This window comes from Phoxinus phoxinus (assembly GCF_949152265.1).
Source record: "Phoxinus phoxinus genome assembly, chromosome: 1".
Lineage (NCBI taxonomy): Eukaryota > Metazoa > Chordata > Actinopteri > Cypriniformes > Leuciscidae > Phoxinus > Phoxinus phoxinus.
In genome coordinates, this window is record NC_136876.1 from 37,235,512 (window position 1) to 37,307,600 (window position 72,089).

A 72,089-nucleotide genomic window follows, 5' to 3' on the forward strand; every position below is an offset into this window, starting at 1 on the left:
GATAAATGCGATAAATGTCCTTTTCCCAATTCTTTGAAAAGAAAAAGTGTTCAAATGAGTGGCACTGGCCCATTTAAACGCACACCAAACGTGGACATATTCTGAAGTTTTGGTGCTACTCTATCTAAAATAGTGTATGACCTATTTACTGACACAAAAGAAGAGTAAATGTCTGTCTATGTGTTGCCATTGTCATTTAGGGCATCTTTTTTTGTGTGTCATAGCGGAAGAAATATGTGGATCAGATTTTCTATATGGTTTATTGGACATAGACTTCTTGGTGCATGCAAATCTTTGCAATTTGGTTCATATAATTTTTTTATTTTATATATATATATATATATATATATATATATATATATTTTTTTTTTTTTTATTGCTGTGATTGATGAATGAGGAATGAGGATTGGGCATAACACATTTTAGACTCAAACTGCTGGGGTTGCCAGAATTGTTGTCTGAAGTCAACATTCTGACAACACATTCTGACAACACATTCTGACAACATTCTGACAACACATTCTGAAGTCTACACACTATTTCTCTATGGTTTCTTAATTTCAACTCAAATCAAACATACATTTATTGACCTACTCGTACATGATTACTTAAAAGTTTCAGGTTGGTTTTGCTCACCAAGGCTGCATTTATTTGATAAAAAATGTATTGTGAAATAGTATTACAATTCAAAACAAGAGTTTACAGTTGTTTTAAATTGTAACATATATATATTAAAAAGTAATTTATTCCTGTAATATCAAAGTTGAATTTTCAGCATCATTTCTCTTCAGTGTTACGTGATCCTTCAGAAATCATTCTAATATGATGATTTGCTGCTCAAGAAACATTTATTATTAGCAATGTTGAAAAAAAATTTGTGCTGCTTTTTTCAGGATTCTTTGATGAATAGGAAGTTCAAACAAACCGTGTTTATTTGAAATATAAATATTTTGTAACATTATAAATGTTTTTACTATTGTCAGGGTCACATTATGTTTCCTTGTGGTTTGGTTAATGTTCCTGTGTTTTTACTTTCAGTTTAGTTCTTGTCTCCCTATTTACTAATTCTTCTTGACCAGGTTACTGATTATTCCCACCTGTGTCTATAGTTGTCTGTGTATAAGTACTCCTCGTTTTGTTTAGTTCACTTGCAGTTATCGTCTGTGTTATAGTTTTGTGTGCGTTGTGGATTCTCCATGTGTATTGGGCTCGTTTATTAAAGTACCGGAGTCATTCCAGCTTGGATTGCACCTAGTCTCGCGCAGACTGACGGCAGAACATCTGGACTCATCGCAGCTTTCATTGACCAAGAACCGACGATATCTGACCGAATATCATATATGTGTATCTAAAAATGAAATGTAAAGTCGATGTCCCTACGATAACAGTGTATATAATAAATGTATTGATGCGCTCATTGTCACAGTTGTAAACACTATGGGCCCTATTTTAACGATCTGAAACTCAAGTGTCAAAGCGCAAAGCGCAAGTAACTTTGTGGGCGGATCCCGGCGCTGTTGCTATTTTCCCAGCGGGATAAACGACTCTTGCGCCTGGCGCAAATCTAAAAGGGGTTGTTCTGAAGTAGCTTCATTATTCATAGGTGTGGTTTGGGCGTAACGTGAAATAAACCAATCAGAGCGTCCTCTCACATTCCCTTTAAGAGCCGGCGCGCTTGTTCCATGGCGGATCGCTATTAAAACGGCGGATTTGCCAGCGCACGCCAGGAGCAGTTCACAGCCGAGGAGACCGATGTTCTCGTCAGGGCCGTAAAACACAGAGAAGTGACATTGGGGATGATGGGAGAAACCCACCCAAATTAGCTTCGGTTAAACAGGCGTATAATTTGGGTAAATGTGTAGCCTAATCTAGATTTTTTTTTTTTTTTTATCTAGATAGATCTTTTTCACATCTTCACGGACACAACAATGATTTCCCTCGTGTGTTAATATTTTTCCTTGTAATAATGTATGATTTGCAAAAATGTAAACTGCTGCATCTGTTTATAATTATTAGAGAATCAAAGTGGATGCGCGTTGTTCACACGCTACATTATGGCCAAGCACGCGCCCTTAAAATACCATATGACTAACGCGCAACGCGCCACTGTCTTTAGACTGTTTTTTCCTGGTCAGTGGCAGAATTGCTTTCTAAAACTGGAAAATAGCACCAAGTGAGTTTTGCGCCGGAACACGGCGCAAAAGTGTATATAGACTATTTGCGCTATATTACTCTTTGCGCTGAACCCCCCCGCGAGCGCAAGTTCATTTCCTAATTTACCGATGTGCGTCTGTGGAGGGAAAAGTCAGCTGTGCGCGGGTGCAAAATAGGAATGATACATGCGTCTGTGTTCAAAGTCAATTGCACTGGGTGCAAGATAGGGCCCTATGGCTTTCTTCTTCCATGAGGGGGTTTGGCTTCACGACTGCTTTGTTTTCCAGATGGAACGTTAAAGAACGCAACACACGTCTCTCGGAAATTCTGTTGAATTCAACCAAATTACGGCTTTGAAACTCCTGAAGTGTTTCCCATTTTGTGTGCCATATGCTTCTGCCTATGGAACATTAGCGTTGTGATTGCGCTTCACCTGTTCTGAATGTTCTCTGTTTCCCTATATGCTATATCTGCCTCGTTTACTCAGCGTCTTTTGTGAAGTATTGTTTCACCCCGTGTTGCATGTCTGAGCGCTTTCTGGTTTTCCTTGCCTAACGTTTGTCTTTGATTGTCTGCAGCCTGACTTCTGACCTAAGCCTATACCCTGGACTCTGATACTCGCTGCCTGCCCCGAACCCTTGCCTGTTTTCTGCACTCCGTTGTCGGCCGCCTTGTACCTCTGCCCGTCTCTGGTCTCTGCCTCTGATATTGACTATTTTTGTTATCCTTTTGCCCGGCTTTTCTGTTCAATAAACTGTTGCATATGGATCTCTCAGACTTCTGCTTCGCAACAATAATACTTTTTCTGTTGTTTTTATCAGTGCAAATACATTGCAAATGCAAGCACACCAAAAGGTTTAGTCAAGCCACAAAAATACATTTGTCATTTTGATTTGATCACAGTTGCGTTTCCATTCGCCTTTCATCCAGGTTCAGTAGCCCAAGTCTCTTTCTTCTCCCATAAATGCACTAGACAGCTGAGACAGATGCCAAACAACAGAAGGTGCTTTCTTCTCTGACATGAAAATGCAGCTGTGGCATCGTGTACCTGTGGACCACGAGATCAATTAAACCTTCTGCTGGCAGAGGTAAGAAATGTAAGACCCCCTCCTTCCCTTCCACCATTGAATTGTGGATTTGTTCTGCTTCGTTTTTCCAAAGGAATCATCTGCAAATTAATTTTTCAGCGCCCCGCTTTTACGAAATATTCAAGCGGGGATACTTTGTCTTCCGAAAGTCAAGCGTTCAAGCAGAGGCATTCGCATGTGCCCTATTCCATTCTCTAATGCTATTCTGTACTGGAATCGCTGCTGCACAGAGAGACCCTGACTGCAAGAGGGCTGGAAAATTAGCATAATTTCTAAACAGCGGTACCCTGGCCTTAATTACTGAAGAGTTTAATCAGCCATAATAATGAGGCCATGCTTTAAGCAGGGGAAAGACACTTCTACACCTGAAACAGCATGTGTCATGGGAGAAACAGGACTCTTTATGTCCTTGTCACTTTCAAGAGGAACTTTAAAAATTACAACAGGCAGTCACACTGTTGATACACAATTTTACCTCGGTTTCTAGGTTAATACTCAAGCGTCTGAAGCAAAAAATAGCATTGCTTTAGGACAAAACCTTTTTTATGCATTAAAAATTAGAATATATGTGCAGACGCTCTATTTCTCATGTCATTTGTTGCCAGCGAATTGAGTCGCGCCCGCTAATTCCTTCCTGAAAGGCTTTTTCGTCTCAAAGTTTTGGGGCGGGAGATAAGCCGTTATTGACCACCTCCTCAGAAAGGGATGGTTTGTGTTAGCGGCGGGAGTCTGTCTGCACTGAGGCCACACTCGGCATGTCAATACTTTAATCCCTGCATAGCTTCTCTCTCTGTCTATCTTGCTTTTGTTACCAAGTAAAAAAGAGCCACTGCTCTCCCCTTTCAGTAAAGATTTGATTGCTGGGCTCTTCCTCCAGGAAATATGGCCTAATAATTAATGAATTAAATCATTTAGATTCATTAAATCATTCCAATTCAAGTACTTCAGCAAACTTTAAAAAAAAGAGTACTTATGGAAATAATATACTTTTTATATTTTCAATTTCAATTTTGAACTCTTGAAAATAAAGGTTCTTTATCGGCATCCATGGTTCTATGAAGAACCTTTAACATCCATGGAACCTTTCCATTCCACAAAGGCTTCTTTATATTGAGAAAAGGTTCTTTAGATTTTTTAAATGTTCTTTACACTATAAGAAAAAAGGGTTCTTTTAAGAACTGTTCACTGAAAGGTGTTTTGGGGGAACCCAAAATGATTCTTTGATGGCGTTGCTGTAAGCTTTCTTATAAACCTTTATTTTAAAGAGTGAATGTAAAGTTTTTGGGCACTTTTAAAAAAATCTAGATATTTTAGGATTTGAAGTACACTTTATGCAATCAATTCAAGCGCACTTCTTTTTCACAAGCACATAATGAAATACGTCTTACAATCTATTAGATTTCGTTCAAACTCAAGAGACTTTTTATCCTAAACATTTATCTCAGTTGTGTTCTGAAGTGTTTATGGGAAATAAAGTCACCATGAAATCAATATGGACAATTCAAAAAATTTTAATATTGATGTAATTATTATAATAAATTATTTTTATTATAATAATTACATCGGGACAGCAGGACAACCTGTCACTCACATGACATCACTGCAATAGCAAACCACAACCATCCAATTCCCCATGGACAAAATCAAGTCCTAGTCTACATTTTGTTCTTGTTTGAGAAGCCATTTCACTGGGATATCTCAATTGAGAACAAAAGACTGTCGCAACTTCCGTTTCGTGCCGACTTTAGAAAGCTATCCAGATGGTGTAGTTAAGACATCTAACAGCAGGAGTCAATATTATCTCAAAAATTCTTACTAAACTGCCACCTCATTAAAGTATTTTATGTTCACATGAGTTTAGGTTGGTAGAAGCTAAGGAGGCTATACTAACCATGGCAAACATTCACTCCATCCGATATCGCATACTGTATAGGAACTACATTTGGTTTGAAACTTAATACTTGAAACTTTAATGACTTAACTCCGTTCTATATAGTACGAATGTGGGAATAAAAATTTGGACGTACTACATCCGTTATGTTGTTATTATCATGTGACTTACCAGCGTCAGTTGCGTCGCTTCACTTCCATTCACAGATCCTCTCCCATGGCCTCAAGGGATAGTATAGTAGATAGTAGTGTCCATCGAATGCATATTTCAGTCAGCGAGTGTACTTTTCACCAATATTGTGTTAATGAATAATATGAATTTGGACATAATACTTGGCTCACATACTGTTTTCCGCCTACTATATAGTATGGAAGTAGGCATATTCAAACGCAGGTAATTACTTCTTTAAATGAGTTAAGGAGACAGATAATTTCCTATTAAAGGTCAGTGAGTTCTTTCTTCATAAAATGGCCAGGAGCACATTAGACAATAATTACAGGCCTTTGTTTCTGTGGATAAAGGGCATGTACTCCTACAGTGAAGCAGCTGACAGTCATGCTAATGGTTATTATTGAAGATGAGCTGATTAACTATCATTTGGGAGAAGTCATGATTGAAACTGTGCTTTTGTAAACTTACGGTGATCACAGTTGGCTACAGCAAAGCCTTCAGCAAAATCCAGATTAATGCTGATTCTCTGTTCAACATCAATGGTGCAGATCTAAACCTTCACACCATCTCGATAGTTTTCCCAAAAGAACAATTCTGGCAAGGCTTTCTGAATACCTCCAAAATTCAGATGCCCTCGTCCTTATTGGATGTACATAGCCTATTTCAAGAACATGTAAAGGAATACATTAAATGTCCATATAAAGGAATAGGTCACCTTGGATTGAAATTGCCATGGTTTCCTCACCCAACCAAATTACATTTTGCATGAAAGCTGGAAAACGTTAGTCCCCAGGAAGGAGAGTCCAGATCAACTCAACTCAGTTCAAAATATATGTTGTTGTTTTTTAAAGTTCCACAGAAGAAAGTAAGTCACACAGGCTGGAACGACATGAGGGAGAGTAAATGATGACAGACTCTTCCTTTTTGGGTCTAAGAGGGTGATCTTGGCCAGAATCAGCGAGGTCTATATTACATGGAGAAAGCTATGTGTTAGCGCTGTCATTCATCTCGATCAGGTCAATGCCATAGTGACTGTTCTGGTCTCTGTGACATCCAAGGCAGCACACAGTGTCCATTTCACACTTTTAAGAGCCTTTCAAAAAAAAAGATATTGTCTGAATGTACAGCTTATTTTCAATAAGGAAGCTAACAGACCCATACTAACAAGCTAAATATTTACCCCTTGGCCAGATCCAATATATTTATCCTTATATTCAAATGACATTCTATGCCTAATAGCCCAAATCAGAATGGGATCCTCATCTCCATTGTAGGATAATGCACATCTTCCCAGATGACAAAATATTCCTTGTTTGTCTAATATAATTTGATGTGTCTACATGTTAAACATAACCTGCATCAGCACAGCGAACACTTTCAATTCCTTTACTCAAAAATACACAGAATGTATAGAGAAGAGACATTTATTGTAAATAAGTTTTATGATGTGAATGGTACAACAGTGCTTAAACTTTCAACTTCCACATAGAAATGTCACACAGAATACGTTGTTTGAAAAATGTACCTTAGTGTATTTAATGTGATCCACGGACAATAGGATGTGAGCAAAGTTGTCTCTGTTTCCCAGATTCTTTGTGCATCGCCAATACAGAGAACATTGAACAGATTATGATGGACTGAATATTGATACATTTTTAAATAAAAGATCACAAAATAACCCTTCAAAAAATGACAGCGTTCTCAGTATAATTTGAGCTTGTGCATGTATTAGTTTGGCGGTTTAATTTTAAACCTCAATGATTCATCTATGTGATTCACAATATAAACCACTGAACTGGACAACTTGGTCTGATCAGCAACTATGCTACTACTTACAAATATAAAGTTATTGTGTAACTATTCCAGCGTTATGTGAAGAATGACAATATCATATCATAAAAGATTAGTATTCCATTGGCATAGCTATTCCCAGAAGAAATAACAAATAATTCAATTAATAAAACAGTGGGTTTCTACTTGTCAAAAGTATTTGAGGTATTACTTTTAATCTCATTTTTGTGTTTCAAATGAACCAGTTATAGATACAAATACACAAACTAACATCAATATTAACTGCAGTGGGAGTTTTTTAGACATTAAATAAAGGGCAAAATCATTTTATAACATCTGCCTGTACATTTTAAATGTGTTTTCAGTGAGGGTCAGAATGCATTCACTCAACATCTAACCGTCATGATCACAGCATTAAAGTTGTTCTGCTAATATTCAGCCCTTTAGTGATGTATAATGTACAGATGACTGTTCAAGGCTGCATATGTTATGTACTAGTTCATCATGTCTCTATCTAAAACGACCTTGTGCTGATCTAAGACTGGTGTTCTTATGCATTCATCTGAGGCATAATCTCAATCCTCCATAAAACTCATCAAAGGAAACAAATGTATGAATTGAAACATAACAACGAGACATAGTGTCTGTTAATGCACAGCAAGGCACAATGAGAGGTGGAAACAGCAATCAGTGATTAGACTACCCCCTATGTAGTCTCAAAATAATATGCGGTTTCATACATTTCCACCGCTGAAAGCTGAATTCATTAAACAGTTCAGGCAGACTTTTCAACTACATGTCAACATACTCTACTAACCTGACCCCTAACATCTCACCAATCTTACAGTCTACTAATACTCTAATGAGAGTTAGTTGACATCTAGTTTCAAAGTTACTTATAGTTAGTAGAATGTCTAAAGTGGATCATCGAAATAAAGTGTTACTTTAATCTGCTGTATTCTATATTGTGCAAATTGTGTTCAACACTAGTATCTTGGTCATATATTAGCATTACTCCTTAACTTGGGTGCTAAAACAATGCTAATTGATTAATCAGCGGGAGCAAAGTAAATTATCTCCCGACTGCCAACCTAGGTTATTTCACACATGCCTGATTTCTCTATCCCGATTTCACATGTTAGATTGTGCAGACAGACTAAAGAATCCAGCTGTGAAGGTCTTTTTTAGCTACACGGCGGATCTTGACATTATCTGTGTAAATCCATTTCTGCGGTGTTCAGAGATTTCAATGGAAAAGATATTCACTACGTGATTTAATTCCAAGAAATGTGCCCCCCCGGTGAGTGATCCTGTAGTGCGTTCTGAGTCATGAGGTGACCTGCAGTGAAACACTCAGGTTTAATAGATGTTGAGTGGACTCAGAGACTGACAGACCAGCAGCAATTACGGGAGTATTCTTAAGTACTGGTGTGTCACAAGACGTTTGGCAGTGACGCACATAGATAGTATTCAATGGTGTGAAGAAGAAAAGCGGTTAAACTGGAGGAAGGGCTTGTATTATTTGCTGGAGTGTTTTTCTTTTAGAGGGAATTCTTAGGAAAGCAGAGGCCAACATTTTACATAATACTGATATTGCTAATTTTTATTTCTCCACATAAATAATCAGCCCCAAATTGATATACAATTTACATGGAATCAAACTCTATTATCTGCAAATCTTAAAATGTTGTATTAATATGTGGCTTGGGTGGTCGCACTAGCCTGGCTCCGTCCTCCTACGTACTTCCGCTCAATTTTCATTTTCCTTCAGTACTAGGTCTGGGATTGTGGTGTATTCTTTGGTTTTCTGAAATCAAAATGTCACCGGTCCAATCAGCGAACAGAGGGAGTGGCTGAGAACGATGACGTTGATGTCGTGCATTAGTTTGAGTTGTAGTTCAGTAATGGCAGCAGAGAAAGATGCGAGCGATCACTGATCACTACACAGCATTTGCAGCATTAGATCCAGCTTCGATAGTTGACTGAATACATTATCACTGTCCTTAGTGTCAAACATACATTTAGAATTGTTCCGTGAATTCTTAAATTTGAAGAACAAAACCTGCAGCCCTCGTTGACAGACATCTTATTCTAAACACAATCCTCTGATCATTCGGATACGTGTTTACGGCAGGTTCAGGCGCATGACACACGTCATGACCAAACGTTAGCGATTGGTTATGGCAGATCCTGAGTGGCTCTGGGCAGATCCAATAGTTTTAAACTTCAACAGAGTACCCGCCTACAAGGAAGTTAACGCTTGTCAGAGGCCTGTACAAATCAAATGTACAAGAGTCTGGTAGAACCAGGCTATGGTCGCACTAGATTTAAGAATTAAATTAGACCTGCAATGCACATGGGCTATTTATTTTTTTACATTTCAAACTGTTAATTTAAATTTTAAAATGTGTTATTTAACATAAAAAAACAAAGGATGTTTTTGATGCTGACTTGCTGCTGCAGTGCTCCAATATTGTACAAATGGTTCATTAATTGGTATTATGCTTTGATGATATTTAAATGTGCTGTACAATACTTTTTTAATATCACACATACAGTGTTGCTATTAGCTGACAGATATCACAATGTAGCATGTTAATATGAAATTATCTGTATTGTTTTTTTTTTTTTTACAGGTGTTCTAACCATATTTTCAATTACGCATTAAATTGTGCTGTGTTTTAAGATAGAAGGACATGTCTGTAAATGTCTGTAAATGTACTGGTAATTTTCTGAGAACATTTTTCATACAGTGTAGACTGACTGGTAATAATTTTGCTCGATGGTATATTGATTGAGATATTTAATAGCATTAAGAGAAATGATCCCCAATTTTGTTAACCCCATGTGTTGTTAACTTTGATAGCCGTAATAATAATACATTAAAAATTCAAGTCCTGTGTCCAGCGAAACGGCAAACCATGCACATAGCTTAACTTAAAGTTGAATTTTGATCCTCTAATGGTCAAACATCACTATACGAATTTGCAGGCTAGAAAGAGTTCACCAAGCTTAAAAACAGCATAATGCGAACACAAAATCTAGTGTTACCACCCCTTAAGTTTACTACTTACTGTAAATACTGAGAATGAGTTTTCCTACTTGCGAAATTAGACAACGTGACACTGCAGAAAGCTGTGCTACTAGATATGTAAATGTCTTTTTATTTTCAGTATATGTTAGCCTGCTAATTTTCCAGCTCAATTAGGGTAAGAGTAAATGACGTAGGTCAACAACATTTTAAGTGCACTGAGATAAAGCCACTTGTTTCAGAGCAATTAAAGTTTATATGACCCACTTTATTCACAACCAGAATACAGGGTGCTTGGGATCATTTGGATGTAGGTGACAAAACACTAAGTTTTCGAAATTGAATGCAGCCTTTTGCCCTTATGCTAATTGAAATGGTTCACATCATGATGCTAAAACAAAAGAAACCACTGAATCAGTTGTCAATACCAAAACTACTGGGAATCCAACAATGGCAGTGTTTAGACAATCTTGTTCGGTATCATAATTAAATTCATTTTTATCATATCTAACATTGAAAGATAATGAATGACTATCATTAACCCTACATCACTTCCTTTTACTACAGTCTACAGTTGCACTAAAAGATTGGGTAGTACAGTATGTGAACACAACAGAGGAAAAAAATGGCGGAACAGAAAGGAGAAATGTGTATTTCAGAACACTGACAATCAACATTTTCTACTGAAATATGACAGCCGTAAACAATATATTTGTTTATATTTTATGCATCTTTGTTTTTGAAGAAACACCATGTGCTTGCTGAAAAGCACAAGAGCTCTTAGACAATGAGTTATTCTGTAAGAAAGGCACAAGCCCAGTGTTTTGTCAGGATATAGCGTGTTGCATTGCTACAGGATGCTTTTGGTGCACACGCTCTGGAAAGTCTCGATAGTTGAGATGAGAAGAACTAGAGACACGATTGTCCTCACATCGACCTTAATCTTCCAGACCGATGTTCTGTGATTATCCGGGGAAGCTTTTGACATTATACGTCCTTGGTAACATTCTGTTATGTACAAGATTCTGAGAAAAAACCATGTGTGTTTAGGACTAGAGCGACTTTCTCACAAGCTTTCAAGTTGTTGCGAATCATGACGGTGGTCCTCATCTAGAACGTTTGATTGCATTGATTGTTTCGTGTTTGAACATGTCCCTCGTCATATTGAAGGGAATGCCTTGTGACAAACTCATCACTACAAGTCAGATTATCCATTTGCATTGTGACGGAATGGACACAGACAGAGTTCGTTTGAGTAATGTTACGCTTTTCCTTTCAAATGAGGCTGAAGTCCAATGCATGCCTTTTCCATGCACAACCGCTCAAAGACAAACAGCACACACACAGCCATGCAGATCTCAAGCCAGACCGTTCGGTCAATCCTTCCAGCAGGACGGGCTCCTAATCCACACTTCTTCCTCCGTCAGGCTTCCCTTTGTTATCCTCGTTCCACGCATCCACTCAAGGCCTGGGCTCGATAAACCCGCGGTTGCGGCCCCCGTTCACACCGTCACCTCAGTCTTGCTGTTGGTGACAAAGTACGGATGTGGAGGCAGGTAGTGCTGGCTCTGGGCGGACGTCAACTCGTTCACTTGCTCCACGGTGGCGCTGTGCCTCTTGGGGCCGTATGTCTGCCGGCGGCCCAGCGTTTCTGTCCCCTCCCAGCTCTTCAGCATGCCGGGGTTGGCGATGGTGTTCGAGCTAAAAGCCAGCGGGTGGGAACTGTGGACCTTGGTGCTTTTGGACTTGTGTCCGTTCTGCTTTTGGCAGGGCAGCTCTGGGCTGTAAGGGTTGGTGGGCTCCTGCTCCAGACTCACCGAGTGCATGGGAAGAGAGCCTTTCGATGCCAGGTCGGCTAAGTGCCGTCTGTTAGTGTAGAAGTTTTCATTCGCTTTTTCAGCTGGAAAAGAGAGATAGAGAGAGCAAAAGCGAGGAAAATTCAGCAACAGTTCATTAGTCAGATGCAAAAACAACAACAACCTGATTGCTGATTTGCTCCCCACCAGAGAATTACACATTTAATAGATCAAGGGTAATCATTTGTTTTTCCCAATATGAGCCATTTTTCTCAGAAAATACTTAACCCGATTGTTTCCTTCAACAAACAACAAATAGAACCGGATGTTTTTGTAGAGGTATAGTGTCATTCTGCCATTATTTACTCGCATGTCATTTTGAACCATTATTTTTAAAGAGCTTCTCACATCTCTTTTTCGTACAACATTTGCAAAAAAACAAACATGTACACACTCAAAGGTTTGGGGTCAGTATGGATAAAAATGACTTACTTTTATTCTTTTCTTTAGAATCCTGACATTTTTTTGTGTATAAAAATTCAGCTCTGCCATCACATACATATATGTCAGCAGCCATATCACCCTGTAACCCAAGACTGGTTTCCCACTGAAGCTAAGCGGGGCTGAGTCTGGTTAGTACTTGGATGGGAGACCTCCTGAGAAAAACCAGTTTGCTGCTGGAAGAGGTGTTAGTGAGGCCAGCAGGGGGTGTTCACCCTGTGGTCTGTGCGGGTCCTAACGCCCCAGTATAGTGACGGGGACACTATACTGACAAAGAGCGCCGTCCTTCGGATGAGACGTTAAACCGAGGTCCTGACTCTCTGTGGTCACTAAAAATCCCAGGATGTCTTTCGAAAGAGTAGGGGTGTAACCCCGGCATCCTGGCCAAATTTGCCCAGTGGCCTCTGTCCATCATGGCCTCCTAATCATCCTCCTATATATACTAATTGGCTTCATCACTGTCTCCTCTCCACCAGTAAGCTGGTGTGTGGTGGGCGTTCTGGCGCAATATGGCTGCCGTCGCATCATCCAGGTGGTGGATGCTGCACATTGGTGGTGGTTGAGGAGATTCCCCCCTTCTATGTAAAGCACTTTGAGTGTCCAGAAAGGCGCTATATAAATGTAATGAATTATTAATTATTATTATTATTATTATATATTTGTTATATATATTGAACTAATTTAAACTGTAATAATATTTAACAATATTAGTGGTTTTAATGTATTTTTGATCAAATAAATGCAGCCTTGGTGAGCAGAGAAGACGACATTTGAACAGCAGTGTACAATTTGGTTTTATCATCAAACAAACCAATTATATGGCAGCAGAAAATGAGAAAATAGAGCATACGTTTTATGTTTTTGGTATGGCGTGAAGGTGAGTAAATGTCAACATATTCAATTCTTTTTGCACTATTAAAAACTTCAGTTTGTTTACAAAAATAACTTGTAAAATGCAAATATCTAAGAGTGCCTCAAATATTTATAAGAGCAGTTAATGTTCCATTGTGAATGGCAACAAAAATAGTTGGTCTGCAACATGCTAATGTTTTTCTTTTCGCCTAAGGTTTCTATTTGTTACAAGTAAATGTGTTTCTTTGAATGCAAATTAGCCAGGATTGCTTCCATCGTCAAATGGAAACATGCAGCTTTTTGCTCTTCCAGAAGATGGTTTGGTTTGGGTTTTTATTTGTCTGCTGAAACCACTTTTTTAACCTGTAGTTATTGTGCACTTAAAAAGAAATCTCACTGTCACTTTGCCGCTACTACTGTAAATGTTATTTTTGGACAATAATGTTTACAGACATATCAACACTGACATTAAAACGGCAACCAACAGTTTCCTTAGAAAAAAAAAGTGTTAGAAATGTAGTTTGCAAATACAGTATTCAACATTTAAAGTGGATCAAAAAAGTTAATCAAAGGTAAGAATGGGTATTGTTCAAAATTCATGTATAACTTTGATGAAAGGTTTTGATCCACTTCAAATGTTGACTACTGTATTTTTTTTAACCAGTTCTAGTAGATTACTGACAGTGCGAATCACAACTTGCTAAGACCAGATCAGACAAACGAGTATAAACGATCCTAGCGTGTCACTAATAATTTATTTTTCATAAATCCCATGCAATGTCGCTAACCGTGTATCATCTTCCAACTCAGCCAGGCCTTAATTGGGACTGACTACACTGCTTGAAATCCACCTCATTTCAGTATGACATTTTAGACTTTTTAATTAAATATCCTTCAGGTGACCTTTTTAACAAGCATTGACACCCCAAAGAGTCACAACAAACCACAGATCTAAAACATACCAGGAGGCAGAGCGCGAAATAAGCCAGCCGGCCGAGAGAAGTGCTGAGATGCGACTCTTTCATTAACATCAATGCGCTGAGATTAACGTGCATCAGAGGAACTCAGGCACTTCGGCTCTATGGCTGCTCCTCGGCTCGTCGTGTGGCTCGTCTCCTGAGCACTCTCTCGCTATAAACTGTCCTTTTTTTTCACAGACTGAACTTCAGTGGATTAGCAACTGAGCAGTTTCATCTGAGGCCGATTCATCACACGCTGCTACTTCTGCTGGTTGTTTGTCTACAGTTTGCTAGCTGTCATCTCACTGACGTCTTCCATAGGCTTTAGTCTGATGCCAGACTAACTGATGTGAAAAGTAACAAGTGACTATATCACTACCCAATGTTACCACTGTAAAACACAACTTAAATAATTAATTAATTAAAATGACCAAATTGTATGAGAAGCTTCTAGAACCTTCTGGTTTCTGCTTTTAGAACAAGTTAGCAATGTTACTGGTGCAGACAGTCATTTCTGAAGTACTTCTGATACTTAAGTGAGTGGGAAAGAGTAATGAGAGTTTTCAGCTCTCCTGACAGAATACAGAATTTCTCAAATAAATAAATAAAAACACTGACCCCCGGTTTCAGAGACAAAACTTAAGCCTAGTCCAGACCTAAAATCCATGTGTGAGCTGTTTTAACTGAAAGCAACTTGCACTGCATATCTTAAAATATATGAGTGCCATTGTTTTGTCTCTAAGGCATATTTATAAAAGCTAACTTAAATATCCTATTTGAACCAAGGTCTTAACTGATAAAAATAATTTTGTGGTGAAGTAAATATTACAGAAAAAAACTAAGTAAATTCTATATTAGTACTCAATTCAAGCGTGTAAAAAATGAAAGCGTAAATATCAAAGTTAGAAAATTAAGTAAAATTACTCAACTTTTCTGTCCCTGATTTTCCCATCATGCACTGGCCCTTGAATAATTAATGAGGTAGCTTTCCCGCTGTTTTCCAGCTGTATTTGCACTGTTTCATCATTGCTTTTGTTGTTTGGATGATTCATTTAGGATTGGATTTTATTTTCCACTCAAAATGACACATTCAAGCAGAACAATGATCAAATGTTACCATCATTGTGTATTGTGTACCAAGTATTGAGGTCTCTGCGTTCACTTGACATGTAACTAAATGTAGAATATCTATTGTATTAATTACTTAGATGTTGCTAGGAAAAGCATATACTTTAAAAGTGTGGTTTAATTCATTGTTATATTGTTTGAGTGAAATGTATTGCAAAGGAAATTTCAACTAAATATATACTCAAACTTTTACTAGTTAAAATTAAACTAGTTAAAATTACTTATTATTTCCTTTGTTACTTTGAATTAACTTAGTTAAGTAGAGTTTACTTAATTCCATATGTGAAATTTACTTACAAATATGTGTGTGAAATTAACTAAAAAAAATATTAGTGCAAAAACTTGCCAAAGAAAAATTAAGTACATTTTACGTATTGTTTTTTTTCCAGTGTAGGCTTAATCTAATCCCTAGATTAGATTAAGCAAATATATTCAAACTCATATAAACATTCCCAATATAAAAGCAATTTGAGCTTGTCAGTGTTTGCTAAAAAAAAAAAATAATAAGTACCATGCATTGGGAGAACAATACTGTAACAGTGCACTATGTGAATGACCCTATATTGATATAGGACAGACATTATGTCAAGACTAGACCCCTACGATCCAGATCTAGACCAATATGAGACCACCAAACATGCCAGTCCAACAACCAGATCTCAGACCAAGACCACATGATCAAGAAATCTGACTAAAGGTGGCCATATTGAAGACTTTCAAACATTATTTCTTGTATTTTAGAGTAATGCACAACAAGAAAAGAATGCCATGTTAAATACTTTGATGAGTTGCTGGGATTTACATTTGTAATTCCTGACAATGGTAGATTTATGGAAGCCAGATCTCATATAGATCAAATATATATATTTTTAAATTAGATATAACATTTAAGAAACTTAGTGTTTGTTTGTTTTTCAGAGGAGAACAGGCTTTGATCAAACCCATATACAGACAGGTTTAAGAATGGCCGTCTTACCCACAGCCTTGAGCGAAGCGTACTTGTTGAGCTCCTTTCCAGGTTGAGATGGGTCATAGGGGTGGGCTACAGGTACCTGTCCAAGCGAAGGGTATTGTGTCATGGATTGCATCAGAGATGAACCAGACCCCACACTGTTCATTTGGGCACACTCTAAAGCAAAGAGACACAAAATAGAAACGAATAACCGATATGAAAGGTAAATAATATTTCCATGAGTGTTTTCTTTCTAAAATAAAAGCGATAGTGGTGTAATGCATCTATCTATCTATCTATCTATCTATCTATCTATCTATCTATCTATCTATCTATCTATCTATCTATCTATCTATCTATCTATCTATCTATCTATCTATCTATCTATCTATCTATCTATCTATCTATCTATCTATCTATCTATCTATTTTTTGAAGGTGAATCAGTGTCAGTCCTGGCTCATCTGGTGCTTTTAATGACATAAAACATGAAAACAGACAGGACTAAAAAACATTTCATATCTTTAGTTGTTCATATTAGAGCATTAAATTTTTTGTTTAGTGATACAGAAATAGAAACGAATAACAGATATGAGTGGTAAATCATAATAGATCTCACAGAGAGAGAGAGAGAGAGAGAGAGAGAGAGAGAGAGAGAGAGAGAGAGAGAGAGAGAGAGAGAGAGAGAGAGAGAGAGAGAGAGAGAGAGAGAGAGAGAGAGAGAGAGAGAGAGAGAGAGAGAGAGAGAGAGAGAGAGAGAGAGAGAGAGAGAGATGAGAGAGAGAGAGAGAGAGAGAGAGAGAGAGAGAGAGAGAGAGAGAGAGAAATGGGAATCAGTGTAGTGGTTCATTTGGTGCTCTAAATGAAACAAGGGTTGAACTATTTTGATGGTCCACATGATATGTAACTTTATTAATGTAAATTAACTGTAGTAGTAGACTGTTGGGAGACTGTTAGGTTAGTGTCAGGTGTTAGTAGAAATTTATACTTTTTACGTTTCTAGAATGTGGACTATCAAAATAAAGTGTTAATTACCAAAATGAAAAAAAAAAGTTAGAACATGCTGGAAGTGTTGGTCCAGTGGTAAAGGGTTCATTCAGTGTGCAAGGGGACCTTAAAAAAACAGACCAAATACTTATATTATACTGCAAGTTTTTGGCTTGTACACACACACACTCTCTCTCTTCTCTCTCTCTCTCTCTCTCTCTCTCTCTCTCTCTCTCTCTCTCTCTCTCTCTCTCTCTCTCTCTCTTTTTTTTCACATTTCTTATTTCATTTGTGCGTTTGGAGCCACTCTGTTGAACTGACCAATTTAGACCAACAATGTGAGCGGGTGATTTATTTTCAGTAGCCTACCTACAATAACCATCCAGCTTAACCATCAAAGAAGCCATTTTTTTAGAAGTAGTATTAAAAACCACTTGAGGGGGCACAAGCATCTGAATGACTATGACTCTTCTGGGCATTACTTTTGTGTGTGTGTGCGAGCATTACACACATAATTCGGGAAGGCTAAATGCTGTATGAGAATCTGATGTTCTTCTACACATTACACATTAACACCCTCAGAAGACTTTGTCAGTGCCTTCTCTTTTGTTTAAGCTCATAGCAGTTGGGATACCTCCCATCAGAGACCGCTAAATTAACATTTAACAATATCTTAAGCTGCTTGAGGCCTGTTGCATCGACCCATCAACGCAACTTGTGAGTTTTCTCTTTGGTGATTCACTCTATACCCCCAGGAAGCAGATCATTAGTCATGGATTTCTGGAGCTCCAGCCAGGCTCTCCTGGGCTACTAATCCAATCCGTTTGAACTGCTAATGTCAAAACATGTTAATGCCAAAAGCGCTGGCAAGCGATGGTCACAATGGAAAATTAATTGTTTGTTTCACAAGTTTTCACACTTGATTACAGCAAAGACACTGCTATTGAGGGTCGCAGATGGTGTAAATCATGAACGCTTTTCTAGAGATTGCATTAGTAGACATCTGGCCAGCTGAATGGGGGCGCAGGAGCATGGCAAATTGACTGGCCATTTGCCGGCTGGCATGAGGGGCCAACCAGATGTTGTGGGTATTATCTCTAACCAGTCGAATGAGACAGAGAAAGTACAGCCAAATGGTGGAAAGGAATTATGAAACAGTAGACTAGCTGTAATGGGCACCATCCGTCCACTTCTTTCATTGTGAATGAGTCTGTTTGTGTCCGTGTGGATGTGCTCTGTGGCATTGTGCCACACTGCAACAGTGCTGCCTGATCTTTTCCCATTCTTCAGATGTGTTTTAGTTGTTGAACTCTCATTGATCTGTTGTTGTCTTGGAAACCTCTTTTAAGTCTATTTCTTTATAGCTGGGTGGCTGTTCACTGCAATATTGTGCCATCTGTATCACAGGACTTACTGAAGGGCTCTTCCCTTAACACACACTTCAGGCACTAAAGCCAAATATCAATATATCAAATATCAATGTTGAAAACAGTTGTGCTGCTTTACGGTAATACAACAATTTCAGCATTCCTTGAGGAATAGAAAGTTCAGAAATAGAAATCTTTTGTAACATTTTAAATGTTCTTGAGGAATAAATATCTTTAATCTTTATTAAATCTTAATCCTACTGAGCCCAAACTTGTATTTGGCAGAGACTTTTATCCAAAGCAAGTCACACATGTGCATTTTGCTCTTCGTTTAGAAGACAATGACGTTTTCAGGGCCGAAAATGCAAACTTTTGAAAATGGATTTCAAAGTGCAAGTTTTTGAAAACGACGCCCTTATCGTCTCTGTGTAAACTGTAGTGTAACAGTAAGAAATAAGGGTGGACATCATCACACGTGGTTATAAGAATTACACAAATCAACACAATATAACATTTTTGTCATCATGAAAATGTGAGGTTCCTTACAACAGACTCAAGGATGATACATTTTTTTTTCAAAGCCTTTGTGTTCAAAGGGTTTTTAAAAAAAATAATAATTAAGGATATAAAACGGGACTTTATATCAGTAGAGAACATTCTAAAATTGGTTCTGGCTTTGTGAAGATGAAATTTACCCAGAAGACAAAGTAATAATACAGTATTATCGACATTAACATCCTTAGGATGAAAAAAGATAGATTATGTCATTTGTGTCTATAGGCATGTGCATTCGGCTCGATTGCACTGTGGTAAAAGAATGTGTGTGTGCCCAGGCACGCCATCTTTCATAGTAAAGTGACATCACTAACTACTTAATACACGCATAATACAGCGTTATTAGTTGTATTCACGGTTACGTGTGAATGGGGATCGTTTTGATAATGTTGATCTTTGTTTGATCTACAGGAACAGCCTTATCATAAAACATTTAACGCATATCCTATGTCTACCTGTTCAGTTCATAAAGCTAACACTAATAATCTTATGAGTAGATTCAGCTATGTTAAGAGAGATATTCGAAATGTGCAGCAGCCTATGGTGAATTGGAAAACACTGGTCTAGATAGATCTAGATCATACACCATCCACTGATAAATAAGATCTTTCTGTGTGCTGAACAACAGAAGATGTTACACACACCAGCACTGATCATATGAATCCAATAGGGTATTATTATGGGGTTTTTCAATTTGAGTAAAATAAAATAACTTGATACTTGAATAACTTGATAACTTGAAGCGTGTGTGTAATTTACTTTGTAGAGCAAGGCGTTCGAGAATCACCAAGTTATGTTTAAAGACCCTATTTTACTCATAAAAAAAAACTATTAGGCCTATAAAAACCCATAGGAAAATCTCAAGGAAACCACAGGAGAATTAATCTTCCAGGTTTTGAAGTTCTGAAACTGCAGCGCACTATTAGTATTTTCTTATCAAGATACATTTTCAATCAGTTAATTAAGTCCCTTAGATATGTTTCAGACAACAGTAGATGGACTACAGTAGATGGACTTGTATTGGTTGAAGTCAATATTTTTATCCATTAAAGGTCAGATAAAAGTGCAAGAATCTGTTATTTTTCTAACTAGAAACAACTTTTATTTTGAAGAGTATTTTCTGTGGTGATAATTAAGAAACTGAGCAAATCACATCATCTTTTGATTTAATCACCTAGATCATTTGGAAGTTTAACTCATAAAGGAAATTACTGTAACCATAAAGAAAATAATCCCAGACAATTAGAATCAGTTTGACAGTTCAGACTCCAGTCTCCTTAACATAAAGCTCCCATAAATGCATCAGTTTATATGCTTATAACCCAGGTGTGCAGAATATCTAATTAAATGCGAGGAAATTAATTACACTGTGATCCATAATCTCTTAGGCAGTGAGATTAATTCCATTTCGATAATCAAAAGAGGGGATGGAAATAAGTCATTATGCAGTGGAACTGTAATAAAGACAGGGTAGAAGGTCCATACGCAGAAAATGAAATGCTGTCCTGCGGTTCGTGAATGATTATTGAGTGTCTCCAGAATCAATCCTTCAGACGCTGAGCTTAACCGAACGCATCCTGCTTCTTCACACCAAACTCCTGAAATGCTGTTTCTGCAGACTCGGTCTAACTCGATTGTGGCATCCACTAGGTCTGACAGAGCAGCTGTAGGCATGGTGGCAGGTAATGGTTTTTAATATCCGCTGACAGTGACGAATTTTCTTTTTGACAAGGTCATTAGTCAAACAGAGTATGATACTACCTCCTGCTTATTAGTATTGATGCCGAGAGACACGTGTGGCATTATACAAGACACAATGCTGATTTACAATTGATTCACATTATTACCATTAACCCTGCGATGTACGCTTCATATTTGGCCTAGAGCTGGTTGATATGGGATAGATATATACAGTAGATAGATAGATAGATAGTCCCTCCTGTGTCTAAATCACATATTTAACCAGCTAAAAAAAAAAGCACCGGAAGGTGGAAAGGAGATGATTCCTATTATTTGTGGCCCACAAACCATCCCATCTTTCAGATAATTGGATTGTAGTATAAGCAGTGAGCCACTCACACCCTATGAGAAGACACACCAGAAACGACATCATCTGTAGAGAGCTTTAATTTATTTGGCCTTCTTTGTAGCGTTGCCATGCAACCTCCAATTCACTAATGAGTAGGCTTGATTTAGGATGCAGTAAGGACAGCGGTTCATCTTTCGCAATTGTCTGGTCCCTCATTTGGGTGGATACAATAGAAATTAAATATTTTGTGGAGGACAATCATTCCATGAAAACATGATAAAACTCACACACTGCACAAAATCTTAATCCGTATTTAGAGGCCAAGCCCTGAAGGGGATTGTATCTGTTAGTTTTCTTATTATTTTTCCTGAATGGGAGTCAATGGCAGCCCTATCCACGGAACATAGGAAAATGGTGAAATTTTGGAGTACCAACTCTATAGCGCAAAAATTCAACATTTAAATGGTTATAACTTTTGAACCATTTGATCTAGAAAAATGGAACTTAGTACACCTTATTCCACTCATTGTGCTGATCACAATCAATATCTTACATTAAGACTCCGCCCATTACAGTAGTGGACATTTTGAAAAGTACAGTCTACAGTTTTTTTGCTACTCCTCCTTCAAAATTTGTCCAATTTTGTACAAAATTTGCTCAAATGATCTTTGGACTAAGCCGCACAGAAAACAGTGAACCAATTTTGTTATTCATCTTTGTTCAAAAGATATGGTGTCGCAAACTTAACAAGGTCGACACAAAATTGGTTATCTCGGCCAAAGTTTGATAAATCGAAACGAAAATTGGTACGCTTCATCGGAACCATGATCTGAGGGTTCAGTGCCACATTCAGGTCATGAGATATGGAAAATGGCTATTTTGGCCAATAACTTTTGAACCGTTTGTCAGAAAATCATAAATGAAGTAGGCCTATCTATGGATTCATTGTGTCATGCCAAATCCGTGGATTTTGGATTGGATGAACCACGTGCCCACCATTTTAAATTGTGTCATAAATAGCTAAATCATTAAAATATTTGACATAGCTTTACAAAATTTGGTACTGTATGTATCATCATTAGCATGCCCTGAAGGTACATGAGAAGTCTGAATACAGTGCCACCTAGTGTTCCAGAGATATACATATATTTGCAAAAACGCTTATAACTTTTGAAAACATTGTTCAAATGCTTTATGTCATTGTGTTTCTTGGTTTATGCCGATTCCAACAAGATCTCATTGGTCATTTTCCAAAAATGTGACTGTCCGCCATATTGGAGCAAATTATAAACAGTGTTTTCGCAAAATGTGATCAGACGATATTTGGACCGAGCCCCACAGAAATGACTGAACTGATTTTTTATAGTTGCCACCGTTCCCGAGATATTCCTCTCTGAAGATGACCTAGCCTGTGTGTGTTGCCTTATGCTAGTTAGCTTAGCATACTAATTGGTTAGCATGCTAACCAGATGCCATTCTTTCTAATGTGGCTCTTCAGCTATCAGGTTAACCATAAGCTACATTGGCATTAAGCTATCTTAGCATGCTAATCTGGTTAACATACTTTTGTGTGCTCCTTCTTACACTGAAGCCTCTCCTCTGCAGCTTTGTAATATAGCATTCTCTGAGTGGCGCAAGCTGCTAAACCACGTGCCACAAGCCCCGGACCATACCGGTTGTGGGTTCGAATCCTATGTGGCACATGCAAGAGGTACTGTGGCCTTAAATGGTGGAAAAGTTGCTTCTGTTCGAGACATGGTGTCTATATGTGAAGGAACTCAATAAATACCACATGCTGCACATTTATATAAAAAATCTTCATTTTGAGTTGATTCTCACTTGAACTATGGAATTTTGTCATCTTGGTCAAAACGCACCTTCCCAGTGGTGCAATGAGATGAGTGACAGGCATCTGACCCTGACAACCGAGGGCTTAACAGTTAGTTAATAGTCATGTGCCTCAACAAGTAAAGTCATAACATAATGATACATTTGCAAATCATTAGCTAATGAATAATAAAGCAGACAATTCGAAGTTGAAGTACGTGGCTTCAACCCATCGTGGTAATTAACGCATTAATTTACACTATTAGTTATGTTATTTAGGAATTAATACATTGACACATTTAATTAATAACAATTCATATATTACTTAATCTATTAATCATTTAGAACCTTTATTTGTTACCGATGGAGGTAATCATTAATTAATGGTTTAGTTCTTCATGAGTCATACATGATTAACACATGATTATATGTGCATTAGTTAAGCATTAATTAAAGCATATTAGTGCACCCGTATTGTAAAGTGTTACCAAAAAATTATCTCTGATTCTGTATTTTTCTCTGACATTTAAGGGTGACATATATAGGCCTACAAAAACTCTTTTAGGTCTAAAACAGTTTGGATATTGGTTAATATGAGCGTTATGAGACATTATTAAAGAGATTTAAGTATTGTATTACATGAGTAGCTCTCGGCCGCTTTAATTTTTAAAAAGTAGCTCTCAAATGAAAAAAGGTTGGAGACCCCTGAGATTATATGACTATATGCTTATTTATGGTCAGATTAAATCCTACATGTGCCAGTGCTTTCTTCGTCCATGCAATAAATGCACATCTTTGAATGACCGTGGATTTCTAGCACATTAACTTGAACTTCTTAGGTAATATCTTTGGTTTGACAAATTTGAGACGCAATCACAATAAAAAAAATGGGCTCTCTAAATAATATAATAAAATAAAATATATAATAATAAAGCTCTCTACTAACTTGACGTGCGACGTGCGATGCCACGTAGCCACTGACTGCATGACATGTATGCACACACACACACACACATACATACATACATACATATATATATATATACTGTATGCACACAGAATAAAGTCATTAAGTTATGTTATGGCTTAGGTGTTTGTCACAAAAAAAATAAGTTTTGAAGCATCCATGACCAATTATATAAATTGCCATGGAGTTCAATGGGAATGCTAACAGATTGCTCTCTCCAGGTAATACTCCTTGGCTGGTCAGGAGCTACAGTAAAAAGCAAACAAAGCTGATTGTATTTGGCTAAAAATAGATTTTTAAGTGACAAAACTATATGCTGTACTGACAGAAATTGCTATAATTTGTGAGCGTTGTAGAGAGATAGAGAGAGAGGAAGAGAAAGCGAGTGGCCGTTTATCTGGGAGGAGATGTCAGCTATGCGTGAGATGTCACCCAGCTTTGGGTTCTCATCGCTTCGCTCTGCCAAGAAGTCTGATTGGAATTTAGCCCATTTTTGAAGAGAGCACTTAATGAATATGCCAGTTTTAGTTATGTTACATGCACAGTTCTATTCCCTCCTGGACTGTGATTCAGAAGCCTTATCTAACATCGCTAATAAATGACTGAGGTCAGCTTTTGGGGAGGAGAGAGAGAGAGAGGGGGGGGGGGGGGGTGCATGAGACATTTTAGTCAATACGTAATGGAAAAACATGCTTCGGTGCATATTGCAATAAGAGAAACATTGGTCCTGGGAGAAATGTTAGTAAGACCCGTGCTGAATTTTTCATGAAGAAAACAATAATCAATATACCTGCATTTCTCCAATAAATAATACATACAGTATAATATTACCAAAAACATCTTTAGATCACAGGTTGTTGGACATAAATAGGGACTTAAATTATTCTACATTGCAACTGCACACACAAATTCAGATTCATATAAAAAAAATCATGTTTGTTTGTGTTCATAATTTGCATACTTTCTGAATTTATGGCATATTTTAATTTCTTCTTTAATTTGGCATCTGGGATATACTTACAGTACATTACATAGCACAAACATGAGGGGTTTTTAACGTTCAAAAGTACTTCCAAATCCAGTATTTGTGGTCTCAAGTTTTAGTTTGAAGGAGCCCACTTAATGATGTATCTCAATGATAAAAAAGAGATAATGAATACAGAAATTGGGCTAATTACAGCCTTATTTCCCACTGGTCAAAAACAGATATCAGTGCCAGGCTAATTACTTTAGAGAGGGGCATGAAAGTACATGTTGTGTCTGATAAAAAACAGTCTTAACTAATGGATGAAGACACACATTTGACATATCAGAAATATCCTCTGTAGCTAAGATACCAATAATTGAGATTCTTAGCTCATATCTTTCTAAAAGAGACGTCAACAAAATGTTATCAATAATAAGGTTGGCCGAGTGAAATGAAAAATAGCTTTTTATGTCCTTTTTGAAACCTCTAGTCCCTATTAATTGCAATGCCATTAAAAAGGGGAAATGGAGGGTGAGTTAATGATAACTGAATTTAAAATTCAGTCAACTATCCCTTTAAAGTAAAAGGACACAAAAAGATAGTCTGCAAAAGGCCTCATTAAAAATGCAATAGAGTATTTTGAGATCTAAACACAATAGTGACTTGGGAAGGTCACACACATTGTCACACAAAGAAAACTTTGGAACCGATCTGAAAGCTGGAACGGAAATGATGGATTTATCATCTTTCCACTACATTCGCCTTTCAAAGGATGTGGATATCTTGCTATGGTATGTGTATGTATTTGAAAGGGACATTTGAAAGGCTGGCTGGTGTCTGTCTGTGGTTCTTCTAATTTCAGGTGTGTTATGACCTTCAGCATCTCCTGTTACAGATGGCGGGCTAACTGTCAAATGTCTGCCTTAAAATAAACCCACTTTTTTTTTTTTACCAGAGTAGATTTTTTTTTTACTAGCAGTATCAGCTTAATCAGTATTTTGACCTGTTTTTCGGCAAAATATGTACATCTTTAAAAATAATAGCACAACAGTGTAAGAGTTTTTTTTAAAATGTATTAGCCTAATAACAGTTGTTAAATTTATCTTAAGCATGATATTTTACTGAAAAAACAGACAAAAATGCTACAAAAAAATAAATTGAGACCGTCTTTGGTTCGCTGCAGTTTTAGGGAGAAAATTCTCAGCAATGGTGTTGACTTATGACTTATCTATGTTACCACATATAAACAACATTAAAAGCTTGATTTTCACCACAGGGGGACTTTAAGAAAAGTTTGTAATATCTAATAAAGTTTGTATCTCAAGTAAATGTATCTTGTTTTAAGGATACGTAGGCTGGGGAAACAAGACAAAAATATTGATTAAGAAAATGATTTCTGCAGTGTGCAAGTCTTTACTTTCAAAAATGACAAAAACATGATTGGAAAATATCCACAAAAGCCTGTGTAAAAGCTTTTTCTGGGTGCTGAACAGTGTAAATGTGGTTCAATCTTCACCACCACTATATCATAATGAAGGCTTTGTGCACCTACACTGTGTTGTCAGGTCTTTCTTAAATTCCCAGAAGCCATTTCTGTCACGCATGAATACCCTTTCCATTCCTTGTTTGGTATTTTTTAAAAGCTTATCATGTGATTCAACAGCATAATGCCAGTAGAAAATAAGACAAGCTCTGACTTTGATTTCTTCCTGATCTGCCATTACATGACTCATTACGCACTCAACACAACTCCACACGTGGGCAGCCATCTTAAATTTGGAAACCCACGTCTGCATATTCATCTCTCCCCAGGAAATTTGGATGTTGTGCTGCCAGTGGCCCATTGGTTTAGGATAAAGATGCCACATATGGGCATGGACCCCAATATGCCTCATAGACTCAAACATGGAAGTGGACTGCACACATCCCATCACATCATCTGGTATTTGATATAATGAAAAAGGACCCAATGTCTTATTTAGTTTTTCAGATACTGGAGAAAAACATTAGATGACACTATTTCCTAAAGCTTTAAAGGTTCCCTGCTTTGGGTCTGACAGGCTGATGAGACCTCAAACTCTCGCCTTACAAGCCTCAAGTTGTTTTTATTTCCCTGGTTTTCATCGCCAGTGCTGTGCTCTGTTCAGTCTGAGCAAGAAATGCCAGTAAACAGGGTAAATAATAGAGTATGCTGTAAATATAAATAAGACTGTAAGCATCTTCTGCAACTCTTTGGTAATCTTGCCTTGGCATACATGTTTCACTTTCTGGCACTCCTTGAACTTTTAGCCTGTCTTTTGCCTTGGTGTATTCCAGCAGAACAATGTGTCCACCGCAGAGAGCTCCTTAAACTTAACTTAACTTAACTTAACTTAACTTAACTTAACTTAACTTAACTTAAACTCTTGGTTTCCCTTTATTTGATGGCCCCTTTAACACATTCAAGTAACGTTGCACACATGTCAACTAACTCTCCTTAGTGTTAGTATAGTATTAGTAGACTGGTAGGGTTTGGTTTAGAATAAGTTGACATGTAGTTGCAAAGTTACTTATAGTCAGTAGAATGTCTGTTGAATGACCATCACAATAAAGAGTTAGCAGATATTAAGCAGACAGTAATACTCTGATTGCTTGTTTTGACATGTAGTTGGCAAAGCTACTTATAGTCAACAGAATGTTCAAAAGGGAGGGACCATCAAAATACAGTGTTTCCAAACTCTTAACTAAGCGTAGCTTAGCTAAAATTCAACTCTTAGCTTAGCTTTTAACTTAACTTTCTGCCATGGCTTATAAGACAGGTTGATATTGTGTCGATCAACAATATGTTAAAGTCTCAGGCCACAATAATTTAAAACGACCAGTATTTCTTGAATTATGTTGCAAGCAAATGCAATTTTCCAAAATGCATGCCTGCTTGTACCGCATCATTAGTATGGTACTGCCTCGTGTGGTTATTATCCATAAATATTCAATATCCCCACATCCTCAAATTCAATAAATATTAATGGACAGAGATCGGCACCGCATTGCCCATTACCCATCTTCAAATATTCCCAAAGTTATTAGTACTACTGTTTGCTTCTCTGCGGAAAGTGGCTTCACATTGTACCGATGCAGCCTTGAGAGACAGACAGACTGGGACTGGACAAAAATGGATAACAGCAGAAACATGTTATTTGATTTTCAATGCGCCACGCCACAGTGACCAGATGGCATAACATGGGAATACAAAATGTGAGACATAGTATGCTACATAAAACTAATGGAGCAGTCAAAATACCTTGAAAATGCTAAAAACAACTGCCTTGTAGATTTAGGAACGGAAAGTTTACAGTTTATTTGTTTACAGATGCTATTTGGTTTGATGTTTTGCATCAAACTGCGTTTTCAAGTGTGGCTTAAGTGTTTAAATACTTTTGGGTTCACATCATTGAAGTGTCATTAAACTTTGTTTCACTTAATAGTGAGCTCACAGTTTAACAATAACATATATTTTTCCTTGATGAAGATAAAATGCATAACACATTTGTAAATCTAGTGTTGTTGTTGGAGAAAAGGCCATTTAAGGTCACTTTTGTACGCTAATTATAACTTGAAATTTCCATAGGAGTCCACGAATCTGGGAATTTAGGGAGGTCGAAAGATTTCCCCATGCAGATTGGGTTCAAATTGGTCACAGATTCACCGCGTTGACCAGTGACTTCTGTCTGAGCTGAGATTTATACATTGCTACCCTATTTACAGTAGACAATAGACCATTTTGGCTCCAAAATTCCACCAAAATTTCACCAATGTGACTGCACATTTACATCATTGCCATCTCCACATTGGCTATCGCGGCTGTTCACATTTATAGTTCTGCGTTGGTGTGTCTGCACCGTTCTGTGTCGTATACAGCCAATCCACAACGTAGCGGTGGCATACTGGAGTGTAAGCATGTTTACGCAGTGAACATTTAGTGAAGCAATGCTAAAACATTGCAGACAGCTAAATGACAATATCAACACAATTCTGAATGAATTCCCTATATTAATTTTGTGTTTCTTTCACACTGGGTAAATTTGCACTCACAAATATGAATTGACGCAGTAAATAAACACTAACTACAGGCAACATGAAGTCGAGTAGACGACACAGAAAATAAGCTCAAAATAAGAATACTTTAATAAACTCCTCAGTTTGTCTGTTCTGAATGCAAAACATAGTTATAACCTGATTTTTTTTTTTTTTTTTTTTTCAGTAAAAAAAAAAAACACTTCAAACACTCAGTCCAGAAACTCTGGAAGATGAAATGCCCTCTGGACTAAATTCTGCCACTGAAGAATGTAGACCAATAAAAAAAAAAGTGAAGTGGACCCATTTCTTACAGCGGTGCCATAAAATCCAGATTGGACTGACTCATTTCAGGGGTTCTACATCACCACTGGGCTTACATTTTGACTGAGAGGAAGTGGTCTGACATCCACTCAATGACATGGTTTTTAAGTTGAGAGGAAATTCTTCTCCCCTGCTTGACCACCTGCGGTAAAAAGAGGCCATGCTACCGTAAGTGCTCCAGTTGCAGTGGGAGGCTTGTGCCATGGACAAATGATAGAAACAGGAACACACAGTGACCTGTCAGTCGTCCAGTACGGCAGGGGGATGGCATGTTGACACAATGACAGAAATGCTTAAATAAAAACATGGACAGACCGTAACAGACAAAGATATCTTGTTCTGTTTTGCTTTATTTTACATTACCTTCCTTTAATTGTTTGGAGTCAGTGTAATGGTTGTGAAATTGGGCTTTTTGAAATGCCATTCTTTGAAATTCCATTTCTCAAGATGCTATTTTTTCTAATGATGCTGTCTTGTTTACAGACAAAGTCTACATTGATTTGGACTTTGAATGCCCTTCTGTCATTCTAACCGTGCTGTTCTTCAAACACAAAGTGAAGAATGATTTTCATGCCGTTTATGACGGCTCTGCACTTGCATAACAATAACAGCTCTTGTAGGGTGCCATTATGCTTCCAGAATACATTTGGACTAATACTGGAAAATTTACACAGCAATAATCCACATTTGGAAAGCAATGCAAAAAAAAAATATATATATATATATATGCCTACAATTAGCCCACTGAGCTGTTCAATAGGCGATTATTCAGTGTTTTAGTTCCGCTTGAAATATAAAAAGCATTTTAACAAGAAATATAAGAAACCTACATAATTAATCTGCACTGGCACGTACTATTGTGTGTATAGTCTTATTGAGCTATGGGAAATTATTAAGAATTATTGATTCAACTGCCCCACACTCAACTTTTTTATTAGTTCCTATTAGTTTACTTACTTTTTCCCTTTACAAATTCTGCATCATTGTAACAAGATGGAAAAATAACCTGCACTGCAATGAAGGATATTATACTGTATTAATTAACTATGCTATATGCACATGACGTGCGATAAGATAATGAATGAATAAAATGTGGTAATCTTTTTGTTATCGTGGGAAAAAATACTTAATTCATGGCCATGATACCTATATTTTCCTCTGCATGTCGTGAGTGGCTCCGTACCAAACAAACTGATAGTATAAGACTGAAATGACCAAGGATCTTGTTAGAAAAAAACTAAAAGATCCTCTTTTCTGACCAGCCGCTCTTTGGCTTCGTCAGAAGGATATGCAGAGCTGTTGGTGCTACACATCATCCATTATTTCAAAGCCAAGTTTCCGAACACAGAATAGTATTAGGCAATGCTGACGTGTAAACGTGGGTGGTCTCATGTACATTTTTTGGGATTCTGACGGATTTTTCGAATTAGTCATTTTTGCGTCTTAGTTTCGAACAGACCCTAAAAGATCAAATTGGATTCCCAGTGACGTGACCTCTTTAGTATGAAGTGGGCAACTGCTCCTCTACAATCATCTATGGCCGTTTTCAGCTCAAGCTGTGGGAGTGTTTGACTGATGGTGGGATGTATGAAGGTCTGAAGCAATCCACCCCCTATTGTGACACAGCTCTCAAAGAGCCAATTTGGGCCCGATGAAAAAGCAGCCTTTCTCAGCTCTCATCTTTTCAACAGTTGCTTTAGCAGTGTGAGCTCCATGCTCCCTCTGACGAGCCAGACGCGCGATTCATGTCACAGCTCCAATCGGGGATTATTTATATGTTTTGCTTGTTTTTGATGGTGTGCAGGTTTTTTTTCTAATTATAATGTGTTAACTTAGAGCCTATGCGATCTGAGAAGTCCACACCATTGCTTGCCAGTCATCGCAGCCTTCCTCGGATGCCGCTGATTTACATAGCCACCTACCTGTCAGCACGTCGACTGGCAGGAAATGAACTGATAATTATTCTGGGGGGAGGGGGGATATTAGAGGGAACTGTTTAAGATGCGATAATTGATCTGACTGCCTGGGCTTTACCCGTCCTTGCCTAAATTCATTAAAATCAATAACAGTAATTTCAGCCGCGCCCTCAAACCATAACCTGATATATCTCAGCCACCAGAATTTAAAGAATTAAACGGCCACTCATTTCTCAGCAATGTTCAAATTACTGCATTACAACATTACTGTGGTATAGTGAAGGTGTCAGACGATGGTGATACCATGGTACTTTGATATGGAGTGGAGTCCAGAAGTCTGAGGTCACTAGCGAAAATGCTTCCTATTTGTAATTGATGATTTTTTTTTCTTCATTATAAACTATGAGCATAACCATTTCTGTGATAAAATGAACTACTGCTGCTTATTCACAGGTTTAAATCAAATTTCCATTTCCAGATTTGCAATGTGATCTTTTTGTAAGTTTGTTTCTGCCACGGAATAAAAACGAATAAGGTAATTGCGTCTTTTTATCTCACAATTCTGACTTTTTTTTTTCTTTTTTTTTAAAACATTGCAAGACATAAACTTGCAGTTGTGTGGGAAAAAAAGTATTTTTTTAAAGTATAAATATACTATAAAAGATTTAAAGTATAAATCACACAAAAAAGAAGTCAGAATTGCAAGATATAAACGTTTAAGCTATATCCCAAAATTCTGAGAAAAAGTCAGAATTGTGTGATAAAGTCTCAATAATATTTATATTTTTTTTGTTTCTTTTTTTTGTCATGGATGAAACAAGCTTCCATAGATCTCAGATAAAGAAGCGTTGATTTTAAAACACCGGTCGATAAGCTGATCATTATTTTCATACCATTAAACTGAAAACCATTGTGAATTTAGGTTTCACAAAATGAAGTTTTATGTAACAAAGTTCGGGAGGAGCATGTTCAGGTAATCATCCAATCAGCGCAAGAAAAGCCAGTATAAATAAAGTCTTCCTTTACCTCCTGTCTCATGACAAATTTCTCAGCATCCCGCCACCACCCCATCACGGAGGAGCGGAAGCCTAAAAGGAGGGGCGACGACAGTGGAGATCGAGAGAGCAACAGGCCTGATCTTATGTTGTGTTTTGTTTCTGTTTTATGTGGCCAGCAGTCGTCCGCGAGGGGCTGCTGGCTTATAGTTTTATTTTTGTAGTGGTTTATTTATTTATTAAAATGAATGTTCGCCGGTTCCCGCCTCCTTCTTCCCATAACAACATACCTTGTTTCTATGATATATACAGTGGGGAGAACAAGTATTTGATACACTGCTGATTTTGCAGGTTTTCCTACTTACAAAGCATGTAGAGGTCTGTAATTTTCATCATAGGTACACTTCAACTGTGAGAGACGGAATCTAAAACAAAAATCCAGAAAATCACATTGTATGATTTTTAAATAATTAATTTGCATTTTATTGCATGACATTTGTGATTTTTGTGATTTTGTGATTTGATCACGTACCAACCAGAAAGAATTCCGGCTCTCACAGACCTGTTAGTTTTTTCTTTAAGAAGCCCTCCTGTTCTCCATTCATTACCTGTATTAACTGCCCCTGTTTGAACTCATTACCTGTATAAAAGACACCTGTCCACACACTCAATCAAACAAAATCCAACCTCTTCACAATGGCCAAGACCAGAGAGCTGTGTAAGGACATCAGGGATACAATTTTAGACCTGCACAAGGCTGGGATGGGCTACAGGACAATAGGCAAGCAGCTTGGTGAGATGGCAACAACTGTTGACGCAATTATTAGAAAATGGAAGAAGTTCAAGATGACGGTCAATCTCCCTCGGTCTGGGGCACCATGCAAGATCTCACCTCGTGGGGCATCAATGATCATGAGGAAGGTGAGGGATCAGCCCAGAACTACATGGCAGGACCTGGTCAATGACCTGAAGAGAGCTGGGACCACAGTCTCAAAGAAAACCATTAGTAACACACTACGCCGTCATGGATTAAAATCCTGCAGCGCACACAAGGTCCCCCTGCTCAAGCCAGCGCATGTCCAGGCCCGTCTGAAGTTTGCCAATGACCATCTGGATGATCCAGAGGAGGAATGGGAGAAGGGCATATGGTCTGATGTGACAAAAATAGAGCTTTTTGGTCTAAACTCCACTCGCCGTGTTTGGAGAAAGAAGAAGGATGAGTACAACCCCAAGAACACCATCCCAACCGTGAAGCATGGAGGTGGAAACAACATTATTTGGGGATGCTTTTTTGCAAAGGGGACAGGACGACTGCACCGTATTGAGGGGAGGATGGATGGGGCCATGTATCGCGAGATCTTGGCCAACAACCTCCTTCCCTCAGTAAGAGCATTGAAGATGGGTTGTGGCTGGGTCTTCCAGCAGGACAACAACCGAAACACACAACCAGGGCAACTAAGGAGTGGCTCCGTAAGAAACATCTCAAGGTCCTGGAGTGGCCTAGCCAGTCTCCAGACCTGAACCCAATAGAAAATCTTTGGAGGGAGCTGAAAGTCCGTATTGCCCAGCGACAGCCCCGAAACCTGAAGGATCTGGAGAAGGTCTGTATGGAGGAGTGAGCCAAAATCCCTGCTGCAGTGTGTGCAAACCTGGTCAAGAACTACAGGAAACGTATGATCTCTGTAATTGCAAACAAAGGTTTCTGTACCAAATATTAAGTTCTGCTTTTCTGATGTATCAAATACTTATGTCATGCAATAAAATGCAAATTAATTACTTAAAAATCATACAATGTGATTTTCTGGATTTTTGTTTTAGATTCCGTCATTCACAGCTGAAGAGTACCTATAAAAATTAAAGACTTCTACATGCTTTGTAAGTGGGAAAACCTGCAAAATAGGCAGTATATCAAATACTTGTTCTCCCCACTGTAGCTCCTCACCATTTCCTCACTGATGCTCTCCTAGTGACACATTTTTGGCAAATATTTTTGTAACATGATGAAACTATGTGACGAGTGTCTGTCATATTGAGACTGGTGTGGTCAAATTCATGAGCAGGACATTATTTCCAATTTTGCTAAATGGCCAATCACTTGCAACATTTATGCATCTGGGATAAATCTTCTAGCCATCTGATCCCATTATGATGCTTTATTTTGCCATATTTTTCAGCAGTATTTTATTTATTTTCTCCATGCATGGGGAAAGAAAAGACTGGTCAGCAAAATCTTTCACCATCTCCATGGAAACAAGCTGTGCAGCAAACCAGGTAAAGCTGTCTGTGAAACTAAACCAGAGCTGAATTCAAGGACTTTTGACAGAAATATTCACTCCAGGTAAACATTTCATCTGTTGTTTCTCTACTCTAAGCGCAGAGATGGCCCAGCATTATCATATTACAGATTCATCAGCTATGACTTTTTAACTCAGCTGCAGTCTTACAAACTTGCGTTTTCATTCATTTCAATGCCGCATTCACCTTTGACACTAGAAGTGCCAGAATTGCATAACTACTAGAACTGCCACAAGCGGTCATTTTGACTGCTAGATTCCAAACTCTATATCTTTAATGATAAACACCCAATTGAGAGATTAATGCATTTATTGTATTAGGATAGCTTTTAAAAACAACACCAAGCTGTACTGTACATTTAAACAAGTTTAATTATACATTTATAAATAATAATATCATTAGTAGCCTCCCGTAATTATCGCATATTTACAACAGATAGGCTATATTTCCATATCCATTCAACATAACTCAGAACAAGATAATAACAATGAAAAGTATCTTATTTAATTATGAAACATTTTATTTTAATATAATAACAGAGAAAAAAATCTAAAAACTAGCATATAATAGAGAATATCTATGTAAATAGATAACGTAGTCAGGTATTATTAGCCTATTTCTGATCAACAAATTTAATCTAGTATACTTTTTTTTTGTAGAAATTAGCATATATGCAAACACTCAGGAACCCTACTGACCTTTCTGTTGACAGTGAGAGAGACAAAGGTCAACCGTGGGAAATGTAACAAAAGAATTCCGCGAAATTCAGTGCGGTCAATATGCCCGTCTATGGCCGAAATAGGTAAATATGTTTATTTATTATTTTGCCTTATGTGTAATTTATAGGAAAAACATTTTAAATGAAAATACAGACACTTTTAGGAAAAATCAGCTACCAGCAGAATTTTATTTATTTTTTCAACAAAGTTATTGCAGATATAAAATTCTAAACAGTCAAAATGACCGTCATGGCCATTCTAGTGCTAACAGTTATTAGTCCTATAGGCTCTCTAAAAACTGCTGTAAGCTGTTCTGGTGTGTAAACACAAGACTGAAAGTTGATTAGGTTAACTGGCATAGCAATGAGTCACCGATAGTTTCTTTGCCCAGCGGATTCTGAGTTTAAGCAGATTCTCATGAGTAAAAGTGTGCTGTACAAACACTGGCTCTGGGGTGAATTAATTATATATTATTGCTGTCACCTGTTTAAATAAAAACAGACTCTCAGCTTGTGCTGGTAAATGTTTGGGCCTGAGCTTTACAGCAGAACTCTGTGCTTCACAGACTAATTGTGCAAGTTTGATCTGTATAGTAATGGAAAATTATAGTGGTTGGGCAGTAAATACATAAAGCACTCAAGCCAGACCGAATTTCTTGTGCTTGGTTAACCCGGATTGCTGGATTGGGACTATGAATTGCATTTCAGTGACCGATTTACTCATGATAATTCTGTTTTCCCAGTCACCAGATGACTCAGGTTTGTCAATACGGATATCAAGCGTAATGTCAAGTCTGTGTGTTGTGGAACAGAGGTATTTTGGGACTTTTGCTTCTTTATTAGGTAGACAGTACGGTGACAGGAAATATTTGGCAGTGAGACAGTTTGAGGAGAAGGAGACGGACCATTCATAGAAAGATATGCCAAATAAGGAAGTCCCACCTTTCAGTTAAATTAACCAGTTGCCTCGTCGACCAGGGAGTCCAGATTTGGCTAGATTTGTCAGTTAGCCACAGCTTGACAGTTTATCTAAAACATTATGGGCCCTATTTTAACGATCTGAAACGCAAGTATCAAACGTGAAACGCAAGTAACTTTGTGGACGCAAATCTAAAATGGGTTGGTCTGAAGTAGCTACATTACTCATAGGTGTGGTTTGGGCGTAACGTGAAATAAACCAATCAGAGCGTCCTCTCACATTCCCTTTAAGAGCAGGCGCGCTTGTTCCATGGCGGATTGCTATTATAACGGCGGATTTGCCAGGCGCACGCAACTTACATGATGGTAAAGTTGATTTCACAGTCTTCAGTTATTTTATTTCCAGTTATTTCAGTCTTTTATTTCCTGGTTCTTGACTAGGGTTGCCACCTTCAGTGTGGCAAAATAAGGGACACCCATTCACAACCCCCCCCCCCCCCCCCCCCCCCCCAAAAAAAAAATGCTCAACTTTGACAAAGTCATTTATATTGTTATAATTGTAATTTCATAATATGTAGATATGATTCCAACTAAAAACTTTTGAAAATATGTATTTTAGTCAAATAGCAAATGGTGTAGCTCTGCAGCCATCTACAAAAGTGATAATTTCTTTACTTTTAAAACAGCATTTTCCAAAAGATGGGCAAAAATCTTACACTAAACCATGTCAAATTATCCATATCCATGAACGTTAGAAATGTGGGTCTTTTATAAAGTGAATTTAACTTTTTTTTTTTTTACTGTTTTTGTTTAAAAAATATTTATTTATATAGCCTAAAGTAAAAAAATATATAATAAATCCTCCTAAATCTATAAATCCTAAAAAAAACTATTATGTTTCAAAATGACATTTTGTTGAAACAACACAAGTGTGACTTTTTCCCCCCACACTAACATAAAAAACAGATATTATTCAAATTTATTTAATTTTTTTGTAGATGTAGAAAGTGTTGTCAACCGTGCAAAGTCTCACATCATTTGGACAAATATAATGTTTTATTTATTTCAGCAAACGTCATTTGGGGTCGAAAAGACGTGCAGGTTTACAGCGCATGTTCACGAGACTCAGTCGCTATAGAAACAAAGACGCTAAAATGCAATCACGCAATGAGCTTCTCTACTAAGAAATTGATTTCTTTATATTTGCTATTAGTATTATCCATACTGCAAAAACCTTATGTTTTTATTCAACTATATGTGGGCCTAATGTAAAATACGGGACAAATCGCGTCCCTTATTGATTTGATACGGGACGCATCATCTTACTTGTAAATACGGGACGATTCCGTATTTTAAGGGACGGGTGGCAACCCTATTCTTGACGGACAACCCACTTTGTCTGATGTCCTTATATACCTATGTGTCTTGCCACTATTGGTCAAACAGGTTTGATCATTCTCCATTGATCCATTCTCCATTGATAGCAAAAAATTTAGCACCATTGTGATCCTAATCAAAGAGGTTTTCTTAACCAGACAGCACTGTGCTGCTAAGCTGGTAGGCTAAGGTATTAGCGTTGCTAACTGGAGACAAAAACGATTAGGCGATATTTACTTTTACCATTTTTAACTCAATATTGATATGCAAAATGGTTATAATGATAATGGTTGAATAATGTCAAAAAAGTCAAAACATTTATAAAAGTTTAAACATTAAACAAGAACTCCACGTGTTCTTGATCAAAAGAAAATATATTTATAATGAAACAAAATATTTATATTTGAAATAAATACTGTTCAGTTATAACTTTCTATTCATCAAAGTTTACACAAAAAAAAATACATAGCAAACAGATATCACATTGATAATAATAAGAAATTTTACTTGAGCCCCAAATCAGATCATATAGAATGATTCTGAAGGATCCTTTGACCCTGACTGGAGTAATGAAGCTGAACATTCAGCTTTAACATCACAGGAACAAATAGCATTTTATAGCTTATCTATAAGTAGAAAACAATCATCTTAAACTCAGGGGTGTTTCCTCCGAGAAGGCAAAGGGAGACTGGCTCCTCACAAAACGGATGAGAAAATATTATGTGCATAATATATTACAAAATGTCACATTAAAATGTGACATCTTAGTGTCTGTGACAGACAGTATTCACAAGTTTGATGGCTGATGATCTGAAAACAAGTTGACCAATAAAAAGAACAGCTGGACATCATTTGATTTCACAAATAAAATCTCTGGTTTAAATGATTACTGCCTTTAGACACTATATGCAATAAATGTAAAACTGCTTAAAGAAACTGACTAATGTTCTGTTAATAAATAGAACATTAATAGCATTAGGAATGTAAATGGTGGTTTGATTTATATAATGTTTATTTAACCAGGAAAATGTCACAACATTAAGGGTTTTAATAATGTAAAAAATTACATTTTATTTATATATACATATAAAAAAAAAACATTTTTAATATTTGCCTCATCATTTCAGAACACCTCTGCACGCCACTGCTTAAACTGTAATATTTCTAGGCCTATTATTTTGATCAAAAACTGCATCTTTGGGGAGCATAAGAGACATCTTTATAAAACATTAAAAATCTTACTGACCCCAAACTTTTGAGCAGTAGTGTCATATCTAAATTTAGGGTCATATTTAAACTTGTCACCCACATTAGCAGAACAGTGTCAGGAACACATGATTCAAACGCTCTGTCACTAACTACACTATCTTCACTCTATACCTCTCACGAATGACATGGTTCTCGAATTTTCACTTCTTGAGTGTAACATTGTTTAACACAACAAGGCCAAGCCAACCCCTGGTCCCAGTGTGGCCCCGGTCAGCACTCCTCAAGTAAACACTTTAATGGGTTTGTGGCCGCAGAGCCTTGAATGTGAGCAAGCCAGAGGTTTGCATGTTTTCCATGCTTTGTTCAGCGAGACGTCTTGAGTTCCCTGCAGACGGCCCTTCTCTCATATAACGTTCTTTCTCCCCGGCGTTCGTGGAGACAGCTCTTTAGAGGAGCAGCACCTGCATGTCGCTTCGCTGCGCTCCGTTGCACTTTCAGCAGAAAGCTCAATCACTCAGCCAGCCTGTTAACATACACTCCCCATTGCCTCTCAAGTGTTGTTGCAGAAAAAACATGGGTGTGCACCACAGTTTTCACTCGCTCTCGCTCTCTTTTTCAGAGCTGACTGCTATCTATAAGTGCTCGGTTTGTTTTCTTTCCAAATCCCTTTCTTCGATCTCAGAGAATGAGCAGAGACCAATGAAAAAAAATCAAGCGTGCATTTTGTATTGTGATAACAGCCGAAAATCAACAGAGCTTTTCACTTCCATCAAAATTCAGAAATGACTCTCCCTGTCCACTGTTAAAGCAACAGCTGTCAGGCCACTTAATTATAAAGTGGTGAGATAAAAGCCAACCAGACTTTGTTCAGCAATTAAGATAAACATTTCTTACCAGGCACGCCGGAGTGTTTGTGTGAAACACACAGGCTATAAAAAGAGCATACGACATCTGCTACAACTGCTTTTCTGACTTTCATTAGGAGGCTATCAAATAAAGTGTGACTGTTTGACTCGACGCGAGGCATATTGATCTAAACATCCGGAAGACAACTGGGACACAGATCGGGAATCTGTCAGCACCATGGCAACACTGTGACATGCCACGAGACAATGTTAGTAAATCAGCGCTGTCTGCCGGCTGAAGTTTATTGAATTAGACTTCCTATCTTGTAATATTTCATTTTAATCATTATTTACGGAGGAATTGTTTTCATCACAAATATATTTACAAATGGCATATTTACAACGACTTGAAAGGCACTGTTTAATATTTTTTGCTTCAGCTAAATTAAAGGAAGTTGTACTTCAGCAATTAGATACAGTATGAGATGCTGCTATAGCTAATGAATACAGTCGTGACCATATTCACATTAGTACAGCCTCGAATGCCTTATTACTTTAATAAATGGTTTCTACATATTAAAAATATCAAGAACACCCATTTTCATTATTTTACCATGCAAAATATGTCAGTGCCATCCTTATGATACAGTCCCTGGTAAAATAGTGTTGGAATGCAACAAAAATAATCTGATAAATAATAGGAGCTTTGATATGGTGATCAGCTGTTTAACATAATAGCTGTTATATCATGTCTTGGACTTCATACTGACCAATCAGAAGCCAGGACCAGACCTACGCATTTTATATTGTATTAACCAATCAGCATCCAGGACCAGAACTATCTGTTTTAGAATAATTGTTATTGACCAAGCAGCATCCATGTACAGAAATGTCCGTTTTATAATATTCTGTATTGACTAATCAGCTAAACTATATGTTTTATATTTTGTTGTATTGATCAATCAGCATTCAGGAACAGAACTATGCGTTTTATAATTTTCCACACTGACCAATCAGCATCTAGAACTGGAACTATCAATTTATGTGATGTCGTATTAACCAAATAAGTATCCAGGAGCAGAACTCTCTGTTTTGTAATATTTCTTATTGACCAATCAGCATCCAGGTCCAGACATATCCATTTTACAATATTCTGTATTGACCAATCAGCAAAACGATATGTTTTATAATATGTTTTATTGACCAATCAGCATCCAGCCTCAGAGCGATCCGTTTTATAATATACCGTATTGGCTAATCAGCAGAACTGTATATTTTATAATACATTGTTTTGACCAATCAGGACCCAGGACCAGAACTATCAATTGTTTAAAAGAACTTAGCACACTTGCCAAAGTAAATGGATATTTTTATGGTGATAATTCGCTTGTTATCATATTTTCCTGCACATTTGTATTATTTGCATGAAATAACAGCATGAGTGAGGTGAAGAGAGAGAGAGGGAGATAGAGTTGTGTGTGTGAGAGAGAGTGTGTGTGTTTCTGTGTGTCAGTCAGCCACTTAGCCTGTGGTAATTACTATCTCAGCATGTTAAATGATCACTATAAACGCACACAAGTGCTACTGCAGCCCACCGGACATGACAAAAATGGGCTTCTCTAACTACTTCCCCTGTTCTCAGGAGGAGTCGAATCAAGCAAGCGAGATTTACTGATGAATAGCCATAGGACCTCACAGCTGCTTCTCTGGGGTGAAGAAGATGCATCTGCTACTATTGGATTGTCACAGCGGAGAGTGTTTTCCAGAACGAGCCAAACTGAGCTTTAAGTGACATGGATTCCACCTGTTGTGCATGAGTTCTGATGATGAGGAACAGATTTACTTACGCAGGTTGTTTCCCGTTGCTCTGGCCTGCATGTTCTCGTAGTGTTGTCCATGGCACTGCCAAACTCTCCTCCCTCTCCGCGTGTTCTCCTGGAGCTGTCTGGCGCATCACCTGGGCCAGGGCTCTATGGAGAAAGCCTTGTTTACTCATCTTATCAAGAAAAACTGTAAATTGAAGTAGAGCAATTCAATAGATATTTATACAGTTCTTGACAGACATTTCCACATCGAAAAGTTTGTTCTGTAAATTTTAAATAAATGTTGACAAAGAGGGATTACAACGATCAGTTATGTTAGACCGACGCAGAACTAAGTATAAATTGGGCTTAAGTCTGTGTTCCAAGAAAATAAATATTTAAATTGTGTATACTGTATCTGCTAAAAGACAGCTTTACTCAGCGTTTAAGAGTATAGTTAGCATATGCTAGACCTACAGACTTGACCTAACAGACCAACACGATCTCATGAATGTGCGTATATCTATACCACAAATGTTATTTCTCGTACCATTTATACGCCAAATATCTGTGGGGGTTTTTTGTTGTTTTTTTTGCGTGCATATGCTACGCACTGAAAACCCTTTGGGTGGGATTAGGGGGGGGGGGGGGGGGGGGGTGCGTATTACACGCCATAAAGTGCGTATCATATGCATGCAAAAAAACTCCGTATCAAATGCACGCAAAAACTATTTTTGGCGTATAAATGGCACGAGAAAATAACATTTGTGATACGTACTATGAGACCGGGCTGAACAGACATGATCTAAAATCTACGAAATTCCCATTTGGGGTTTCCTGGGGTCTTTAAACAACCTCATGTACATAAAACTGATAGATTAATTCACATCATGCTTGAAATGGTAAAAAAAAATAGTAATAAATAATAATAACTTTTTTGGAGATACATTAAACCATTATGAAAATCATTAAAATGGTGCAAGTCAGCACGGTGACATATTCCAAAGGTACTCAATTAAAATGGTGTAAATGACTGGTTGGTGGGAGGTGGATAGGATACTATGGCCCATGTGAGTTTTTATTGTGTTCACGCCTAATAGAGTGAAAGATAGAATGAAAGGTCAGTGCGCAAATAGAATGTCCTTGAAATATTAGCATCATTAGATACAGATCAGTGTCCATTATCCTACTAATGTCACAGACTCCTCTCTACTGATGTTTAGATGAGTAAGCGTATATGTGTGTGTTTGTTTGTTTTGAGTAGATGCTTTTTTAGACAAAATCTGTGCCTCACCATGGAGATCATTAGAGACTTACAGAGATGTTCATGTATGTTTAGATCAACAGATGAATTAGACCTGAATGCTCAGTATATTTTGCAGTACATCTGCTTCCAGCTCTCTCTGATTATCAACACTTTATACTGTGTCTTCAGGGAAAAGCATGTCTGGTCTTTAATTTTATCAAAATAAAAAAATATTTTTTTTCTTGATTTAAAAAAGAAATTTACTTTGTACTCTCCACCACTTAAATAGTCCTATTAAACCTTGAACCTCAAACAAATGCCTGTCTGTGAAATTAAAGGAGTATTCTGCACATGTCAGTGTTTCAGACTGCCTGAAGGATAAATAGATATACAGGACAATGAAGCCAGTAGAAGTTGAAGAAAAACTAGCACAAGGTCATGAGAGATAGAGTTGTGCCAGTGTAATCCATGATAGCCTTGAGCTATGCCGAATGACATCCCAGAGGAAAACTGTCATCCTTAGAGGTTTGCCTCATTGAAGGCATTAGCATTATATTTCATTACTGATATCAACTTATAAACAAAATAAATAAATCTCCTTAGGACAAAATAAAAACAGACACAACTGAGGTAATTATTGACTTACAGTCCGATTGTTGAGCTAATTAAATTAATTCAAATAGCAAAGCTCTGATAATTTAGGTAGAGTGTGGATACATATTTGAGTTCACAATGAAATGGAGAAAAGGTACAAAAAGCTGTCACTGGTTGCTTCTTTAGACCTTCTTTAGACCATTTGTACCTTCTTTAGAACAAATGTAGGACATTTGATTGCAGATTTTGGAACAGTTTCTGATTGTGTCAGATTTCTTCTGAAACTCTTAAGTAACAAGCAAGCAACTAACGTAAACAACTCTCAATTTTCTCTGTTTAATATCATAGTATAATATCATATCATATCACCTCAAGAAACAGTTGAAGTATTAAGATCTCATTTGTATTTTTATTTCCCATGGAATACACTGCTCCACTCCACAACAACTCAAGCAATTTACAACTTCTTAAAAAGGACAAGACACGAATGCGTTCACTCAATGTAAAGCTGTAGATTACATATTACTCTGGTTATTTGGTTAAATCCCATTTGATTTCCTTTCTTTCCTATGGGATAAACTGCTCTGCACAACAGATTACAATTTACAACAGTTTATATAAATTACCAAGGATAACTAAAAATGATTTATATGCAGTCAGCGTGTATTAATATGTGGAAGACAGCTCAGGTCTAATTTTCTTTTGAAAGAATTTACTTTTAAATTCTCATTTGATTTTCCCCGTCTCTAAACTGCGCAGACAACCACGCAGACAATATGCAACAGCGTTTGAACTTGAACTAAGGCTATTCAACCTCTCTTACCTAGACATGTTCTCTCTGTGAGGTCGATGCGCCTTCTCCAGGCCAAGTTTGGTGAATATCCCAACCAGCGCCATGATAGCAACTACTCCGCATATGATATACACAATCAAATTCGTTTTATCCTTAGTCGGATCGTTTTGGTCCATCATCTTCGGGGGTGGTCTGCCCGTCATGGACCACGGAGGGGTGTCGTAGTTTTTGCAAGTGGTCTGATCTAACCTGGAGTTTTTTAAACTCGCAGCAGAACCTGAAGCCACAGGTCCCGCAGCAGTACAGGTAACTACCCGTCCTACACACGAACGGAGGATCCCACTGACCCATCACATCATAATAGCCCCGACACCTGTCCTCCGTGTGAGCTGTCTCAGAGAGACCGTCTCTGGAGTCGTTAGACCGTGACGCTGTCACCAGACCATCCAGGTTCTTCCCAGGTTCTCCTTCCGCGTCGCACACAAGAACTTTCATCAAAAAGTAACCCAGTAGTAAGCCAGTGCTTTTCATCGTGCGCTCTTCTCTTCTCTCCTCTTCTTTGCCACGGCTGAACGGACGCTGAAAGACAGAGTTGGGTGTCTTTTGTCATGAAGTGTCAGGACACATATCTCCATCAAAAACATCACCGCCATCCGAGATGATCATGTTTGATGATACTTCAGCGCCACAGTTAGTCTATACTAGAGGTTTTGAAATATGAAAATGATTGAATATGGAGATTTCTATCGTATCAAGTGTGGCATTGCAATAAACACTACCTGTGTTTTGTCCACTATTATATCTTATCCTAAACAACGGCGTTCATGAGCACTCGGAGCGTGGAGCGCCTGGATCGCAATGAGCTGCGGTTGAACGGTGCGCTGAGTGAGACTGAATGCGTAATGATGAGAGAGGAGGAGGGGACCCAAGTATGGGCACTTGGAAGGAAGCAGCAAAATAATAAAGAGGAGAGATAGCAGAATGTGTCAATCAATATTAAGTCCTGTGATTCGCACATAGAGTAGCCTACACGTTGAGCGTAAATGAATGCGCAACTCATACGCACAAATACCCTCAATATGCGAACTATGTGTTCACGACTCACGAGAATCGACTAGCCTATTTTAAACAAATATTTTAGTTTTTTTTTTACCACTTTTAAATGTTAAAGTAAATCGTTGGATCTCTCGCAACTGGTTTGCAATGGAAAGTGCTGTATTTTAGCCCTACGTGTCCCAAATAACGTCTTTATAACGTTTTTTTTTTTTTTTTTTTTTTTTTCATTTTTACATTTACCTTGAAACCCACCCCTCCTTTTGTTTTGGTTTCTTGAGGGAGTTCCAGCCAATGGGTTGATTTCAGGCGCAGCCATTTTAAAACCGAAATGACGTTTAATGAGCGTTCACATTGCGATTCAACAATGCAACAGGATTGTTTGATTTAACGGAGAGTGACTGAGCTAAAGAAACCACAGTGATGAAAGTCGAACAGCAACTACCGATGGGAGTGCCGACAGCGACCCAGTGACCTCCAGTGAATGAAAGGTAAGGTTCACCAGTAGGCCTGCTCACTTTATTGATTTATATATTGATGATATTGATATTGTCCAACTTTAAAATATTTTGGAAGTTGGTATATAAAAGAAGTGTGCTTTCAGAAGTTGAAGGTGAATTTTATTTTATGATTTTTTCTTTTCACCTATGGTTCTCACTGCAGAACACGAAATCCAGGGGGAGGAGTTGAATCCAGATCCAACTACTCCCACCTTACATATACCAAACCTACCCATCTCTCTCTCTCTCTCTCTCTCTCTCTCTCTCTCTCTCCCCCCCCCCCCCCCCTGATCACTAAACCCACCCCTAAACCTACCAATCTCCACCCCCTGATCCCTAAACCCACCCCTAAACCTACCAATCTCCACCCCCTGATCCCTAAACCTACCAATGTCCACCCCTTAGATCTGGATTCAACTCCGCCCCCTGGATCTCGTGAACTGCAGTGAGGTGCTACAGAATTATTCCTGGCTAATTCTGAGTTTGAAGTTTTGATGGTGCATGGTTGCATTTTAGCAGCAACATGGCTGTAAAAATGAAATTTTTTCATACTTGGGCAATTAAACATTTAGCAATTAAACTGGATCAGCGCATGCAAATATATTATAGAAATATCAATATGTGATTCATTATATCAGCACAGCCTTAGGTTGTAGGTTGTTCATACAGTTGTCAAAGTTGCCAATTTTATCATGGTGTTTACAATTACGGATTTAGAGATGAAATTATTTTTAAAATTAGATTAAATGCAATTTCTATCTAATCTAAATTCTCCCATTTCAGTCTCATTTTCATCACAAAACAGTGGATTACTTTTCTGCACCCTGTAATGCAGTGCAGAGTGACATACCGCCAGTTATATCTGACCCTTGATATTTTGTGAATTTGTTTATTTGTCATATAACGTAGAATGATTTTTCGTGGGTCATTCTGGGAATTATTATTATGAACACATGATCTGTCCTAATACAGTTCACACTATTAAACTTCCCAGTTAAATATAATTGAGACTAATGCAGTGATAAGATCCAGCCAGTTCATTCCATTCATTGCCAAGACGCAACTAGACCTTCAAACCACAGACAGAGTTGCATATCTCGAGAGGGATAATATAAATCAGTTTTATTAAGTTATAGTCTGGATTAATCCCTTGTTTTGTATGGTGTGTATTTACAGAATGATATGATCAATGATCACTGAGACACAGTCGGTCCTAATGGGCATTTGGCAAGGCAAACAAGACCACAGCCTAGAATAATCTAATTACATGCTGATGCAGATGAACCAGCAATCTGCATTGTCTTTGGGAGGACAAATAGACCTGCCTAAGGTGGCATAAATTGTAACTTATGAAAGGAAAAAAGAAGCACTAATGCAATTACATAAAACAAGGCTCATGGCTCCTTTTCGAATATTCATGTTCTGAACAAATTCATAAAATCCCATGAAAACAGCAGAATTGTTGCATGGGTTATCAGAATGCACGAGTCAATGAGGCCATCAGTAAAGTACTTGAGAGACACTAAGGGATCACTTGGTCTTGTTATTGCCATGGTAACCAGGTGCATAATGGCCTAATTTCATTTTGCTGGTCCTATTGACTTAGAAGAGTGATTTTCAAAACATACAGAAAGCCAGGGAAGAGTGCCGTCTTTCTGTTGTTTTTTTTTTCCAACCCTTTTTTTTCTTCTACAGCATCATGCTTAAAGTTGTAAAAAAAAAAAAAGGCTGAAGCTGAATGACGGTTTGCGCAAGAGATGCACCCCATTGTCTAAAGGTCAATACATAGTGAATTACCCCATTTATTCGGTTGTGCATCCCAGCAGGTTCTTTCTTTCTGGAGAGCACAGTATATGTCTTTCAGAAACTAAAATCGAGATTTTGTCAGCTATTTTTATATCTATCTATCTATCTATCTATCTATCTATCTATCTATCTATCTATCTATCTATCTATCTATCTATCTATCTATCTATCTATCTATCTATCTATTCCGCGTGTGTGTGTGTGTGTGTGTGTGTGTGTGTGTGTGTGTGTGTGTGTGTGTGTGTGTGTGTGTGTGTGTGTGTGTGTGTGTGTGTGTGTGTGTGTGAGAGAGAGAGAGAGAGAGAGATGACAGTGGGGCCCAGAAATCGTTGAACACTTTGAAAATCTAGAATTTGGAATGTAATTCAAATTACATTACAAGAAACAACATTTTAAACCGACCATTATAATGTAAAAAGTACAGTCACTTTGGATAAAAGCATGCTAACTGTACATGTAAGTTGTAATGATTTAAAATTCTGCACAATTTCTACGTCAGTAATCAAATAAGAACTAATACTACAACAATTAAGTGATTTTTCTAAAGATAGTCCGATGTTCTTCTTCCATTGAAGCTTAAGATACTGTTCAGATCTTTTTTTTTAAACCATGTTAGGGAACAAGATCATGAGGTTGTATGTTCTTGTGAAGTTCATGGAGCTTGTGTTCTGCATACCACCAGAGGGACACAAGAGGGACAAACCAAATACTAAGACATTCATGTTAATCTTCAAGTTCAACCTTTCAGTCAAATTGGTATACTGTGAATACAATTTGTAATGACAAATGTTGGTTTCAAAATTTGGTTTCAGGGTGTTTACACGACAATGAACCTACTAGAAAAACGGAAAGTGTTTCCTTTGCGTTTTTTGTGTAAATGATCCCTGTTCTCACTGATCTGTGAAAATGGCTAAAAACACTGTATTATGCATGCCAGGCCAGTAGGTGGTGAGGTGACTACAGCAGTCACTTTGTAAAGAAGTACTACTATAGACTGAACTTGTAATTCGCATGCGCATGTTGTCACAGTTTTCACAAATTCGCATTTTTGTAGTTGCACGACAACAGTGTCGTTTTTTCAAAAACTTTGAAACCAGTTCTCAAAAGTTTGTGTTTTCAGGCCCCCAAACGCTGTTGTCGTGTAAATGAATGGCCAAAACAGATACAAAGTTTTATGTTTTTGGTTGAAAACGGTGGCGTGTAAACTTTTGGACCCCACTGTGTTTTTTTACTGTGCCATTTGCGTACTCGTGTATTGTTTTGTTGTTTTAGTCCTTTGTTATCACCATCACAATGAAGAGCCTTGATCATGCATAAATGTACGCAAAGTTTGTCATAGATCATTTATTTTTGGAGCTGGTGTTAATCTGGAATATTAACAGTGTTTTTGAAAGCACCATCTGCCACCTGAGAAATCTTGCTCATTTGCTTTTGATGTTAGTCCGAGCCACAAAAAACTTCTTTATTTACAATTGGCTGTCATGGGAATCATGGCTCTTTTCTCTTTGTATCTTTAAAGACTGCTGTAAATAGTTCAGTCATTCCTCTGGGATTTTATCAAAGTTTGTTTAGAGAGACACAACTCTGCTCGAGTGTCTCAGAGAGAACAGCTGGCAGCTCCTGATCAGACCATCGCGTTGAAAAAGCCCTGACTGCGTCACTTTGACTTAGGAAGAATAGCAATTGGCGAGCAATGAAACATCACGCTCAATTTAACATGTCAATACTTTACTTCTTGGCCAGACTGTTTTAGATGCAGCTGTATATCTTGAAAGAATAGTCATGATTTATGGATTCTGGCTGTAGTAGAATAGAGCTGTGCTGCCCTGAGAAAAGGTCATCTGACTGATAAAACCAAATCTTAAGTTTTGAATCAATTTTCTTAGACAGTGTGTTCACAGAAGTTGCTATAGCCTTCAGTCATTCCATACATCAATTTAAACCAAGCCTGGAACACACCAAGCCGACGCCGACAACTAGCGCTACTGTGTTGTCGCCTCGAGTCGGGGGAAAAGCTGCTCTTGAACACACCGAGAGAACTAGCCGACTGCCAGCGTTCTGCGCCTGCGTGTAAATGAGACAACTGTCTATTTCTGCAGATATATTCGTCTACATTCGTCATTCAAAAAGGGAAACCGACGCTGCAGGCTGCAGATACACAAACCGTAAACAAAGCAGTGCGTGCTTACCGTTTTGAATATCAATCCTGCTAAACACTTTCTTTATTTAAATATTCGCCAAGGAACACTCAGGTAAGATGACGTATCTTACAGCCTATAATCTGAACCGTTTTCACTTTGTTCTTTGCTCGCTGTTTTGCTATTATTTGCTATCAACATGTCGAATCGGCCAGAAAAAAGCCGACGAGGACCAATTTCAGCCGACGGCGCGGAACACACTGAGAAAACTTAGTCAGCAGACGCGCAAAAACTGCCCGACGGCCGACCATCGGCTTGGTGTGTTCCAGGCTTTATATCCCTTCTGCCTAGGTTAATTCATTATAAAAGTGTATTTATGCAAGTGTAAAAAAGGGGGGAATTAAGCTATTATATAGGCTACATTGTGAATGATAAAAAGCTGCAGATTTACAAAAGTTTGTAAGCAACCTAAATGTTCTTGGAAATACAGTCATTTATTGGCAAAAAAAATTTGCAAAAACCTTTTTTTTTTTTTTTGCTGTAGGCCTAATAGCAAAAAAATGGCAAAAACTTTTTTTTTTTCACGAGAATAATTGAACAAAAAAGCGTCATAATTACTTTTTAAAGGGTAACTAAACCCCTGGTCAGAGCCTGACTCCACCCACTGGCAATTTTTGAAAAAATGCTGGAAAAGTGGGCAGAGCCCAGCGGAGATACAGGGGACGAACCGAGGGCTGGGCTCTAGCGGGGAGGCGTGCACCTGAGACCCGGAGTGACTGAGTGATTGACAACTGCTGTCAGACTCGCTAAGATGGAGAGTGACTGGAGTGACGCAAGTAGCTTTGCAACAGAGTCGAGGACTTTTCTCCCCCACCTTCCCCTGAAGTGGAGGAAGTGTTTGTGGACACAGAGCCAAAACCATATCATTTCGAGCCGCTGGCTCAAACTGCGGTGTCGCATTCCATTAACTCATTAACATAGCATTTAAGGCCATTGCACACTGAGTCCGAAATTCGCATACGAAATTTTCGCACGTCAAAAAATAAATACGACCTCACGTTATGTCAATCACGCTTGCACACTGCCTCCGAAACTTTCGTCCGTCATAAAAAAAATCGAAACGGGTTCGATTTTCTGCGTTTTTCGCATCCGTAACAAGCAGTTTGAATGGTGTTTGAATGGTGCTTTGACAATTCAGAGCCACCGAATCACGAATACGAAAAAACGCATACGAAAATTTCGGACTCAGTGTGCAATGGCCTTAACTCCCGCATCTCGATCGGCATCCGACGATGCTAGCGAAGCAGCAACGCAAGAGAGAATGGGGCCATCATCTGAGTGGATTATTATTACTATTAACCTATGTTAAGTATACTTTATATTTTAAGTATATTTTCCAGCAAAACGCGCCGGCGGTTGTGGAGTCCACGCAGGAAGAGTAGCGTTTGGCACACAAGTGCATGCAACCACTGGCGCCTAATTTCCAGGTCTGGTGGAAAGTTATGCAGTCCAGCAGTGCTGTTGTAGTGGTTTTGTTGAAACAAGATGTTTTTTATACTGCCAAGGGTGTGGTAGCTCGTACCAAAGGCGTGGTGAGCTGGAACCTGCTTACGTCACCTGCCACCGCTTACGTCACGTACCACCGCAAACATCCAAGAGGAAAATTCAACTGCAGTAGCCCCCGTTTAACCAGAAGAGGGCAGCACTCAGACGTTTTTACACCATATATTGTAGAATTTAAACACTTTATACCCAAATGTCAAAAAAGTTACTCGAATCATAAAGCCCCATTCTTACAGATCATTAACTAAAAAAAGTTGGTTTAGGGTTTAGTTACCCTTTAAAATATATATATTTTTAATAATTTTAAAATGTACATAAACCAAAGTTTTGCTTTGACACATCAACCATGTCACAAAACATTTTCACACGCATGCATTTTTTTTTATAAATGATTGTACACAGTAGGCCTATGCAAATTATATAGCGTATTACAGAAAATTATATTACAAAAATTATATTACTTGTATGTAATATATATATTTTTTTATTGCATTGATTTAAAAAATATATATATTTATTTTAATATAGAAAAACAACACACATCCCACACTTTTTTATATACACAGCCACTTTTCCCATAGTCTGGAGAGCTGCAGCCGTCACTCCCCCAACCTTCTGTCAGGCCTGGCTGATCTCTGTCTTTGGCCATGTGGAGTGTGACGTGAGCCCTTGATCACTTGCTGCTTGCTAGAAAAGGACACCAAGCTGTGCGTGACTCTCCCTTGTGAAGAGGAACCAGACAGTGACTCAGTTTAATCATTTGATTTCAAGATATGTAACAGCATCCCACAGAGGAGTATTTAAAGTCAAAATATGTGTAAAGAGATTGTGGAGATTGTCTCTTTACATCATCAGTGACACCATTATCGCTAGTACCACACGTTTGAATATGTCTGGTGTTTGCATTTTAAATTATTATTATGCCTTGTGGCTTTTGCCCAACATATTCTGTGTTCAATACTAACCTCAGGTTACAGCATTTGTGGCATAATGTTGATTACCACACAAATTAATTTCGACCTTTCTGCCTTTCCTTTAAAAGAAAAATTAGGTAATTGTGATGCATTTACCCTGGAAGTAAACTGGGCCGATTTAGAGGATTTAAAAGTGGACTTTAGCACACTTGAGCACACTCGATCTAGTCAGATCTCAGATTTAAACCAATCTTTATCTTTATCTTTAATGATAAATACCCAATTGAGAGATTAATGCATTTATTGTATTACGATATCTTTTAAAAACAAAACAACACCAAACTGTACATTTAAACAAGTTTATTTATAAATTTATAAATAATAATATCATTAGTAGCCTACTGTAATTATCGCATATTCACAACAGATAGGCTATATTTTAATATCCATTCAACATAACTCAGAACAAGATAATAACAACTAAAAGTAGCTTTTTTAATTCTAAAACATTTTATTTCAAGAAAAAATAGTCTAATAACTCATATAGGCCTAATAGAGAATATCTATGTAAATATATAACGTAGTCAGGTATTATTAGCCTATTTCTGATCAACCAACCCGATCTCACCAAATGCGTCTATATAGCACGCAGTGTGTTTATCGTGTAATATATACGCGAAAATGAGTTTTTACGTGCATAGTATACGCATGGATAGCACATGGTTGGGTTTAGGGTGGGGTAGGGTGCGTGTGTATTATACGCTTGGGTAGGATTAGTGGTGTGGGGTGCGTGTGTATATCACGAAATTAAGTGCGTATCATATGCACGCGCAAAACTGCGTATCATATCCACGTAAAAACTCATTTTCGCGTATAAATTGCACGATAAACACACTGCGTGCTATAGAGACGCATTTGGGTGAGAACAGGCTGGATCAACACATTTAATCTAAATATACTTTTTGTTTGTTGAAATTAGCATATATGCAAACATTCAGGACCGCTACTGACCTTTCTGTTGCAGTGAGAGAGACAAAGGTCAACCGCGGGAAATGTAACAAAAGAATACCGCGAAATTCAGAGTGGTCAATATGACCGTCTAGGGCCGAAATAGGTAAATATGTTAATTTGTTATTTTGCCTTATGTGTAATTTATATGAAAAACATTTTAAATGAAAATACAGTCGCTTTTAGGAAAAGTCAGGTACGAGCAGGATTTTATTTATTTTTTCAACAAAGTTATTGCAGATATAAAATTCAAAACGCCATGGCCGTTCTAGTGTTAAGCAGGGTCTGGTTATACTTGGATGGGAGACACCAGGTGCTGTAAGCTTTTGGTTATAATCTATAATGTAATAATATGCAATGACCCTAACATTTGTGTTGTAATCCACATAACTCTGGACTCAGACTAGAATCAAGATTCTTTTTTTCCCCTCTGAATCTTTGAGTCAAGTCCTACAAGATTCCTTTCATCCAGTTTTTTTTTACCCCCGGGATGTTTTTCCCTGTTTCAGCAGAGCACATAAACCGGTTTCAATAGCACAAACTCATGAAAAGAATGGATTTTTGTGGTTGTTTATTTTAAAAAAACATAGCTGTTGTGAGCTGGCATTCAACACACAAAATGACAGTGACATTGAAGGGGATTGTGTGACAGAGGAGAAAATAAATCTGCAAATTGCATTTGTTTTCAATTCCCATATCCAGCCTTGCTTTAGCAGCTGGCTTCTCGAGATAAAACAAACAGTATTTGCACGTTTGCAAAAGCTTGTAATGCCCCCTCTAGTAAACAAACCAAAGATTTTTGACATGCCAAAATGCTTGGCTCTCTTAAAAGAGTTACTTCAATACTATAAATACGGTGATCCCCGATTAGAGCTCATGGCTGGCAATTGTACAACAGAAGGGGCCAAAAGTTTAAGACCATGAAAATACTTAATTGAAAGTAGAGGTTAAATGTTATACTGTACACTCACCAGCCACTTTATTAGGTACCTGTTCAACTGCTTGTTAACACAAATATCTAATCAGACAATTTCATAGCAGCAACTCAATGCATTTAGGAACGTAGACATGAAGACGATCTGTTGAAGTTCAAATTGAGCATCAAAATGTGAAAAAAAGTTATTTAAGTGACTTTCATCGTGGCATGGTTGATGGTGCCAGACCGGCTGGTCTGAGTATTTCAGAAACTACTGGGTTTTTCACACCCAACCAACTCTAGGGTTTACAGAGAATGGTCTGAAAAAGAGGAAATCAGTGAGTTGCAGTTCTGTGGGCGAAAATGCCTTGTGGCCAGAGGTCAGAGGAGAATGACTGGTTCGAGATGATAGAAAGGCAAAAAGTAACTTGTTACAATCGAGGTGTGCAGAAGAGCTTCTCTGAATGCACAACACATCAAACCTTGAAGTAAATGGGCTACAGCAGCAGAAGACGCACCGGGTGCCTCTCCTGACCGATAAGAACAGAAAACTGAGGCTACAATTCGCACGGGCTTGCCAAAACAGGACAATAGAAGATTGAAAAAGCGTTGCCTGGTCTGATGATTTCTGCTCCCACATTCAGACGGTAGGGTCAGAATTTGGTGTAAACAACATGGATCAATCCTGGATCAATTCTGCCTTGCATCAACGGTTAAGTCTGGTATGGTGGTGTAATAGTGTGGGAAAAAAATATTTTTTTGCACAATTTGGGCCCCTTAGTACCAATTGAGAATTGTTTAGATGCCACAGCCAACCTAAGTATTGTTGCTGACCGTGTCCATCTATTTATGACCACAGTGTTCTGATGGCTACTCCAGCAGGATAAGGCACCATGTCACAAAGCTCAAATTATCTCAAACTGGTTTCTTGAACTCTCAAATGGCCTCCACATTCACCAGATCTCAATCCAATAGAGCACCTTTTGGGTTGTAGTGCAACGGGAGATTCACAAAATGGATGTGCAGCCGACAAATCTGCAGCAACTGTGTGATTCTATTATGCCAATCTGGACCAAAATCTCTGAGGAATGTTTACAGCACATTTTTTAATCTAAACCACGAAGAATTAAGGCAATTCTGAAGGCAAAAGGGGATCCAGCATGGTACTAGTGAGGTGTACCTAACAAAGCAGCTGGTGAATGTAACTTTCTCATTATGTGTAATAAAACAAAACACATAAGGTACAGTATTGCACCAAAAACAGTGAAAACTGGGAAAGATGACTGAAATAATTCAGTTTGCCTGTATATGGATTGGGGGAATACATGAAATCTCATTTCATTCTTAGGATTGTCATATACTGTAGCTCTTGCGCATATTGTCTCTAGAATTCATTTAGATAAAATGTCTTGTCTGATATATTGCACCTGAGCCACAGTTCAAACCCTCCTTCAGTCTGCAGTACCAATATTATTCCACTCAATGGGTTTTATTTGATGTGCGGTGCAATGTTCCTAAGAGGAAACATAAAGCAGTTGAATAAATGATTGGCATTACTCTTGACTACACAGTCTCAGTCAAGATAGCCAGCTTATGAGATGCATTTGTCATGTGCATATAAATTTCATATTTCAAAACTGACATTTTATTGTCCTAGTGCGTGTTATTATTGATCCATGATTTTCCAAAGAAAAAAATTACTTGTCTGAAACGACTCATTTTCCACTGATTATCCTATTTCTTAATGTTTTTTTTAATGCATGTTATTGATCTTATTGTGAATGATTACTCCATCTAGCCTAATATGTTTCATTTTAATATTTTTCATCAAAATCATTCTCGATCTTCCAGTGAAACGTCTGACTTCTCTCTGGTGATATATAACGGACTTCTCCGAACATTTAGTCTGCTTAAACCCAGCCCGTTTATTACAATCGCCTGCAATCTCACATTCAGATCTGCCTCCATTCAATCAACAACAAGTCTCCGCCCAACACTTTGGATGCAAGTCACACTATAAAAGAAAAGATCTGTCGCTCCTTCCATTATATCACAACTTAAATGTTTTCTCGCAAACTCGCATTTGTTCTGGCTCCATACTCCCACTTTTATTATCAATCAATTCACGTCCGGCCATTTTAATTGCATATCATTTTTTACTTAAAAATTAAGTGGTGAATGTGGTCTGTAATGACCACATTACAGAAGTCAAATTGGTTTAATTCTGAATGTCTGAAAACATTCGGTAACACTTTATTTTACGGTGTTCGTGAATCGTGATACAGAGTAACTACTTAATTAATTACTTTGTAGTAGACGTTGTAATAACATGTAACAAAGTGTAATTAACATATAACTAAGTTGGAACGGCCTGTACTTACAGATTATAATTATGTGTAATATAGTGAGTTTAAGCTGTTTATGTTTATTTCTCCGATTCTATATATAATAGTAAAATGTTATTTTTTTCTATTACTTTAAATACTGCTAAATCTCTTATTTGTGCTTTATGTTTAAAAAGGAGTGTGTGTTATGCACATTAATTCGTTTAATTATTTTCGCTTGGCATACCAGCGTGATGACGTCATCGCACGCATCGCATAGTAACCCGTGACGTCACGGCGGTGATCCACTTGTCCGTGCGACACTTCTGTCGCGCTGCACTCCACTATATTCCTATGGGTGACGTCAAGCGACTTTGACGCGCTCGCAAAGCATTCCGGGAAGGCGGCGCTTCATTTGAAAAAATGCCGCGCGTCAAAAAGCTGGCCGATGCCCATCTTTATGCAAATGAATTCCGTTGAACGCGAGGCGTCTATCCAATAGAAGCACGCACATGGAGACGGAGGGAAGTCTCTCGCGGGTCCTTTGTTTTTGACTGGCCGCTGGCTCAAAACCACGCCCATAGCGGTAAACTAGAAGAACGCCCATCAACGTTCACATGTGGGGAGGCGTTGCGACACCACACGACATTCGTGTCGGACAAGTGGATCAGTACCGTGAGTGAAGCCCCGTTCACACCGCCAGCGACACGCAGCGACAAAGCGACAAGATCCCATTCATTTCAATGGAGCGCTGGCGACTTCCGGCGACACGAGCGACATTGACCGTTGGCGACAGAATGTGGGCGTGTCAAGCGACAGGAGACAAGCGACAAAAGTTCAGAAATTTCAACTTTATGCAAATGAGAAGCGATTTTCGCGAGCGACAACCAATAGGAAAGAAGACTTTCAGTGGAGCTCACGTTACGTCACCGTCTGGAGTGCAGGCAAGACAGAGTTTGAGGGCGATTTCCCTGTTTTATATGATTTGACTGTAACCACATTCATGGATATAATAAAAATGATGCATGGAAAAGAAACTGTCGACAGTCTCAGTGAGTTTAATTCATTTATAGTTCGAGTGTTGTACGTTTTTGATGCAAGTTTAGCACTGCTGCAGTTCACTTTACAGTTTCCCCTGCATTGTGTTGACTATTAGAGACAAGAAACTGTATTATTTGTCAAATACGAATGACGTTTTAATCATTTATGACCGTATGAGTGAGTTTAATTTGTTGCTTGATCGATCGTTAATCTAGTAAATGATTTAATCCACTGAACACTGCTATGGGAATATAAAAACACTCTCCCAACAGCATACTGTTTCTTTTGAGCCTATAATTTCTAGTCAAATTAAAATAATATAAAGTTAGTAATCACTTGTGATGGTATTTAGTATAGATATGGCCAGACGTCCAGTCAACCAATAACATTAGAGCGACAGCACTACCAACGCCCACAAGCGACTTCACAGTACAGAGACTAGCGACACACAGCGACAAAATCGCTGGCGGTGTGAACGGGGCTTTAGTGATGCTTCATTCGTAGTAAATGCAGAGACGAGAAGTCATCACAAATGCGTTTTCTCTTCATTGTCTTCTTACTTACAGGTAATGGCAAAGTATGATGAGAAACACACTCCAGATTTAAGCATAAACACTGTTAATAATATGAATGAGTTGTGTGTGTGTTTAATGCAGTTGTTTTGCTATATGAATAGTGCGTCATGAGTTTGTCATGTTGAGCACATGGTTAGCATAAATGCTCAGCGATTAGCGCGAAAGTCCGCCACATAACTGGTTAAAGTATAAATACTATTCGAATCTATAAGGGGTAATATTGTTTAGTGTTATAAATTATTCTTAGTTTACATACGTGGTTGTTAATCGGCGGTGATGTCTGTAAACTGTGTAATGCGTTACATTTGAGTGAATGTAGTTGAGTGAATTTCACGTGTCTCGTCATTCAATGTAATACATCAGACAACAAATTTGTATGTGTTCTAAACTGAGAATAGAGAGTGGATTCTTAATGTATTTTACATTATCATTCTCATGTTATCATTTAGATAAAGGGTAAATGCTAGTTTAAGTGTTTTATGTATAAAAATGATCCATTAGGATACTTTGACAATTGTAAACCCTGAAAATGTAAAAGAGGTAATGTTTAATAATCAGGCATTAATATGAAAAAGTCATATGTGGGTTGACCATGTAATGTCCTGAACAGTTGACAGTTGTAATATGAATATGTTCATTCGTAGTAAATGCAGAGACGAGAAGTCATCACAAATGTGTTTTCTCTTCATTGTCTTCTTACTTACAGGAGTACTACATATGCACATGTAATAGGCAGCTACTGTTACACATACTGTATGTAACAAGCCGAGATGGATAAGGTTTATAGATACACTTAAGGTACAATCTTGATACACTTTATTTTACGTAGCTTATCCCTGTGTAATATTATGTAATTTTAATGTAATTAAGAAGCTACTGCATGTATTTAAGCTGTGGATTAACTTAAGTACAATCTTGATACACTTTATTTTATGTTACATATGTGTAATGCTACAGAACGTACAAAATTCCCATGTGTAACTGCAGGCTTTTCCCGACCTTAGTAACCTAACATATTTAAGTACTTGTTGTTACATTGTGTAGTACTAAGTACTTTCTTATATACTTACGCTGTACCAAGTCTGTAACACGTATGTAACCGACTCGGCTTGCATAATTACAATCTGTAAGTACAGGCTGTTACATTTTGTTACATGTTATTACAACGTCCGGTAACGCTTTAGATTACAGCCCGGAAAGTACTGCGTAATTACAATGAAATTACAGTGTAACTTTTGGTAATTTCAGTGTACCTATAAAGTACTTATGTGTAAGTATAGGGGAACAATATGTAAAGTCTTGGGAATAAAGGGGTAACAACCAGGAAAATACTGCGTAATTAAAACTAAATTACAGTGTAACTTTCGGTAATTACAGTGTACCTATAAAGTACGTACGTGTAAGTATAGGGGAACCATGTAAAGTTTTGGAATAAAGGGGTAACAACCAGAAAGAAAAAAAATGTATTTAGGCAAATTATTTATACTGTAAGTATTTTAGAACTACGGGGTACTTATACTATAATACAATCTTACTTTTGGGAGCAATTTAGCGAGTAGGCTACATACACTGCACCTTTTTGTAATAATAGTGTATACAAATACATAAAGGCTTTTTTCAAATTACGGGGTAGCCTATATATCAGTGCATTTATAAAGTAGGCTAATTTGTTTTTATTGCAAAGGTGCACTGATTAAGTTGTTTCAAGGCAAGTAAAACTATTGCAACTTTTTTTTTTAAATGCTGGGGAAATATACTCTTGTTTCATGTAGTTACAGGGTAAGTATGACATTGCGGGCCGTAAATTAAAGTGGTGCTTCTTACCCTCTTGTTTCATGTAGTCAGGGCCGTCGCTGGTGGGGTGAAAGGTGGTGACAATTATAGGGGCCCCCGCTGCCCAGGGGGCCCCACAAAATCCAACAGTTATACTAGGGACACTATTGCATGAATAATTATAATATTTATTAGTTGTATGCCTGAGATTTAAAATGAAAACCACAAAAAAACATGCAGCTTGGTTAAATATTTTTTCCAAATAGCTGCTTCTCTTACCTCCCTAAAAATGGTTTAGTCCGATCTATTTATTAGTTATTAATAAATACCCCGCCCCAGCTCGTGAAGAGAACCAATCAGAGTTGAGGCGGCATTGCCTGAAGACGTTAATCTGGTGGAACTGACTCACTGGAAAAATGTCGGGAAAAAGAAAATACAAATCTGGTTATCAGAAACGCCACGAAAAGAAGGAGAGGGAGGCCAGGTGTGTTGTTGGATCCCAGTCAATTAAAACCTTCTTTAACGCAGGTTAGTGTATTGTATTGTTATTTCGCTGAGAATCAGAAAACTACCGTCTTCTTTCACTTTTCATTAACGGGCGCGAGCGGCACTACAACCGACTGAATGATTACGCGATTAAAATCCCTGTCCTTTTCACTATTGTAAATAACTTGACACGAGACACGACGCATTGCATTATGCATAATATGACCTGCTGGCTGGTGATGTGTTTATTACATCAAGAAACACGAATACAACTGCACTTGAATGAATAAATGTATGAGCTTTATTTAAATATTATTTTACCAGTTCCATATTATCTCTATTAAAATGCATAAAAAGATAAATCTTTTTTAAAACTTTGACTACATTCTTAAGACTGTAACACAGTCTCATCTTAAAACGTCACATACTGACGTGGTTTGACCATACGGCAACATACGACGAAAAGGGTACCCCATAACGTCAATATGAGACGGAGACATAAGCGCACCAGCAGCGCCCCCTAACGGTACCCTAACCCATACCTAAACCTAACCATAACCTGAACCGTCTCATATTGACGTTATAGGGGTACCCTTTTCGTCGTATGTTGCCTTATGGTCAAACCACGTCAGTATGTGACGTTTTGAGATGAGACTGTGTTACAACCCATAAAAACATTATTTTACCGTTCCTTTTTTAAAAATTGGTTTTCTTATTATTTCATTTTTTTTATTTATATGCCTAACCTTTGATGACTTTACACTTCATTCCACTTCAAGCTTTTTGTTAATTTTTATTAGTTGTAATTTTATAGAATTTTAAGATACTCAAACTGCAAAAAAATGTCTTTTGTACTCAGTATTTTTGTCTTGTTTCCAGTCCAAATATCTCAAAATTCTTAAATCAAGATGCATTTACTAGATAAGTGAAATGCAATAAAATATTAAGTCTTGTTTTCTGTTGAAATAAATCAAATTTAAGTGAGTTTTTGCTTAAAACATGTCAAATAATCTGCCAATGGGGTAAGATAAATAATGTTCATTTTTGAAAGAAATTTCATTTTTCTATTTAGGCCTATTTTCTTTTTATATTTAATGTTATATTTGTTTATTTTGCTTTTGCTGATGTTCATTAAAATCTTGATTTACATTTATTTGTTATCTGCTTTGTTATTTTGTAAGAAAACCCTAGTTACATGTGGGCCTCCATGCATATTGTACAGTACGCCAACAATATATGAGTATGCATACAGAAAATATATTGGTGGAGGGTGGTGGGGGGCCCACATCAATATTTTTTTCAGGGGGCACCGGATCCTCTAGCTACGGCCCTGCATGTAGTTACAGGGTAAGTATGACATTGCGGGCCGTAAATTAAAGTGGTGCTTCTTACCCTCTTGTTTCATGTAGTTACAGGGTAAGTACAATAAAAACACATGTAAACACACAATCTGATATCACTTGGAAAACTTTATTTGAAACAACTTATTTTAAAACGGATTTACAACACTTTCTCTTGCTTGGTTTCCTCCTCCTCTTGTTCCTCTTCTTCTTTTTCTTTCTTTCCACTGATAAATCTTAAGAAGGAATCCCATGTCTCTTGCTATTCTGTATTATGTGTTAAAAGAAAATACAGTACAGAAATGTCCTCACCATTTACTCATCTTTTACCCTCATGTCATCCGAGATGAATATGAATTTCCTTCTTCAGATTAACACAAACAAATTTTTTTAGAAAAATATATAATCTCTGTGAATGCATAATGCAAGCCCATGTGTTCCTAAAAGTTGACATCAAACAGCACATACAGCAATAACTAAAGTAATCCATACAACCCCAGGATGAATCAATGTCTTCTGAAGTGAGACGATAAGTGTTTGTAAGAAAAATACCAAATATTTAAACATTTTAAAGACTATCGCTTCCGTTCCGACCAACTGTCACTTGCGCGTGCATGAGAGGGTTGAGTTCACGCTTGACACGCGTGACGTAAGCGCGCCGAGAAACCGAATGTCGATTTTTATTTTTTTATTTTTTTTATTAATGCTCACAACAAAATACAAACAATAACACATAATAATAATGAAAAACAAACAATACAGAAGAACAGAGATGGCAGTTCTCGCGCGAGTTTCACATCTAACTCCCGCGAGAACGTAATGAACGCGTGAAGCTTCACCAAACACGAAGCCAAGCCGACTCTCATGCAATCGCTGGTGACAGTTGGTCGGTAGCGAAAAGATGAGTAAATTACGAGAACATTTCTGGGTGTACTGTATTTTCTTTTAATACATAATACAGAATAGCAAAAGACTCCTTCTTAAGATTAGGCTAATCAGTGGAATGATAGAAAAAGAAGAAGAGGAACAAGAGGAGGAGGAGGAAGTAGGAAGCCATGCAAAAACGTATAGCTACTTTCTGTCAGGACTTTAGTATTTGAAATGAAAAGTTGATTTTAAAAAAGGAATAAAGAATAATAAGTGTAATATGTTGTAAATCTTTTTTGAAATAAGTTGTTTTTCAAATAAAGTTTTCCAAGTGATATCAGATTGTGTGTTTACATGTGTTTTTATTGTACTTACCCTGTAACTACATGAAACAAGAGGGTAAGAAGCACCACTTTAATTTACGGCCCGCAATGTCATACTTACCCTGTAACTACAAGAAACAAGAGGGCAAGAAGCACCACTTTAATTTACGGCCCGCAATGTCATACTTACCCTGTAACTACATGAAACGAGTATATTTCCCCAGCATAAAAAAAAAAAAAAAAGTTGCAATAGTTTTACTTGCCTTGAAACAACTTAATCAGTGCACCTTTGCAATAAAAACAAATTAGCCTACTTTATAAATGCACTGATATATAGCCAGGCTACCCCGTAATTTGAAAAAAGCCTTGTATTTGTATACACTATTATTACAAAAAGGTGCAGTGTATGTAGCCTACTCGCTAAATTGCTCCCAAAAGTAAGATTGTATTATAGTATAAGTACCCCGTAGTTCTAAAATACTTACAGTATAAATAATTTGCCTAAATAAAAAATAAAAATTTCCTGGTTGTTACCCCTTTATTCCAAAACTTTACATTGTTCCCCTATACTTACACGTACGTACTTTATAGGTACACTGTAATTACCGAAAGTTACACTGTAATTTAGTTTTAATTACGCAGTATTTTCCTGGTTGTTACCCCTTTATTCCCAAGACTTTACATATTGTTCCCCTATACTTACACATAAGTACTTTATAGGTACACTGTAATTACCGAAAGTTACACTGTAATTTCATTGTAATTACGCAGTACTTTCCGGGCTGTAATCTAAAGCGTTACCCAACGTCCACTACTAAGTAATTAATTAAGTAACTACTCTGTATCACGGACACCGTAAAATAAAGTGTTACCACACATTCTCTAACTAATATTTTGAAGAGAAGTCACAGACAAAACATAGTAGTTTTATTAATCACATATTTCACATAAGCGTGGTTCTGACTGACAGTGCTATAATACTCGCAGGGCACATCTCAGCTATAATGAATAAACTGTCAGAGATGCAGTGTCAAATTCTATAATTTGTTCCGTCCGAAATTTCCATACGACCCTCTTTTACTCCTTTGCTGATGTGTCCTTCACTGTCTATTACATCCTTCTCCCTCACATCTCTCTTTCTCAGCGGGAATGGAAAAACACACAGAACAAGTTGTCCGATTTTCTTTCTCCATTTCCCCGGTGCAGTTGTAGCATTTGAGAAGTCATTATTGTGTTTCATCTGGCGTGCTGGCTTTGCTCCTCTGCTCCACCGGACTGTGATTGAGCAGCCAAACCTCACCATCAGAGCTGGCCTTTTCTCCGCTGGCTTGCCGGGGCACAGCCCACTGCCTCTCTGGCGGTAATTGAAAAGGAAATGAAATGTGATACCTGCTCTGCATGAGTCCACTGCCTCACCTGAGGGATTGCGCGGATGTGAGTTTCACTATTTTCAAGGAAAGCAAGACAAAGAGTTAAATGATGGAATGCATTGGGGGAGGTTGGTGTCAGATATAACAACCAGATCACACCGTTCCTAATCAGGCATGACATGCTGAGTTTCCAACGATAATCAGTTTGCCTGTTCACTTTGAAAGCCAAAATGTGGTATGTTGCTGCACAATGCAGTATAAGCCAATCAGAACATGTTGAATGGTTAATATACCGCATAATAGGAAACCCAGTGATCGACATGGTTAATGTCCTGCCGGTTAAGACCAACAAATCATAGCTATTCAATATAAGTTATTTTAATTTGGCTGTGTATGAATTTAAAATAACTGTTTTATATTTTAATGTTTTGAAAAGAAATGTATTCCTGTCACATGATTTAAAATTTAGGTATTTTCTGCAATTAGTTCCACCGTTTAAAGGTGGAGCAGCCAGCAGTGATTTGATTTCAGGACATTCAGGAGGATGTGACTGGATGATTCTGGGTACATTAATGTACTAAAAATGGAAATGTGCATGTGCATGACGTCACCGTTTTCTCAAATTCACGTTTTTGTTGTATACACTGAGACGATAATGTATCGCTTTCAAGAACTTGCACTTTGAGAACCGTTTTCAAAAGCTTGTGTTTTCAGGCCCCCAAAACACTGTTGTCGTGTAAATCAATGGCCAAAACGCATAAAAAGTGTTCAGCTTTTAGTTGAAAACAGTGTCCTGTATACAGCCCACTAGTTTGGTATGAGACAGAGTGACAATAAAACGTATTTAGGGACACGAAGACACGTAAGTCCAGACAAATGATTCCCTTGTTTTCTTCTAAATAATAAAAATGACACTTACTAAATGAGGCATTTACAACTGCTTTAAAGGGCACTTGGTTGTTAAAGTAGACTTAACTTCACTAACTTATTGAGCAGAATACCAAAGGTGACGACTGCCTCTCCATATTCTTTTGAGTGCAGTTGCCCACATCCTCCTAACCCTAGTACAACGAGAGATAATTGAAGACATCTAGCTGTCATTGGATAAACCCACGTTGTGTCTGCACCTGCGATCTATATGTTCTTATTTTGTCTCTGAATTTATTGGGTGCAAACAATCCTTGAACCTGATTCCTCTTGCTATTAAAAGAACACCCATCCTTGTTAGGAAGTTTTGGTGGTCATCGCCAGTCAAGGACATGTCAACCTGAGTAAATGTCAGACCTGTGTGTGCAAAGATCTTAGTGATCCTCCTGGCAATGTCTATATATTTTGCAGTGCTTTATGCCGAGTTTACAAGGCTTGCCTCTCATCTGGACATATTTAAAAACAAAAAGATTTCATTGCTTGACTTCAACACTAGGATTGGTGTGATGACTATACTGTATATATGGTGACTGGCCGGTTTTTGCACTCATATTGCAGCAACTCTCAAAACGTGTATCCGTGAGCTACACAGAACTAATACTCGACTCATAAATAATAGACCTACGAGTCAGACCAGACCCATGTAAACCACTAGTATGTGGTCTCAGCTTCAGGCAGCGCACCCACACATGCTTCACAGACCATATTCCACACTGACGTCATGACTGACTGACCATTTTGCCGAGTCCATTGTGCAAATCACTTTTGCTTTGTAGCCTTTGAATTTCAGCATCATTTTATGGGTTTTGGACCCAACTGTCAAGGAACCGAGCCGAAAGCATCTTTAACATGAACCCATATTGTGTCAGTGATTTACAAATCATCCTGCTCCCGAGGCAGAGCGTTAGAACAGTTCTTCCTGAAGGCTTGTGTGTACGATACATTCATACATAGCAATTCCCAGTCTCATCATTTAGAGGTTTCAATCATCATACCTGTTTCCATAGTTACATGCACACGTTTCCTGTTCACTCACCATTCACAGGTTAAATGCCAGCGGTTTGACATCGGTTTTATTTAGCGTTTGTGGACCTATTTTGCCAAACGCGTCACACCCAGATTCTTCCGTTGAGAGCTTGAATAATAGACACCAGTTGGTGGCGATAATGCACCTTTGCCGATTGCAAGCAAACCGCTGGCATTTCATTGAATACACAGAAGAAGCAGAAGAAGAAGCGGCGGAGGAATAACGTACCTCACACAGCACATTCAATACAAGTCAATGGAGGTGGACAAAAACTACGATAAAACCTGTTGGAAAGCATCTTTTTCAGCGATTTTTTTTGGGCCCGTATCAGTGAACACCCCTGACCACTCGGTGAGTTTCACGTCTTTGTAAACGAAAGTTTAATGTGTTTTAGGAAGGAATCTTCCAGTGGCCATAGACAACCATTGTGTGGGGGTGGGGGGGAAGCGAAATAAACCCAAAATTCTCGGGACAGGAGCATGTGTCCAAAGTTTAATCTTAACCGTTCTATTTCATCAGATACGATCTGTAAATAGGGCTTTAAGTGTAAAATACCGAACTTGTCCTTTAAGTTTTATTGTGTACTGAAAGCACATACTCTCTTTCTCCACTCTCTCTCTCCCACTCAAACAAAAACACATAAAGAAACATGTCGTCAGCGTTGCTCTGACAACCTTATCAGTAAAATAGTTTTAACAACTTAAAAGCTACATGACATTTCTCACTAGCGAGTCGGTAATTACGGCTCTGTTTTTGAAGCAGATCAACTTACAGTTTTGCTATTAGTAGAGAAGCTTCTGCTGAACACTGTCTAGTCTCTCTCTCTCTCTCTCTCTCTCTCTCTCTCTCTCTCTCTCCGTTATTAACTGCATTAGTCTGATATCAATGGCTCAAGCCTCTGCTACCAGCTTTAAAATTACGTTTTGGAATTTGCGACGGAGGCTTGGGATGAGATGCGTTAGTCCTACACACAAGAGCGTTTTAAGGTAAAAAACCTGACAAATATCTTGAAATAGGCTACATCTAAACATTGCTAATTGTTGTTTATAGTAGTTTGAGGAGATTTTTTTTACAAATATTTTCTTACTTGTGAATTTTTGTAATCAGTCCTGAGTATTAAAGTCACTCGCTGTTGTAACTTAGTTGTGTCAGTTACATAATTACTAATTTTGTGGAATTAGAATGCTGCATATTACTGATGTAAGTTTGCTCTTTGGTGTATATTTTATTTATTTTTTTATTTTTTTGTTATCCCATACTGTTTTGATTTTGATTTCTTTATTTCTTTAAAAGGGACAACGCACATTAATCAACATGAGTACAAAGTTCAACACGTAAATGTGCCAGATTTAGCCATACAGGCTAATTTTCATCTGCAGTCCCTAGCAGGTTGATGGTTAAAACAATAAAAACACTACAACAATACAATAAATACATAACAATAAAAAAAAAAAACAGAAACACCACTATAGTTTCAAGTGCTTACCATAAGTCCACAATTAAATGAATATATATGTCATATTTTCAAGTTATTTCTAAATACTTATCAACACAGCAGCATGCAAACTTTGTTTTAATCAGGGGGCAAAGTTAATGAATCACAGTGTGACAGTTCCAGGTGTCTCAACTGTCTAATGGCTTTTTAATTACAAGAGGACTTCAAAACACAAAACAGAAAAGGGATAATGTAGCAATATTTGGGGCAGGGGAGGTGTTTGTGTTGTGTTTGTGGATTATTATTTGTGTGCTGGTAAATCTCAATAGCTTTCATGTCAAATGTGAGATGCTCTCCACTCATTAATTATCATTCAGAAACATCGCTTGTGATTCATCCTAGTAATTTAGGTGATACGTTTAAACCGTCCAGCTGACACATTTTACTGTTTACACACAGAAACCAGAATAGGTGTAATTCAGTGCTTCAGCGAACCACGTTCAGCCAACCCACTCTGCATGATTCATGTTTTTGAGTGTTTGAGACTCAAAATAATTGCTGGAGATTTCTACCAGTGTTGACCTTAAGCCTGACCTCAATATATCTTGTATTTTCTCAAGCATAGACTCATAAATACAAATGAGTGTTGTGTTGACCCTGCTGATGCATCTATATATGATAGAAATTGTCTTTATTCTCTGTTTACTCCATCTCAGATTATACAAATAAACATGGCTTTACATTATAAAACATTATAAGTACAAATGTATAAAATATTTGAAAGTTCTGGCAGGACCCTGATACTGAATCAACACTGGTGTTGTTCAAGATCCCATTTGCTTTTCTTAACAAAGCCATCATATTGACAATTTATTTGAGCAAACTTTATTTGCCTGATAAATTATATTCATTCTAGAATATATAAAATTGAAGCTTTACAGTGTAGGCTAATTATTCTTAATCATAAAAAATAATGAAAATGTTGATTAATATCTTAATTATACACTACTGTTAAAAAAAAAGGTATGTATTCAAAAAATCTCTTATGCTCACCAGGGGCCTATACCATGATGCTAGTTGAACAAACTCAGGGTTACAGTATTAGTTTTGAGTTGATCAAACCAGGCTTTGTTGGTACTATGATGCTGATCATCCACTTTCTCTGTCAACTCATGCTCTGATCCTGCGTTTAGGAGTTTATGTGTGACATCAGTAGCGAACAGCCAATCACATGCTGAGAAAGAGTGAAACTGAGATTCATTGTGATTCACTTCTCTCTTTTGCAGATATTATGAGATTGAAAAATATTAAGAATTTAAACAAATTTACACGGCAAGAAGAAAATAGCTGTGTAAAAGAAAAAGTATTGCTATATCAGTGCAAGTAAAAGTTGTGAAGTTAGTTTAATCGATCACACATGTACAATTTTAGCTTATCAATTATTATTACGCACAGTTTAAACGAATAAATATATGAAGGTAATATAAATACGCTTTAGAATCAATAGATAAAGCTATAAAAAGACTACATGTGAGCTTAAATGTTCAATTGTCTCTATACCTTTATCAACTGATTCTAAAGCGTATTTATATTACCTTCATATATTTATTTGTTTAAACTGTGCGTAATAATAATTGATAAGCTAAAATTGTACATGTGTGATCGATTAAGGGTATTCTAATTACATAAATAATATCTGAAATCATACAAAATTTTTATTCTAAATATAAGCATTGGTAAAAGCCAGACGATTTTGTCTTTAAAAATCATTTGCTATGTCCAAACCAAATCCAAACCTTTCATTTGGAGTAGAAACAGGTGGAGTGACTTTATCCTTTGCTCACTGCTGATTGGTCTAAGTTTGGTTTGGAACCTCTTACCTGGAACATAACCTGCCCCGGACAGGTGGAGCGTAAGTTACTATGGTGATGAACACCGCTAGAACCCAAACCACTTTCTTGGTGCCTAAAACCCAGGGTTGGCGCAACTGAAACTGGCAAGCCACCTAAACCGGCTTCATGGTAAAGGCTCCAAGACTGCATTTATTTGATCACAATACAATAAAGCCATACTATTGTGAAATTCTTATGGTTTAAAATAACTGTTTCCTATTTGAATATATTTTAAAATTTAATTTAGTCCTGTGATGTCAAAGCTGAATTTTCATTATCATTACTCCAGTCTTCAGTGTCACATGATCCTTCAGAAATCACTATAATATAATGATTTGCTGCTCAAGAAACATTTATTATTATCATCAATGCTGAAAACAGCTTGATATTTTTGTGGAAACTGTGATTTATTTTATTTTTTTCAGGATTCTTTGATTAAAAGAAAGTAAAAAAAACCCGCATTTATTTACGAGATAAATATTTTGCAACATTATAAATGTCTTTACTCTCACTTCATTTAGTGCATCCTTGCTGAGTAAAATTTTTAATTTATTTCAAAATAAAATCTTACTGACGATGAACCTGTTGAATTGTAGTGTACATCACAAATCACATTCTATTACAAAGCTAAAAATGGTCGAATTAAACACTGTGTTCTCAGTTAGCCTCTGGTTAGATAGCGATCTAACAACTTAGCATTTAGTATCTTAGAATAGCAGTAACTGCACGCATTGAGAAAGGGAGACAGGATTATGCAAGGGTATAGAACTGGAGGGATAGGAATAGGCCTTTAACAATCTGAATTACAGGCTTAGAGACTATATAAAAACATGCAACAACAAATATGAATGGGATTTCACAAAGCTAGATGTAAGTTTTCCAGGTTTTTTTTTTTCACATTAAATTCTCAGTTTAAAAAAAAAGAAAGAAAAAGACCTCCAAAATATATCTGAGATGTATTGTGCTTAAGTTCAATCAGGTGTAAATACTGACAGGTGTTAGAACTGATAAGAATGTAAATGTGTACCCTGAAATGCAATGTAAGTCGCTTTGGTTAAAAGCGTCTGCCAAATGCATAAATGTAAAATGTAAATGTAAACACTGTATCTTATGTGATTTCTGTTGAGAACTTCCTAGACTGCAGCTTTGCTCTGGAAATTTTGGCAGGATGTTCTGTGCTTTCTTGAGGCTGTCTGAGGTCACCATCATCTCCTGACTCATCTGTTTACCTCCGCAAACAGCTGCGCCAGGGGGCCAGACTCACTTCTCCCACAAAACTTCACTTGTCTTTGGAGTGATATTATTGGTATAATATTTCACTTGCGTTTTCTCATTACACTCCTCACAATTTCCCTTACGACCAACGATCAGTGGGAGCCGTAGGATACAATGGCTGCTGGCCAATTTCATTGCTGTTTCATTAGGCATCGTGAGGGCGGAATATTTCACAATTACTGTCCCCCAGATGAAGTTTTGTGTGTCAGTGATGAGTAAAAAGGTCACAAGTCAAATGTTTTAAATGAGTCAGAGAGTGTGGATTTTCATCAGAATTTCTTCAGGTAACTTGATTCACAATTGCCATTTATTCTTTCACCCTTAGGCTACAATCAAATACCTTTCACACTAAAAAAAAATCTGCACCACTGGACTCTCAAATAGTTTTAGAGTTGTATTGCATGCTCTGATAGGAAGGGCCTGATCTTCCTACTGTTCTATAAGGCAAATCTGTGAGCAGTTCTAGCAATGTGGTCTGTGACGTTTAACTGTTCATCAAATGGTTGGAATGAGAGATAGAGTTGTGTGGCATAGCAGTGATAAGAAAAACAATGTTTATGAATGACAGATCCTAGTGATGACAGATGGAAAAGAGAAGTGGTCCAAGCACTGAGCCACTGTAAAAATGGACTAGTGAGTAGATGAGTTTACCAGTGTAGCTGATGATGTCCCGGCAAACTCTGTAGTCCCATTTGACCATTTTTTTAGCAACTGCCTTTTCAAGATAAAATGTGAAACTATCTTGAGCTTTGTGATAAACATGGACCTTATTTCAGGCATTTAACCAAAAACCCATTAAAAAACAAAACACAAAAAAAAACATTATTTTGGGACAATGGAACCAGCAGTACCAGCAAATGCTTACTTGTTTCCACGTTTCAGCCTATTAAAATACACCATACCTGCAGCACTTGTAGCCACTTATAGCACGTTGTGGCTTCACATCATTAAGTGTTTCAGTTTAGTTGTTTTCAATAACACAAAACTGCTACTTTGAAGAAAAAAAAAGTTTCCCCTTTGGCCATATCTTTTTCTCTCTAGTAATAACTGATGCCTCATCAAAAATTATCATGATGCTTCTTTCTGCAATGTCTTCATTTTATGATATTGGTGGCCCAGATTAACCAAAATAACCAAAATAGTACATCTTGTTGAATAATTTAGCCATAAAACCATTCATGATTTTGTCATGGTGTTGAACCACGGAGCATGACTTTATCGACACAGGCATGGTCCAGAGCTGATAAGCATTAATATACCAGGATTCAGTCACACATTGCTTATAGTGAAGGTGCACTGGTGAGGATTAAAGCTCTTTTGTTGGTTGAACCTCAGCTGGACGATATTCAGAGGTGGGCGATTTCTTTAGGGTAAAGTAAACCAAGACATATTAACACAAGAGACTATCTTCTTGTTGACCATGTCTGGAAAATACATAT

General features: G+C 37.6%; 1 protein-coding gene across 1 annotated transcript; it reads right to left on the reverse strand.

The window, feature by feature from the left end:
• Positions 1-6,719: 6,719 nt before the first annotated feature.
• shisa9b (shisa family member 9b) lies at positions 6,720-44,939 on the reverse strand. The gene is given in 7 exon segments (XM_079619296.1): positions 6,720-12,026; positions 16,339-16,491; positions 41,510-41,561; positions 41,563-41,632; positions 44,128-44,357; positions 44,359-44,634; positions 44,637-44,939. Coding segments are annotated over 7 exon segments (1,293 nt in total). The 5' UTR covers positions 44,751-44,939; the 3' UTR covers positions 6,720-11,628.
• Between the last annotated feature and the right edge of the window lie 27,150 nt (positions 44,940-72,089).